At 37.0% G+C, this 71541-nt stretch overlaps 4 protein-coding genes across 7 annotated transcripts; 3 read left to right on the top strand and 1 right to left on the bottom strand.

The window, feature by feature from the left end:
• Nucleotides 1–23313: 23313 nt before the first annotated feature.
• On the top strand, nt 23314–27744 carry LOC117620014 (U3 small nucleolar ribonucleoprotein protein IMP4-like). 2 transcript variants are annotated; one of them, XR_004584650.1, is made up of 9 exons: nt 23314–23550; nt 23677–23760; nt 23955–24064; nt 24198–24248; nt 25280–25423; nt 26005–26094; nt 26516–26622; nt 26864–26964; nt 27334–27744. XR_004584650.1 is itself a non-coding variant. In XM_034350103.1 (9 exons), the coding sequence occupies exons 1-9, from the start codon at nt 23439–23441 to the stop codon at nt 27430–27432; spliced, it is 882 nt and encodes a 293-aa protein (XP_034205994.1). In that variant the 5' UTR covers nt 23314–23438; the 3' UTR covers nt 27433–27738. The 2 variants fall into 2 exon arrangements, 1 of the variants encoding a protein (XP_034205994.1); XM_034350103.1 differs by having other exon boundaries at nt 26880–26964; nt 27334–27738.
• Nucleotides 27745–33083: 5339 nt separating this feature from the next.
• Nucleotides 33084–46309, top strand: LOC117620280 (tetratricopeptide repeat protein 27 homolog). Of its 3 annotated transcripts, XM_034350442.1 has the most exons (21): nt 33084–33602; nt 33709–33838; nt 34220–34551; nt 35901–35982; nt 36086–36401; nt 36589–36647; nt 38286–38375; nt 39000–39091; nt 39203–39301; nt 39411–39488; nt 40229–40313; nt 40397–40455; nt 40584–40653; nt 40801–40892; nt 41875–41937; nt 42090–42156; nt 42676–42882; nt 44310–44426; nt 45048–45200; nt 45376–45521; nt 46020–46309. In XM_034350442.1, exons 1-20 carry the CDS (start codon nt 33166–33168, stop codon nt 45469–45471), a joined length of 2724 nt encoding a protein of 907 aa, XP_034206333.1. In that variant the 5' UTR covers nt 33084–33165; the 3' UTR covers nt 45472–45521; nt 46020–46309. The 3 variants fall into 3 exon arrangements, with proteins under 3 accessions (XP_034206333.1, XP_034206334.1, XP_034206335.1); XM_034350443.1 differs by lacking the exon at nt 41875–41937; XM_034350444.1 differs by lacking the exon at nt 44310–44426.
• Nucleotides 46310–49926: 3617 nt separating this feature from the next.
• On the bottom strand, nt 49927–62036 carry LOC117620274 (RNA helicase aquarius). Its single transcript, XM_034350436.1, has 14 exons — nt 61314–62036; nt 60961–61050; nt 59771–59833; nt 57964–58050; nt 57709–57861; nt 57445–57605; nt 56664–56898; nt 56428–56538; nt 54036–55094; nt 53669–53929; nt 53011–53196; nt 51753–52907; nt 51018–51356; nt 49927–50644 (listed from the first exon to the last, which is right to left on the bottom strand). The coding sequence occupies exons 1-14, from the start codon at nt 61734–61736 to the stop codon at nt 50315–50317; spliced, it is 4653 nt and encodes a 1550-aa protein (XP_034206327.1). The 5' UTR covers nt 61737–62036; the 3' UTR covers nt 49927–50314.
• Nucleotides 62037–69009: 6973 nt separating this feature from the next.
• On the top strand, nt 69010–71320 carry LOC117620278 (xanthoxin dehydrogenase). Its single transcript, XM_034350439.1, has 2 exons — nt 69010–69182; nt 70186–71320. The coding sequence occupies exons 1-2, from the start codon at nt 69151–69153 to the stop codon at nt 70982–70984; spliced, it is 831 nt and encodes a 276-aa protein (XP_034206330.1). The 5' UTR covers nt 69010–69150; the 3' UTR covers nt 70985–71320.
• Nucleotides 71321–71541: the final 221 nt, after the last annotated feature.

Below are 71541 nucleotides of genomic sequence, written 5' to 3'. Positions count from 1 at the left end.
TGAGAAAAAGCAATAGTAATTTGTGATGGAACATGATAAAGTACAAAGCAGTCATAATGCCGAATATACAATTATCCACAATTACGTTGAAACACACGCAATTAGTAGAATTGTAATTAATTTATTGCATATAATAGGAAGTACAAGATACAATTTTATCAAGGCTAAAGCCGTCCCATTATTGAAAGTGAAAGAAATTGTCTACTTCAACTAAGAACAAAGCTTGGATCTTTGACTAGTCTCAGGACCAACTTCATGGTGGCCTATTAATAACATCATTACATGTGGAATTTATTTTATTCTGATTAAATTTATTGAACACACAACAAATACACACTAATGCTCCTCTAGCATTTATCAGCCCTAACACAGAATCATGACGAAGAAGACTTGGAAGAAAGTAAAGACGCAGCCACGTAAAGAAGAAGAGAGTCTTGGAAGTAGCTGTGAATGGAGTACCTCTGCTGGTGGATGCATCCAAAATAGCCATTGCCTTGGCAACCTGCTCGCTCATGCAAGGGCGGAACCAGGAATTTTTCAATGGGTGGACTAACTAAAGTTATTAGCTTAAAATTTAATAATTATTTTTTTTGCTACTTACAATTTCTATAGTCTTTCTAGAAATAAAAGTAAATATTACATCATATAAACCAAGTTAGTTCATAGCTCCACAGACTAATTTTAAATAAGTTTTAACATAAACAAAATAGGGTTTAACACCATAGTGGATTGAACATCTAAGGTTTTTTTACCTAGATTGACCTCAGGTTCCTTCATGCATTCATATCATACATGAAAAGTTGTTTTATGTAAAAATATTGACTAAGTATGAAAAATGGGTTTTCGAAATGAGTAATGCTACACTTACCACAGTTTTATCTCACATTTCTATACCACATGATTTGGCATGTCCATATTATATGCCACATCAATTAAATCAATGAAGTGTATTTTAATTAAGACAATTAGAAAAACAAATACTTGAATAAATCATAAAAGAAAAGAAAATATTAATTTTAATTGATGTGGTTGTCCATCTCAGCTGCCACATAAGATGGTATAAGTATGTGGTATACAAATGTGGTAAGAGTGGCACTATTCTTTCGGAATAATCATTTTCTCAAGATAATTTTTGGCAGTTTTTATTCCTCACATGTCAAATAAGAAAACTTGATTTTATGGGATTTTAGTACAAAGTATATATTGACTTAATGAGCTATCATTTTTAGCCTAAATCGTATTTTGCACTAAAATTGATTTTTCATGTTTTGATTTGATAGGAATTTGATTTTCTAGTATTTTTATTTGAATCCAAATTGGGGGTACTTCCTTATTTACATTGTAAACTTAAGTAAATGTCTTTGTCATTTTACTTTTATTTATAAAATATTACTCCATTTACTTAAATGTAAAAAATGAAAATAAGGTAATCTATACAGCGCCATTGACTAGACTAATATTGAAAATAAGTTAAATATATAGATTTTATATATTTTTGTTCTTAAAAAACCACATTGAGCTACGGCCCACTGTAGCCCTTAGTGTGGTTCTGCCCTTGCACTCACGCGCTTACCTGTTTTGCAGTAACTTGCAAAGTTTTCGCAGTTGTTATTGAACAAATTGTATTCACCAAACCCCGTCCCATCAACCTCATCTTTCTTGAAAATCTCAGTGGCAAGACGTACAATTTTGTCACTTGGATAGCAAGTCTCGGTACTGCAAGTGCCTTTCTGTTTGAGAATGAAGCGGCCGAGAGAGACATTGTATTCGAAGCGAAGAAGGCCGTGGCCTTTCAAGAAGCAATCAACGCAGGTTTTCAGCACTCCCCGTTTTGTGTTTGGGTCGTGTCCGCAGCTTCTGCATCGTGGCTCTGTCGAACTAGTCGTTATTGGTTCATCTGTTGCAGTGAAATGAATCACCCAACCTTCCCCAACGTATATACCTGCGTGCATGCATGCAATATATATATTTTTTTTTTTGAGGTACTTTCCTATTGAAAGGGGCGATAGCATATTAAACTCACACACACAACACGGATGCTAGGATTTGAACCCAGGACCTTGCCTGAGGGAGTAAATACTCCAAACCACTACACTAGTGGGTCCTGTGCGCATGCAATATTATTATCATAAAATATATAGTAAATTTGGCTTTTCCATTAATTTTTTCTTACATGTAACCCATCGCCTTATTTTCTCTAGCTATAAATAAAACTCGATAATTAGGATCCAACTCAGCAATTACTTAATTAAACTTAAAATCTTATTTATTTTCTTGAGATAACGATATCATGGATCTGATCACTAATGTATCAACTTATCTTTCAGAAAACAAATACATATATACTCACCATGGTGGAAGTATGTATGCCCTTTTCTGTAAGAATAGATGTGATTTCCTGGCTGGAGCTCCTCCCCAGAAGTCCTATTTGACAAGAGTCTCATCATCTCTCTCTCTCTCTCTCTCTCTCTCTCTCTCTCTCTCTCTCTCTCTCTCTCTCTCTCTCTCAAAACTTTAATTCAGCAGCATTCGATCGAATTCTTCTCTTTGAATGTATGCATGGGATTCATCATACCCTGCCTCGAGTTCACATATCTATACTTAGTACTGAATATCATGTGCCACTCATTGTGAAGTTTGTTTGCTTGTTTTATTTTTATAAATAAAAAAAATTGCATGCCAACCTCTTTGAAGTTTCTTACAGCTTGACACAATCATTTTCTTATTAATTAAATTCATTTTTGTTTGCTTTTGTGTTTTGTTGGGATCTTTGTTTTGTCCATGTTGTTACTGATTTGGCTAACTACATTGATCCTTATGTTTTAATAATCCTTCAACTATCTTAGTTGTTATTCCTTTAAATCACCACCATGCTCTCGAGTTTCTAATTAATTAAGTTGGTGATCAATTGGCCAAGTTCATTGCATTTTAAATTACGTATTTAGTGAGAAAGAGTCAACGAGCCAGTACTATTGGACAAGAGTCTCACTTGGTTGAAATATTCAACTAAATAATCATAAAAACATCTAATAATGTTGCTTTCTTTCAATATCTTGTAAGATGTCTGAAGTTTAAGGCCCTGTTTGGGATTGCTTTTTTAGGCCAAAAACATATTTTACTTTAAACTTATGCAGTTTAAGATCTTTGGTAAAAATTAAACAGACTACGTTTCTTATATCATCATCTCTTTGCCCTCCTTGTGGAAGTCTTTTCCCTAAGTTTATTGCAACTTGTTTTATCTGATTTCTTTTATTTGGGTTGAGTTTTGAGTCATGTTGTTACTTATGATATTAATTAAAATATTTAAATACTAATTCTTTATTATCATAAATAACAGGCTTAAGTGCTACAGTGCTCCTGAAACATTGGTCAATTCCCACTAAACCCCCTTAAAGTTAAAGTGACATACTTTGCTCCCTTTACAGATGTTTTGTGTCTCACTTTGCCCCTCACCATTAAGTTTGTTAAAAAGGCTGATGTGGCACCAATATGACCAACTGTTTTGCTAAACTAAAGGCCTGTTTGGGCGGGCTTCTGGAAGGGCCAAAAGCACATCTAACAATGTTTGGCATAAAAGTTTAGAAGAGCTTCTGGGTCATATAAGCTTTTCCTGGAGAAGCACCTGCTATGTGCTTCTTTAGGAGCACTCCTAAGTGCTTTTCCATGAAGTACTTTAATTTTTTTTATGAAAATTCAAGATTTTTATAATAAAAGTGCTTTTGTTAGAAGCACTTATGAGCAGAAGTACTTCCTAGAGAAGCAGTCCCAAACGAGCCATATGTAAGATCCCACATCAACCAACGGAGAGGGGGTGATGTGCTTTATATGTGCACACCCGCATCCATCTAGCACGAGGCCTTTTGGGAGCTCATTGGCTTCAGAGTCGTAGGAACTCCGAAGTTAAGCGAGTTGGGGGCTAGAGCAATCCCAGGATGGGTGACCCACTGGGAAGTTGCTCGTGAGTTCCCAGAAACAAAACCGTGAAGGCAGAGAGGGGGGCTCAAAGCGGACAATATCGTGCTACGGCGGAGCCGATCCCGGGGTGTGACAGTTTGATATTAGAGCCACTCTGTCGTGTGGTGCGAGTGTGCAGACGGGAACGTCGGGCCATTGAGGGGGGTGGATTGTAAGATCCCACATCAACCAACGGAGAGGGGGTGATGTGCCTTATATGTGCACACCCGCATCCATCTAGCACGAGGCCTTTTGGGAGCTCATTGGCTTCGGAGTCGTAGAAACTCCGAAGTTAAGCGAGTTGTGAGTTAGAGCAATCCCAAGATGGGCAACCCACTGGGAAGTTGCTCGTGAGTTCCCAGAAACAAAATCGTGAGGGCAGAGAGGGGGCCCAAAGCGGACAATATCGTGCTACGGCGGAGTTGATCCGCGGGTGTGACACCATAAGTGCCATGTGTGAAGAAAAAAATTAAAAATTAAAAATTGTCTTTTAAAATACTTATTTAACTTAATTTCTGTCTTTTTTTTTAAAAACTTCTGTTAGCTGTGAAGGGATAATTCTGTCAATAACTTATTTAAAAAATTCATTAATTTCAGAAATAAAATCTTCAAATTGAAAAAATAAAAATAAAAAACAAACCCAGCCAAAACCAACTCCACTCCATTGCAACCTCCCAATGACCCAGAAATTTAAAACAAAAAAACAATAACAATAACAAATATATCTTAAAGAATAAATAACAAAAAATTGAAAAAAGTAAAAACAAGAACAAGATCTTTTTTTTTTTTTTTTTTAATAACAAACTCCTTGTTTGGCACGAAGGCTTGGTTTTCTCTCATTGCACAGATCGATATCCGGTGGGTTTTAGGCAAAGTCGGTTTTACATAACAAAAACTCTGGATTCCACCTCTTCCCGTCTTTGGCAACGGTGGTATGCCGCTTGGCTTTCAGGTTGTGTTGCGCTTGGATCTAAAGAGCTTTGACATATTTCTGAAGACATGGGGCAGATGCGCTTCTGGTAAAAAACAAGAACAAGATCAAACCAAACCCAAAAAAAGCCACCCCTATCACGTCTTCCCCAACCCCAACCCAACCTCCCACCATACCCACCACCTAGATCCACCAGTGTAGGGCAGTGGGTGGATGTCATATCCAAACTGAGTACATCAAGGCCAAGTGGTTGTCTCCTCACACAATCTCTGCGACTGAGACTGAGTTGGACGAGTCGGTATTTGAGCTGTATAAGAGTTTGGGTGAGGAGAAGAAGCCGATAGTGGCGAAGGAATGAAAACCGCCGGAGTTGAAGCCCAAGAGATCTCAGACTGGGTTTAAGATAGTGATTGGTTTAGCTTCTGCCATGGAAAATGAGCCATAACAATAATATTTTTATGGATTAACTACACTTTAGTCCCTGGAGGTTTAATGTCAGTATCGAAATGGGCCCCAATGTTTCATTTTACTCAATTCCATACCTAACATTTCAAAATCTTACCAATTTACGCCAGCTGTTACATTGACCGTCAAAGTCAGACGTTAAATGCTGACATAGCAGTCGTGGAACCCACCTCATAACAGTTAGAGAGCGACGAGACGATGGGCAATTTCGAAAAAAAACTGTCACCTTCGCACGCGTTCCAAGGCGTGCTTCGATTTCCAGTCTTGGAAAAATCGAAGAAACTCAGATGGATTGGATTCGTGTTTTGGAGAGCAAAGGAGGGAGGAAAAAAGTGGAGGGAAACTAACGAAGAAGATCCGATTGGCTGGGCGAAATGGCTGAAAAGGCACCGATGTGTTGGTGTGGAAAGGCTGCTACAATTCGAACCTCTTGGACAGATTAGAATCTTGGGAGGTGATTTTCCATGTGTGCAGCAAAAGTACGTGAGACTAAGAAGGGTTTTAAGGGCTGTCAATTCTGGGCAGGGTTTGATCCGGCCATGTGTGAACGGTCGAAGGCAGTGATTCCTAGGCTTCTAAAATCGCGAAATAAGCTAGAGAAGTCAGTGGCAAAGGTAAGACAAAGAGAAAAGGTCGTTTGGGTGTTGTTGGTGGCTTCGTGGGTTCTATTTGCAAGCATCATTTTGGGAGGGATGTGTGGATGTGGAGTGAACAAAAAGAGGAGCTTGGAATTAGCTTCTGCCACTGAATGAATGTATTGTTTGTGGGTTGTTTTGTTGATTCTGTGATTCTGTAAATGTCGGGTTGTTAGTAGCAGTTTGTAATGGTTTAATTGTAAGGGTTTAGGGTTTTAGGGTTAAGGGTTATGTGGTAAGGCTTAAGGGCTTAATTGCTGACTTTTTGTAACTTGATGAAGTGAATGGAATGGCAAAATTTGTAGAAAATGGAATGGCAAAAACAATGTAGCAGGGAAGTTAGAAAATGGATGCACCTGGAACAATGAAGTGAATGACCAAAATAATGAAGCAAAGTGGCAACCCAAAAACTCAGAAAATTTTGCATACAAAATGGGCTCAAAATAACTAGATAATAACATTGCATATCGTACATATTTCATGTCCATTCAAATTCATTCCAAAATGGCAGTTTCCGTGGATGTATTTTGCATTCATAGTGGTTGAGGCTTATGTGAATGCCATTACATCCTTAAAAAAAAGTCAGCACTTAAGTTATACAGGAACAATTTATCAAAAACAAAAACCTCATAATCACAAACTGCCAGTCTAACAAAAAAAGGTGAATCATCAAATAGCTTTTTTAGTGAGCTTTAATCTACAACATTTGATCCTGCAGTTGAAACAAAAGTTGATGCATGAGGACATGAAGTTGAGGTTGGTTGTGCTTCAGAAGTGGCATGTCCTTTCTTACTTGGTTTTGGCTGCAAAATGATTAGGATGTTAACCTTTTATTTGGAAATTGAAGAAAATTGATAATAACCATGATGAAGAGAAGTTACTTACCAGAGGCTTCCCTTTTTGCACACGCCTTGGAGGCTTGGATCTTTGCTTTTGAGTGCTTGGACCACCAGCTAGAGTGGATGCGTCAGATGGAGTGGTCTACAACATAAAAACTACATCAGTTTGCAACAAAAGCTTAGGGTTATTAAGGGATAGAATTGAACAAGATTGAGTTGCTATACTTAGGTATTTTCAGTACCCCTCTTCCTTTTAGTTGTAGGTTGGCTTTTGGGGGAAGATTCTTATGGCAAGTCCTCTTAATGTGCCCTTTTTTACCACATTGCCCACATTTGAGAAAGTCCTATGTGTTGGGAATGAGAGACAATACAGTTTCACCTTGGTTGCTTGATGCCCTCATCTTCATCTTGCCCTTGTGCTCTTCCTGTTCTTTGTTTCTACATTTTCTTGGCCTTCCAGGCTATTTAGAGTAAGACAGAGAAAGACATGGCAAAAAGCCCACATATCCATCCCATTCATAGGCAATATGAGTTTCTCATATGTCTTCAAGTAAGTTGTTGTCAAATAGCAATCATCCACAAAATCCATGACATTAAGACCCCTTTTATAATTTATGGCTGCAATAGCATGAACACAAGGCCATCCCTGCAAATCCCAAGCTCTACAAGAACAAGTTCTCAATTCCAAGTCCACAATATATTGTGCATGTCCACCAGCTGACACTTGGAATTTCCCTCCACCTGACCACATTGCCACACAAGCACCTACCTTGGCTTTATTTTCCTCCACCTTCTTAAATATCCTTGGGCAGATAGGCTTGTTCCATGTCAGCATTTTGTCCCTTCTTCCTTATATTCTCCTCATCAGCTTACATCTAATATACTCAAACATTGACAGAATTGGTATATCCCTACATTCCAATATGGTAGCATTGAAAGACTCGCAAAGATTATTCAACAACATGTCACACTTCAAATGAGTGTTGAAGTGTGACTTGGACCAATGCCTTGGAGGTTTATCTGGAGTGGTTAGCCATTCATATGCATCATTTGACAGTTTTTTCAGGTCTTCCATGGCCCTTGTAAAGTGGGGGACAGTGGTTGCATATGATGCTTCCCAAAACTTGTCTCTAAGGTTTTTTGCTTTGAAAAGCACCCTGTAGTTGGAAAACAGGTGTCTTGCATAGAACCTATGGTCACAATTAGGGACCACTTGCTCAAAAGCAAGCAGTAAACCTTTTTGTTTGTCGGATATAAAGGTGAAGCCAAATTGATTAACAATCTGACAATCCTTAACCAATAGCTCAAGAAACCAAATCTAATATTCCTTGCACTCTGATTCCACAACTACATAAGCAATTACCCAGGTTTCATTGTTGGCATCTATACCCACAGCAGTTAACAGTTGCCCTGCATAAACACTCTTCAAAAAACACCCATCTAAACCTATAATAGGCATGCACTAGCTTTGAAGCCTTCCTTAGCAGCTCCTAAACAAACATACAATCTTTGAAACTTTGCTTGCCCCAACTGTTGTTGGAAATCACACTTCACCATTGTTGTGGTTCCTGGGTTACTCTTCCTTAATTCCTCACAGTAATCCCAAATTCTTGAATATTGTTCATTGAAACGGCCCTCAATTAGCTTTAGTGCCTTATCTTTTGCCCTATACACTTGTTGTCTTGACACTCTTGTATTATAATCCTTCTCAACAGTCTCCTTGAAAGACTTCACTGGCCACTGGGGATTGGACTTCAAACTGTCAACATATTTCTTGCTTATCCATGTTGACTTCATAGTAGGGTTCTCCCATAGTTATGTACATGTGTGCTCACCTACATATGTCTTCACTTGCAATGTGTTCTCATGTTGCATTTTTGAAACATATATCATCCACCCACAATCTGGGTCCCCACAAACAGCCTTCAGCTTCAAAGCCTCATTCCTAATAAACACTACATCCTTATTCTACAAGATGGAGTATTCTCTGACAGCTGCCCTAAACACCTTACAATCAGTAAACAACATCCCAATCTCAAACTTTAGATCTGCCCTACCAGTTGCAGCATTAAACTCTGGCCAATTCTTATCAAGTTTCTCGTCAGAATTATACTTGGCATAATCCTTGCACTCATAATCTTCAAAGTCCAATTCAACATTTGTAGGCCAATCAGGAGCAGCCTCATTCCCAGTTTCTTTAACCCTTGTCCATTCAGTTTGGTCATCCACCCATTCATAAAAAATTTTTTAAAAAAAAAAAAACATCATCTTGATCTTGATCTTCACTAAAGTTCTTGGGAATCATATAATCTGAGTCCTCACTATCATAAGCATCATCATCTTCATCTTCAAAGTCTGCAGCATTTGGCAATCTTTTTCCACTTCTCAACATCATGGAATGCCTTTGAAACTCGGTCCTGATGCCATCAACCCTTCCTTCCATGCCTTTGTCTTTATGGTGAACAGTCTTTGCCCTCCTCAAACTGCCTCATCTTTTTTTACCAAATGCACCTATGTGACATGTATTTATCCTTGCCTTTGCCTTTATCAGAGCAACCCTAACTTGGCTTTTGTCAGAATTCTCCTCATTATTCATAGTCGCAGTTTCTTTGCCTTGTTTAGAAGCTTCATCAATCAACCCATCTTCATTCAACCCTTCTTGATTCAACTCTTTGCCTTGTCCACCTGCTTCTTTATTCAACCCTTCTTCATTCAACTCTCTTCTTCATTCAACTTTTCTATTACAACACTAGTTTTTTTTTTCACCTTTTGCACCTGGGATACTCCCCCCACCACCCCCCCTCTCCCACTGGAACAATGGCACCATAATTGTCATCAAGCTCTTGAATCATTACCCCAGTGTTGGTCCCAAAATCATCATCCAATTTATAATTATGTTTGAACCCACTTGACTGTAAAACTGCTCTTGACTGCATGCCAAGACATGTTCTAGGAATATATTTATCACCCTAGCGTTTGACACAAATACTAGCATGTCTAAGACATTTGTATCCTCACTCAGCTTAACTAGGCCACCATCACAACTATCACCTGGAATACTGTACCAGTAGTTAATAAAACCTTCGTGCCCTAACTCCTTGACCATGGCATCTATCTCAGTCATTGATATTATATCCTTATCACAATAATCAAACCAATCCACAGACCGATTCACATAATAGTTACCTCTTATTTCACCATTGTGGTACATTTGAATAGAAAATCCTGCCTCATCCCCTGCAGGTCAAAAGCCACACATGAATTTTACCAATTTTACCAATTTTACCAAACAAAAATACGTGTAATCCTGTTTACAAATACACACATACAAATACAAACAGACATATACAAATACAAACTTTCTATGTCAGTACACACATAAACAAAATGTAAGATTCCCAGTGGTTGTAGGACCACATACAAAAGCCAATGTTTACTTCCGCATACCACCTACCGTTCACACCATTCCATCTACCAACCAAATAGACACAGTGATACCGACACCTAACTCGAAACCCATCTAAACCATTATAAAAGCCAAACTTTCAGTCGACACCAAACTCGAAACTGACTCACTTGAAAACATAATCTGCCAAGAACCTTAGAATAGTAAGCCATACGTACTGTAGAAAGGTTCTCCACATCCTTTCGGACGAAGTCCCAAACTCATATTCTTCAAATCTTTCGGAAACCTCCGTTTCAGTACGATTTTTGCAGTCTATTTCAAATTTTTGCACTCCAAAATACAAACAAACCCTCAAACCCTCTCCTCTCTGTCTCAGTACACGAACATAACTTAGTTGAAACTGAGTTTCGTGATTTTTCCAAGCTTGGTAATCGAACCACCTTGGAACGTGTGCGTCTCAGAGAGAGCGAAAGTGAACGTGTGTTTTTTTTCTTTTCGAAATTGCCCATCGTCTCGTCGTTTTCTAACTGCTATTTGGTTATGAGGAGGGTCCCACGACTGCCACATCAACATTTAATGTCTGACCTTGACGGTCAATGTAACGGCTGGCGTAAATTGGTAATACTTCGAAATATTAGGTATGAAATTGAGTAAAATGAAACATTGGGGCCCATTTCGATACTGACACTAAACCTCCAGGAACTAAAGTGTAGTTAATCCTATTTTTATTTTTAATAGTTAAAGTAAGTTTTTTAAAAGACATTTATTATTATTATTATTATTTTCTTAACACATGGCACTTAGTTTAGCAAAATAGTGGGTCCTATTGGTGCCACGTCAGCATTTTTAACGAACTTTTTAACAGACTTGACGGTGATGGACAAAGTGAGACAAAACATCAATGAATGAGGCAAAGTGGGTCACTTTAACTTTAAGGGCGTTTAGTGAAAATTGACCAATGTTTTAGGGGGCACTGTAGCACTTAAGCCTAAATAATAATTTAAACATAATGTGATTTGAAGGAGCAGTGATAGGTGAAGGTCCCCATACATTAGAGAGAATTAACGTAAACGGAGTAGTACACTTGTTCGACTTAACGGATAGGGCACATGGTGACTCTTGGCCCAAATACAAGTATCACATGTGAAGTCGGAGTCCTTGAAACCTGAGAATAAATCTGGTATAAGATGCTTCATATAACTAAAAGAAGGATGTCCCAATCGACGGTGCCACAACGAGATTTGCTTTGTTTGCTATTAGATGGATACGTCATACTGTTAGCCATGTTGGAACTGAAGTAATCTACATAATATAGCCCCCCTTTCTTAGTACCACGACCAAGAATCTCCTTAGTATGAATATCATAAAGCAAACAAAAACTCAGGTAAATGAGTTCACAACAATTCAATTGGTCAATAAGCTGACTAACGGACATCAATTTATTAGATAAAGATGGAACAAGTAAAGTATTAGACAGCGAGAGAGAGGATGAGAGTGCAACAGTGTCAGCCCCTGTCACAGGATAAGTAACTCCATTAGCGTTAGCAATACAAGTTCGTCGGGGTTAGGTAGTATTCAGAAAATCATTAGGATCAAATGTCATATGATCAGTCCCATCAGAATCAATTATCTGGTACATGGAGCTACTCTTATCCGAAGTATGGAATCCATAACCAGTACAATTACTGGTCGTATCGCATTGTGTTCAATCATGAGAGTAGCCTACCATTCAGAGTAGCCATGCAATTTAAAACAAGTCTCACGAGTATGTCTCCGATCACCACAGTATGTGCAATCTCTTCTATGTGTTGGGATCGTTAGTCGGGAAGTCATAATTTGTACAGCGAAAGATGCATAGGATATAGGTTTAGTAGGAATCCAGATCAGGATATGAGCCGGAGTACGAGTTGGTGTTGGAGTCAAAGTCGAGATTTGGGTCAGAATCATAGACATATTTGGGGTCGGGGTCGGGGTCAAGGTCATCATCGTCGTCGTCGAGGTAGTTAAAATAGGATCCTAATTCATGATCTAGTTCGGGGTCATTAAAATAGGATCCTGATTCAGGATTGGGTTTGGGGTCAAAGTCTGCATATGCAGGAGCTGAGCCACTTGGGCACTCAACTCGGCTATGGTGGGTTGAGAAGGAGAGAAGGAGTCGTTAGTGTTATGTCTATGAAGGTTGAAAAAATCTTCAACCCCCATAGCGGTAGCGGGGGTTTGAAACTAGAGTCAGCAATTCCAAGATCACCGTTCTAATACCATACTAAAATATAAAACCTAATATGAGAATATTTGTGGAAATTTTCTATATGTTCCTCTCCTTGTAGGAGGTCATATTTATAATACAACAGAGCCTTAGTGGCTAAGTAAATAATAAATTCTTATTTCTATTTACAGTAGAAAATAATGAATTAAAGTAAATCAAATATAATTATAATAAGAATCCTTCGTGTATAAAGAAAGAAAGTCAATAATTCACAAGTCATGCCAACAATCATACCCTCTCTTGAGTTCACATATATATACTTATATACTTAGTATTGAATATCATGCGGTCACTCATTGTGAAGTTTGTTTGCTTGTTTTATTTTTTTTAATAAAAAATTACATTTCAACCTCTTTGAAGTTTCTTACAGCTTGACACAATCATTTTCTTATTAATTAAATTCATTTTTGTTTGCTTTTGTGTTTTGTTGGGATCTTTGTTTTATCAATATTGTTACTGATTTGGCCAATTACATTGATCCTAATGTTTTAATAATCCTTCAACTATCTTAGTTGTTATTCAATTAAATCACCACCATGCTCTCGAGTTTCTAATTAATTAAGTTGGTGGATCAATTGGCCAAGTTCATTGCATTTTAAATTGTACTAGATAAGGCGGCCATCTTCTGTTTTTTTGCTCTTCCATGTTGTTACTGATTTGGCCAATTACATTGTTCCTTATATTTTAAACAAGAGTAATGCTATTTGAACACACAATATTGACCACCTTAACTGACCATCTTATGTGGCAACTGATGTGTCATGCCATGTCAATTAATGAATGCTGCCATGAGGCCACTCACTAGCAATGCTAGGGTTTTTTAATTTGTTTTTTAATTGACATGGCGACATGTATTAATTGATATGGCATGACACATCAGTTGCCAGATAAGGTGGTCAGTTAAGGTGGTCAATGTTGTGTGTCTAAATAGCATTACTCTTTTAACAATCCTTCAAATATCTTAGTTATTATTCAATTAAATCACCACCATGCTCTCAAGTTTCTAATTAATTAAGTTGGCAAATCAATTGGCCAAGTTCATTGCATTTTAAATTGCTTAATTAGTGGAAAGAGTCAACGAGCCAGTACAAAGAGCCTCAATTGGTTGAAATATACAACTAAATAATAATAGAAACATCTAATAATGTTGCTTTCATTCAATATTTTGTAAGATGTCAGAAGATTAAGGTCCCGTTTGAGATTGCTTTTTTTGGCCAAAAATCTGCTTCACTTTAAAGTTAAGTAGTTTAAGGTGTTCAGTGAAAATAAAATATCCTGATCAGTTTAAGTGATTATTAGACAAAATAAAAAAATATAAGTCAACAAATAAATTAAACGGACTATGTTTCTTATATCACCATCTCTTTGCCCTCCTTGTGGAAGTCTTTTTCTTAAGTTTATTACTACTTGTTTTATCTTATTTCTTTGATTTGGGTTGAGTTTTGAGTTACGTCGTACTTATGATATTAATTAAAATATTTAAATACTAATTCTTCACTAAATAAATAATAATTAAAACATAATGTGATTTGAAATCATTTAGAAAAAATCAAAATCAAAATTGTCCTCAAATTATAGGGCAAAAAATTGCATTATTGTTATTTTTTGAGTTCTTTAGAGCAACTCCAGCGAGGAGCCCAAGCCCGAGGCTGGGAGGAGTCCAAGCCAAAAAGCCAGTTCCAGCGGGCCACGTTTGCCCGGCAGATGTCGTCGTCTGGGCTCTCTAATCTCCTTCGCTCTTCCAATCCAACGGCTGACCTTTTTTTGGCTATAAAATTAAGAAAAAAATACCAAGGAATTCTGAATTTTTTTTTTCTATAAATACCTACTAATACTCTTCATTTTTAACACCAAATCCTTATACATTTTTTTTTTAGTTCATTGTCCTTCATTTCATTGTATTTTAATGTTTTGTTTTAAAAATTAGTTGTAATTCATGTATTTTATTTAATTAGTAGTAATTCTTAATTACTTGTAATGGTTTTCTTTGAGTGAATAAAGAAATCATTCCAAAAAAAAAAAAAAAAAACCTTTTTTTTAAAAACATTCCATACATAAAAAAAAAACTACAACCAAATAAAAAAAAAACTACAACCAAAGCATAACAAAAAAACATACCACAACTAAAGCATTAAAAAAAATAAAACCACAACCAAAGCATAACTAAAAATAAAACACCACCAAAACAAATAATATATATAGTAAAATAAAAACATCTTCACTTCACTTCATTCACCGTCATTGCCTTTCACCGCCCATAAATGCTCCATCAAGTCAACTTGATGTCGTTCAAGTCAACTTGATGTCGCTCATGAATATAAGAAGATTGCATCTATGTATATCTATCAATCATACGGGTCATGGAACGGCCATCCCTAACCAAGGGTTCATGCTCCAATGGTTCTCCACTTAGCCCTATGAGCCTTTCATAAATTCTTGTCAAGGTCGTGTTCATGGGATCTGGTTCGTACACCTCTGCAGCATTGTAATCATACTTATCCTCCACAATCATGTTATGAAGGATGATGCAAGTCATCATTATGCTCCTTAGCACCTTCTCATCAAACATGCGAGCCGCACCCCTAATAATAAACCACTGGGCTTGGAGGATACCAAAACACCTCTCCACATCTTTTATGTAACCCTTTTGATAGGCAGCAAATAATTTTTGCTTCTCAGATCGGGGATGCGGAATATATTTCGCACATGTGGTCCACCTCGAGTAGATGTCGTCTACTAGATAATACCCATTCTGGTAGACGATATTGTTGATTTCATAGGTGATATTCGGAGCTTCACCTCTCAGAACATCGTTGAACACGAGGGATTGACCCAGCACTTTCAAGCCCATGTATTGAATCTAGCAACGGCTTCAAGAATGATACTTTTTTACCCTTTCCTATTTCCATAATCTCCTTGCTAGGCAGTTGGACAATTCTTCCATTGCCAGTGCATGGAGTTGATTCTACCAATCATTCCTGAAAATTCTCGAGCTTCTGTTTTTTGTAGAAACCGTTGGAGGTCCCTGGGCGTAGGTCTGCGCAAGTAGTCCTTGGTGTATAAAGTTTCGACTGCATCACAAAATCTTACTAAGCTCTCCAAAGTAGTAGACTTCCACATCCGGACAATTTCATTCACCTGATCAGCAGATGAACCATACCTCAGCATTCGTATAACAGCTGTAAGCTTTTGCTCGGGAAAAAGTCCCAAAACCCCAGCAGCATCACACTTTTGAACAAAGTATTCATCATAATTGCAAATATCATGCATGACTTTATAGAACAAATGGGGTTGCATTCTATATCGCCTTCGAAAATCAACATCAGAGTACAGAAAAGTTAGGATAAATAATTTTCCAGAAGATTCTTACCCCGAGAATGTCTATATCTGTCCACATTGGGGCCACGGCCAACTTATGCACCATGGCGGCGGCCTTGGTTTCCTTCATCAAGCAAAGCCATTGCTATGACAATTTGTTGATCTAGTTCTCTCTGCACCCTTTTGCCTTCAGCTCGTCTCGCTCTTGCCTTCAGCTCATTCTCGCTCTTGCTATGACAAAAGAACTTTTTACCCTTCTCGTCTCAAATTCTTTTCAAATTTCTCTTAGACTTCTGCCGAAAATTCGGCAGAATCTCCCCTGTATTTTGACCAAAACCAAAATTTTCCACCTGTTAAACAATCAATAAATTCACACCAACTGCCAGAATATCTCAGATAATAGATCTCAACTCCAGTTTTTCAACTTCAACTATATATAACAGAGCATTTTCTAAGTTTCAGGGTTTCAAGGATTTTCTACAAAACTCTACCTTATGTGGTGACGCGGAAGCTTTGAATGGCCCGGTGGTGGATCCTGCGCACTTCTGCGGCCTGTGGGCGAAAAACAGGTTGAAAATGTGAGTGGACAAAAATAATGTTCTTGAAAACGAATTTTTAACATAATAACCCCCATTTAAAAATAAGAAGGGATCTAAATCGAGGGTTTGTCTATATTTCAATACAGGGTATTCAATTAAGCATGTAAAAACCTACTGATGATTGTGCTTGTATAACTGAACACATATGTAAAGATATAAATGCACGAATATCAAAGAAACTGATATAAAATAACTGAAAGTCATAGTTGAATAAAAGAAAACTCAAAATCCTTTGAAAATACCACCTATTTGTACCCCTGTCATATCCGTCAATTCCCTGGTAGGTCTCGGGCGCCACACAGTCCACCCGAGCCGCAAACTGGCGAAATCAGGGGACTATGATCAGCCTGTCCCGCCGGCAAATTCCTCGATGACACCAAGTCAGCTCGAGTCGCTCTGGCAGGATGCAGGGGACCGTAGTCAGCCTGATCCGCAATCCTGGCAGGTCTCGGGGACACAGAGTTAGCCGAGCCGCAATCCTGGCAGGTCTCGGGACACCAAGTTTGCCGAGCCGCAAATCCTGGCACTCACGGTCCGAGCGTCCCCGTAACTCGTGAGGCAAAGTCAAGTGCACTGACATAAACTGAAATCGGACTGGATGTCCGTAGACATCGATCCAACTCTGGGTAATCACCAAATAAAGGGTGGGTACATGGTGGTTCTAAAATAAACTAATTTTTAAAAAAATCTAATAACTCACTGTCTTTCTGTGAAACTGAAATATTGCTGCTATCTCCTCTGATAGAGTTCTCAAACTTTGCTTTTTATATTACTGAGCTTTAGTAACTAGATAACACATAAATCAAGGCATTGTACTGCTTAAATCACGTTCGAAATAAATAGTTCATAAAACGTTTTCAAGATCAAATAATGAAATTAACTCATATGAACTGACTTATAAAAGCTTATTTGTAGAAAACCATTATAAAATTATTTAAAAACCTTATTTATATAGATTATTTATATAACTCATACATATAAAATCGTTTATGAAAGAAAGTCCACTCATTGATGGTCCGAGCTAAATGGACCCTTCGAAGGTCCCTCCTGCAGGTCGATCGGACCTCTGGTGCCTGATTAACCATGAATAATAAATTAAACACCCTGCCCCCGGCTCCTAGAAATACGTGCACTCATTTTAAAGTACTCTTATGCCCACATTAGCTTTTTAAACAGTTAGAACGGCCTTAAAAGACCTAAAGCCTTACTAAGCGATAAACAGCCAGATCGGTCAATCCGGGACCCCGTGAGTCCGCGGTCTCCGATGGCCAATCTGGGCTCCCCTGAAGGTTCCTTACAGAGAAGGAATCATGTTCTGCGAGTTTGGTCCAAAACGGAAGGTCAGATTAGCCAAAATCGCGTTATCGCTTAAAATCCAAACCCTAGCCCCAGGGTTCGCGATTTCGGAGTATCCGGAACTCCGATTCGCAATCCGTTGAATCCTACACGATCCTGAAATCATGTAGACCGACATATCCGAAATCCAGCGCAATCCGACGATTTGACAACACTAAACCCAAGGATCGCGCGATATGGAAAATCAGTTCGGGGCTCAAACGGACTCCGAATCGAGATCCGCGAAATCCTACGCGCTCGTGACGACACGAGGATCACAAATCTGTACAGAATTACTTCACCACCTTTTACCACGTGCCCCAGCACGCGCGGGCAGATTCAGTTGTCTAAAGCGATACCGGGTGGCCGAAAAATCTCGGAACCAAGACTCCAAACATCCTAAGTAAAACACCCCATTTGGAGTAACTTTTGTTCTTGAACATACCCCATAAAGTGACCGAAAACAATAGATCACGGCGGCCGAAGTTTCGGCCAATTTTCAAGTCGAAAATCGAACCCTTTAGAGCTAAAATCGATCGAAACCCATACATCCATAAGCCAGAACACGAAAAATAGCTGAGAAACCATACCTTACTCGATTGATTTGGTGGAGAAACGAAGGAGAAATTCGAGCTGGAAGATCGGATGAACTCGGGTGAACATCCGTCGGAAATCATGGTTTTCCGACCAGCTCCAGGCGGCCCAAGGGTGGAGGCCGGTCAGGTCTTGACGGCGGAAGGGAGGCGAACCCGACGGTGCCTTTGCCCGAGATCGGCTCGGCCTGTGGTGGCCGGGCCGTCGCCTAAAAGTTGAAGCGTCGCACTGCTAGGTGCGACGAGAGAGGAAGAGAGGAGAGAGAGAAAACTGACAGGGGAGAAGAGAGAGAGAGAGAGATAAAAATCTGACTTTTTTTCCAAATTATCGTTTTGCCCTTCCCGGTATTTAGACCATATCTTCTTCGTTACGGCTCCGATTCAGGTCTACTCCGTGTCTACGGACTCGTTTCGCCGTGCTCTACGCAACAGCGCAAACGGAATTGCCAAATTCTTTCTCGATCAAAAAGTCAATTTTCCCCTTATTAAATAATGCGAGGGCAAAATTGTCTTTTCGCTAGAAGATATTATCCTTACCTTTTATATATTTTATTTCTTTTTAGATATTTTGTTTTGGGTTATTACAATAATATTCTGAATTTTTTTTTTCTATAAATACATATGAATACCCTTTACTTTCAACACCAATCCTCATACATTTTCTTCTACTTCTACTATTATTCACTCTTTACTCAACATTTTATTCTCTTTCAAATTGGATTTTTACTTCTTATCTTTATGGCTTCTATCGAAACCGGAGGGGCGTGGAGCACCATGGAAGATGTTTTCTTGTCTGAGTGTTGGGTCCAAATTAGTCATTGTCCCATGTCAGGCAATAAGATGAAATTTTGTCATATGTGGAAAAAAATCCATGCTGAATTTTGTGAAAGAATTCCGGAGTCGACTCGTAAGGAAATGACATTGTCTAATAGATGGAAAATTCTCAATAAAGAGTTGGGAAAATGGATAGATGTCTTGGCAAAAGCGAGGGACAACCATAGAAGTGGGAAAAATCTTAGTAGCAAGGTAAATATTTTGTAATTTTCGTTTTATTAAGTTTAATGTCCTAATATATATATATATATATATATATATTAATGTTTCTTGCATTTTCAATATTTTGTTAATATTTCTTGCATTTCCAATTTTTTCTTAATATTTCTTGCATAAATAATATTTTGTTAATATTTGTTGTATTTCCAATATATTTGTAAGGTTAATTGCATTTCCATTATTTTTTTTTGTGTTAATAGATTATGCAAGCACAGATATGGCTTGGTGCAATTGGGCAAGGCAAAAAAACTTTCAACCATCATGAATGTTGGGAGGTGGTGAAAAATTGCAAACGCTTCATAATTATTCACACGGGTCCCCCCGTTATGTTATACGAGACGCCACTCCATGATTCAACGACATCGAATTCACCTATAGATTCCCATATGAGTCAAGACTCACCCATTGAAAAGCAGCGGAGGCCCATTGGCCGAAAAGCTGCGAAGGCGAAGAAATGGAGTAATTCTATCAGTAATACATCAAAAATTTTGGAAGAAATTGCAAGGCAAAGCGCCATAAGAATTGAAATGGAGTGGAAACATCAAGAGAACGAGATGGCAATTTGAGCAGAATATGTAAAAGAAAGGGAATATTTGCCCAAAGAACACATTGACAAGAAGGATCGGGAAACCATGTCCATAGATACAAACCATATATCCCCTGAAACAAAATAATTTTGGAAGCTAGAATGAAGGGATGTTATGAGAAGAAGACTTTTCCGTGACGATGGACCTAGCAACACGGATTGATTAAATGATCAAAACCATTAAATTAGTTGGCATACCTTTTATTTATTTGTATTTTTCATGTTTTGTATTAAAGTTGTTGTAATTCATGTATTTTATTTTAGTAGTAGTAATTCTTAATGACTTGTATTGGCTTTCTTTATTTAATAAACAAAGCATTCAATAAAATACCTTTTTATTCAACATATTCCATACATCAAACAAAACATAATTAAAAGGAAAAACCACAACCAAAGCATAATAAAAAATAAAATAAAACTACAACCAAAGCACAATAATAAAAACAAACCACAACCGAACCATAATAAATAAATAAAACAAAACAACCAAACCATAACTAAATAAAACCTAACCAAAGCATCTATGCTCCATCATTCACCGTCATTGCCTTTCACTGCCCATAGATGCTCCATCAAGTCAACTTGACGCCTTTCATGAATATAAGAAGATTGCATCTCTGTATATCGATCAATCATACAAGTCATGAAACGACCATCCCTAACCAACGGTTCCTGCTCCAATGGTTCTCCACTTGGCCCCATGGGCCTTCCATAAATTCGTGTCAAGGCCATGTTCATGGGATCCAGTTCGTAGACCTCTGCAGCATCGTAATCATACTCATCCTCCACAATCATATTATGGAGGATGATGCAAGTCATCATAATGCTCCTTAGTACCTCCTCATCAAACATACAGGCCGTACCTCGAATAATCAACCAACGAACTTGGAGAATGCCAAAACACCTTTCGACATCTTTCATGTATCCTTCTTGATAGGAAGCAAATAATCTTTGCTTCTGGGATCGGGGATTCGGAATTGATTTGACAAATGTGGTCCATCTCGGATAGATGCCGTCAGCTAGATAATACCCAGTCTGGTAGACGGTATTGTTGATTTGATAGGTGATATTTGGATCTTTGGCTTTTTGTAGAAGTCGTTGGAGGTCCCTGGGCGTAGGTCTGTGTAGGTAGTCCCTAGTGTACAGAGTTTCGACTGCATCACAAAATCTTACCAAGGCCTCTAACGTAGTGGACTTCCCCATCCGGGCAATCTCATCCACCTAATCAGCAGATGAACCATATGTCAACATTCGTATAACAGCTGTAAGCTTTTGCTTCGGAAGAAGTCCCAAAACCCCAACAGCATCACACGTTTGAACAAAGTATGCATCATAATTGCAAATATCATGCATGACTTTATTGAATAAATGGGGTTGTATTCTATATCACCTTCGAAAATCAACATCAGAGTACAAAGAAGTTGGGATAAAATAATTTTCTAAAAGATTTTTACCCCGAGAATGCCTATGTCTGTCCACATCTAGGCCACGGCCAACTTGTGAACCACGACGGTGACGTTGGTTCTCTTCATCAAGCAAAGTCACTGCTATGACAACTTGTTGATCTTCTTATCTTTGCAACCTTTGCCTTTCAGCTCGTCTACGGCTTCTGTCATTTGTTTCTCGCTCTTGCCTCTCCAAGCATCTGCTCATGTCTTCCATTGAGAATGGAGTATGAATTCTAAACTCTGAGAAATGAAAATATAGAAAGATGTGGTGTGAGAGGTCTGAGCTGAGCCTCTGATTTTATAGAAAATTTTGACCAAATAGAGATGACACGTAGCTCGATTTTAGATGATGAAAATCTTATTTGAAATTTGAATGTTGAAATTCATCTGAAATTTGAAATTTATCTGAAATTTGAATTTTGAAATGCATCTGAAATTTGAAATTTATCTGAAATTTGAATTTTGAAATGCATATGAAATTTGAAATTTGAAATGTATTTGAAATTTGAAAGTTGAAATTTATCCGAAATTTGAATTTTGAAATTTATCTGAAATTTGAATTTTGAAATTCATCTTTAATTTGAATTTTGAATTTTGAATTTTGAAATGTATATGAAATTTAAACCCAAAAATCTTATCTGATTATGAGATATGAATAGTCTTGACACGTTGGAACCCGAAAATCTTATCTGTAAATATTATCCAAATTAATTATTGAGGTAAAAAAATTTGTGAAAAAAATAAAAAAAAAAGAATAATAATTGCCCTTTGCCATGACAATAGGTGGAAACACACATTGCTTTTTTGCAATGGCAACCACTATTCACGTGAATAGTGGCTGCCCTAGCCCCTCCTGCTATGGCAAAGGACAAAAGGATAGAGTTGCTCTAAAAGCTTTGCCAGCGCAGGACCCAACCCGGGGGAAAAGCCCCCTAGGCGAGCCCAACGCGAGGAAAAGAGCCTAGGCAGCTGCTGGGTCCCACAAGCCCGGGCAGGCCCAAGGGCAACTTCAGCCCGAGTTGGATGACGTCATGCTGACGTCAGCGCACGGGAATTTTAATTTTTTTTTACCCTTGGCGCGTGAATTACACGCGCCAACGGTAAAAAAAATTTGATTTTCGCTCGCTGATGTCAGCATGACGTCAGCCCTGACAGCATCCAATGGGCAAGTGCCACGTGTCGCGACAGGGACGCTCCGATGGTTTTTTTCCAGAAATCCGACGGTCCTCGTTTTTTTTGCTAAAAAAATTGCAAAAAAATTCTAAAAAATTCTGAAATTTTTTTTAAAAAATACCAAAAAATTCTGTATTTTTTCCCTATAAATACCTAACCATTTTATTTACTTTCCACACAAAATCTTCATACAATTCTTCTCCATCCCCAATATTTTTTACTCTCCACTCACATTATTCACTTTCCTCACCAATTCTCCATACAAACTATTCTCCTTCCAATATTTCCAATCGAGATTCTCATCCGAAAATCTTTTCTGAAAAATAATGGACACGTGACAACCAAAAATATTATCCAAAAATTTAATTACAAAATATTATCAAAATTAATGGTTTAAAGTATTTAAAAAAAAAAAGAAAATAAAGTACAATGAATAGTATTTGCCTTAAACTTGCCCTAGACTTAGCCCTTATGGGTGGAACCACAAATGACAAGGCTGCCACTATTCATGTGAATAGTGGCAGCCCTTACTTGCCATTGCCTTAGACTTAACCCTTATGGGTGGAGTTGCTCTAATGGTCTGAACTCTGGACCTTGGCCTTTTATGTATTTTACATAATAGAAAATTTAAATTGCATTTTAGCCCCCGTAAAAGGTGATCTCTTTTGTGTAATTACATGATTACCCTGCAAAGCCCTAAAACCCTACTCTCTTCTCTCTCTTTCAATTTCGGGCCTCACCCCCGTCACAGGCTCACACCAAGAGGCAATAGACTATCTAACTGGTCATCATCTAAACCCTACTTTCTCCCCCTAGGTTCTGTTACAGAGAGCAAGTATGCTGCGTCGGAAAATTAGGTTAACGAAGGAGTACTTGTACAGAAAGGGCTTGGAAGGCAAACAACGGTTGCTCTATGAGAAGAAGCGCAAGATCAGAGAAGCTCTAGAAGGTTCGCCCTCTCTCTCATACTCTATAGATACATATGTTTGTGCATGTTTTCTTCATTTCTAAGTTGAAGTTTCTGTGTTGGGTCAGTGAATTGCTAACAATTTTGGGACATTTTGTTTTCTTGCAGAGGGAAAACCAATACCCACTGAGCTTCGAAATGAGGAAGCTGCCCTTCGTGAAGAAATTGATCTGGAGGACGAAAACACTGCCGGTATGGGTTTATGGAAGTTCTTTAGTGGATGATAATTTATTTGTGAAAGTTCTTGTTTATATATCAAATTGTTAAATTTCTTGTGTGTTTGGTAATTTATCATATTCTGGACGGTACTTTGAAGTTTGAAGGTGTTTTAGTTTTTCAGTTGATTATGCTGTTGATTCTTCATGATTTTTGTTTCTGAATCCTAGAGCCAAGGTCACATATTGATGATGAGTATGCAAACGCATCACAGAGGGACCCCAAAATTTTAATAACTACTTCCAGGGATCCGAGTGCTCCGCTGATACAATTTGCAAAGGTTGGCATAGCTTCTTTATTTTCGTATCATACAAATTTTTTCACCTAGCTGCACTTCTCGTGTTCACTTTGGTGGGTATCATGCAAGGCTGTCGTTGATTATTGATTATGGTTCAATGACACCGTTGTTGCAGGAACTGAAACTTGTTTTTCCTAATGCACAACAAATGAATCGTGGTGGCCAGGTTGGTGCACCATTTTTCCTATCTTTTTCTACTTATGTTTTCCTCTCTTTTTGGTTATACTTAAATCCAAAGTTGCTTCATGATGCATTTGGACTGCGCGGTAGTTTCCAAGTTTTGTTTTTAGTGTTCTTACCTGGAGATCTGAGATATAAGCGATCAATTTAAATCCAGAAATATGCAGTACACCTTTGTATGATAAAGATACTTGGAAAAAGTATTTAGCTTTTCATTTGCAAGATCCTGAATTAGTTGCAGTTAGTGTGGACTGCAGACTAGCTAAAACATTGTGTACAAGCATGGGAAAATGAGATTGGTAGCTTGCTAAGGCCACTTAGTTACGCTCTTTTAATTGCTGCGCATCTGGTAAGAACACGTTTATAAGCTAATATTTCCCATTTTGTTCATAATTCCGGAATGTCAGTAGAAAATATTGTATTTTTGAGATAAAAATAAAGATAAAAAGAAAAAATAAAGATAAGGAAAATAGAAAATCTGAAAGAGGATAAAAAGATGGAGATAATTTTTTCCCACTCAAAGAGCCTTCTAACCATTAATGAATTATTGACTCCATCAAAAGCTATGTCATTTCAATCTAATTGCTGACACGAGAAAATAGATGGAGCTCTACTCTGAACTCATTTGCAATATATATATATATTTTTCTGCGTCATGCTGTTTGATCCCTTCTTATGAATCAACCATGCATTGCCTGACATTGAGTTATTGGAAGATGTTTTCTGTGTATTCAGTATGTTAATTCTTGTGTGTGATTTTTTGTGTTTTACATTGTTTATCAATTGCTGTGTTACAATTATATATAGATTGAACCCTTTACTCCAGAATGTAAGTAACTGCTTTAGTTCTTTTTGATATTGTCATGTTTTTCTTATTCTTGCAATGTATTAATCGAAAGAGTTGGTACCTCTTGACAACCTTTCAAATTTAAGGACATACCTGCCTGGCTCTGAAGCTTTGCTCCTTTTACATAGTAGAGAATACATTTATTTATTTTTTTCTTTCAAATCCTGCAGGTTATTTCTGAAATCATTGAAACTTGCCGCGCACACGATTTTACAGATGTTGTGTTGGTTCATGAGCATCGTGGTGTACCAGATGGCTTGATTATAAGCCACCTTCCTTTTGGTCCAACAGCTTATTTTCAACTGCTCAATGTGGTAAGTAGTGTGATAATCTTTACGTTAATGTAGGACAAGCATCTTGGTATTAAGACTGATGTAGTACAGCAGAAAAGAAATCCAGACAACAGTAAATTTCTAGGGATCTTTAGCAGCAAAACTTAGGAAAAAGTGAGGAAAGGATACAATTATAAACAGTGAGAGGCACAGAAGGTCTAAAAGGTTTGAATTAGGCTAGAAAGGGTTTAGTTTTATTGCTGTCAGGAATTGGAAATTTTTTGGTCGCTGGAAACAGCTCTTTAGAAAGAGATGGGTTTGGGTCTTCAAATTTGTGATTTTCAAGGGTAGATTATGCTTATAAAATGTCTGATTGATGACAGAACGTGATATAATAAATAAATAAATAAAGCAGTAGCTTCCTAGTGCAAAGAAATATAGAAGGATTGACCGTGATAATTGTAGAATGCCAATCATGAAGAACATTGAAATTAAATCATTTTTTATGAATTAATTAATGTTTTTTTTTCATGACATTGCTTTTGAGAACTTTTCATGCCTGTACTGGATCTATGCTTTGACTTATTAATATGGGCATTCAGCTAATAGTATTTCACTTGTAGGTTACAAGACATGACATCAAAGATAAGAAAACCATGGGAACGATGCCTCAGGTTTATCCACATTTGATTCTCAACAATTTCACGACTAAGGTATTATACCTCAATTAAAGATTTCAACATATTGTTTGCCCAATTTACTATGTATATTATGCCAAGATATATTAGACCCAATGATCTAATATAAAAAATATAACCCCTGGGACATGGTTGACAGAACATTTTAGAGATCAGGATCATTAATTGTAATTATTTTCCGAAGAAACCAGTTCCAGTTATTTATGAGGTACCTACCACCTATGAAATTCATGGAGGAGTTTCACTGTTGGAAGCGCATGGTATCCCACTTGGTTGCTTTCCCTGTAATAATCATTCCTATTTTTTCTAATTCCTTACCCTGCTACACATCTTAATCTTATGTAAAAGTATATCACTCCATGTTTTTTAGTTGCCCCTATCAATTACTTAGTGTTTCATTTTATATATATAATATTCTTTTCTTGATTGTTAATAGTTGGGTGAGAGGACAGCAAATATTTTAAAGCATCTCTTTCCAGTTCCAAAGCAGGACACGAAACGCATAATCACTTTCGCCAATCAGTCTGACTACATTTCATTCAGGTTGGTTGTTTGTCACATATCTGTAACTATCAGACCCAAATAAATTTGCTTACAAGGGATAGCCATATTCTTAGGCTTTGACTCCTAAGACTCGTAGGAAAGCTAAATGAGACGTTAAATTTGAAAGGCCTGTTCGACCTATTTATTATTAGTATTATTTATTGACCAACATTTACATTGACATGATGTTTCTGTTTAGACAAATAAGTGCACATGCATTGCTTTCATTTCCCATTGACAGTTTGAAGAACATACAGGCATCATACTTATGAGAAGCACGGAGGCCCTAAATCCGTTGAGCTGAAGGAGGTTGGTCCTCGGTTTGAATTGAGGCTTTTTAAGGTTCGTACTTCACCCTTCATTTTATCTTCATTCTGAGAAATTTGTGTGTTGCAATGATATCACTTGCGCTTCATTTTGCATTCACATGGTGGATGTGGTTGTTGTTCCCTGGATAACAGTTAAAAAATTGTGTTTGCAAAGGATCCACCAGTGTAGTGGTTTGGAGCAATTGCTCTCTCGGGGAAGGTCCTAGGTTTGAGTCCTAGCATCTATGTAGTGTGTGTGAGTTTAGTATGTTATTGCCTCTCTCAATATGAAAGGTCCTAAAAAAAAGTTGTGTTTAATTATTTGAGGTATTTCTGTGTATATGACTAGTAGACTGTTTAATAGTCCAGACTTGTTCATACCTTCTTTGCTTTGGTGTTGCAGATTAAGTTAGGAACAGTGGATCAGAATGAAGCCCAGACTGAATGGGTTATCAGACCATACATGAACACAGCCAAGAAACAGAAGTTTATGGGGGATTGATAAACTACAATTTTTACCTACAATTTTGGTAACTAATCCTTTGTATGATTCAACCAGCTGACCTCTTTTGGGCTTATTGATACAATCATCAGACTATCCAGCCTCTTCATCTTTTTCTGATTTTTCTTCAGTGCGACTCCCGATTCTTCGAAACTAGGGTATGTTAGTAATTTTCATTTGTTTTTGTGCTTCTTTTAAATTAAAAGAAACAGATGAGAGCCGTTGTGTTGAAATTACACATGGTTCTGAAACTAAAAACTGAAATGTAAAAAGTTATCTTAATTTTATTTGCTTTCACACTTTTCTTCTTCATCTCTGTCTAAATGATTTTGTTATATTTGTTTTTTCTTTAATTAAAACGAAAAAATGGCAGTTACCCCAGCAGTTGAGATCAGGTATTCGAATACCCATATCACCTATGTTTTACAATAAGACGAACTTTCATTTTCGTAGTGTGCTTTCAATTCGTTACCAAATGCCCTTGGCTTGACATGAGTCTATTTGTGGACTTAAGATGGAGATATTCGGCAAGGATTCACTAGTGTAGTAGTTTAGAGTATTTTACTTCCTTAGGCAAGGTTTCGGGATCAAGTCCTAGCATCAGTGTAGTATGTGTGAATTTAGTATATTATCGCTTTTTTCAATAGCGAAGGTCCTTTTATAAAAAAATATGGAGATATTCGGGAAATTATAACAGGTTTGCTGAAGTCATTGATTTCTCCAAAGATGGGGATTGCAACGTTGGCTTGCTTCCTAGAAGAAAGGGTCTCCTAGAGCGAAGAGAAGCTCGAGTGATGAGAGGTTGGAGAGGGTGAGTATGTGACATATAGACGGTGAGAAGGCTTTTGCCTGTTTAGCTTCCCATTGTGATGTCACTATAAGAGCATCTTTAATAGTAGTAGCAAATTAAACTTTTCGAATTAAATTGTGTTGGTTTATGTGGCAATTTGAAAAGGTTGATTTGCTACTTGAATAATTTTTGCTCCAACAGACTCTTCAATTCAATTAATGGAATATCAAGAAAAAGAATGAAAAATATAAAAACATGTTAAAAATGTCCATGTATTTATTATCAAAAAAGAAAAAAAAATGCATGTTTTAACATTTTCAAAGTAGGTCTTGTTTTTCCAAAGTAAAATTAAATGTTTTGAATAATCAAACTCAATTTATCAGTCCTAAAGAGAGAGAGTGGTTGCAACTTTGATAACTGAGTTTGACAAGGTTGTTAAAGAGATTTTACATGATGTGACTCACCTATTTAAGCATCACAAGTCATTAACTTTTTGGATACCCTCATTAGAGTTTTTAATTCTATGAAAGTCTTTATTTCTCCACAAAAGTATGTACTGAATAATCCCCTTAATTGGATTTTTGATTGTTACCTATTATGTATAATATCCTTATTTAAGTTGGATACGGATTCTTTGTTCTAATTTTCTTTGTCATGATCTGCTTGACTTTTTTATCCTATACACGCCACCTCATTAAAATTTAATTTAAGGAATTTAAACTTAACACATCATCCTTAAAATTAAAACCCAATTTATTCCTATTAAAAATTAAAAAATGCCATAAACTCACATTTGTAGAACACTTGTAAACATGGAGAAAACCATATTTTAAATTGCTTTTTTTATTTTTCCAGGTTGTCGCTCTCTCGCTAGAGAGGAGAGCCGTGCGATTTTTCTAGGGTTTTTTTCCCTTCCACGTCTAGGCGTCACCGTCGTCCAGTGCGTTACTTCTGATTGCGTCGATCTTGTTCCTGTCTTTCTCTCTGTTCTCGAGTGGTTGTTTCCTTTGCGTGTCGTCTGGTTCTTTTTGGCTTCGAGATGGTGGTGTCGTCTGGTCCTTTTTGTCTTCGAGGCGATGAAATCGTCTGGTGCTTTTGGTTTCGAGGCGACGGTGGTTCGATCAGTTATTTCTAGTTTCGCGATTTGGGTTCACTACACTCTCATCGTCACTACATTCTCTGGTAGTTTCACTTGCTTTTGGGTTTGGATTGGGTCTTCATTGGGGATTCCAGAGGCTGCCTTTGTCATGATCACTCTTGACGCGACCTCTTCGTTTAGGTGGCCAGCCACGACTGCTCCACCTGATCAAGTCTAGGCCTTCTGCCCATGGCTGTGACTCAAAGGGTGACTTTTGGAAGGTTGTGGAGAGGTGCGGACGCCATCTCTATTGAAGGAATTGCGTCGTGTAGTTTCTGGTTGTTAGGTGCCATCTCTGTACCTACATGTACGAATTTTTTTTTTTTTTTCTGTGATGAGGGCTGGGGAACCGAGTGGTGATTATGTCCTTGCTGTTCTTGAGCAATCTTTTTGGAGACTCATGCTCACTGGTTTTTCTAGTGAGTGTCGAATTTGCATTCTAGGTTTTGCTGATAAGGCGACGAAGACCATCCTGGAAGGGTCTCCTTGATGTGCTCGCTAGAATATTTGTGGGCTTGGTATCCGATAAAGCTAAGAGGCCAATCTTGATCTCCTTATCCTGTCGAATAGGGGTCTAGATTAACATTCAAGGAGTTGGTATTTAGTACTCATGGTCGCTATGTTCTGACGATCACAACACATTGTTCTGTACATTGAATTATGTGTGCATATGAGGTTTTCTTTGACAATATTACGTTGTGGCGGTTGCTCTTTGCAGGGCTTAGAGTTGTGCTATGTTTTGTCTGTTTATTTTGGGTTCTTTGTAGCAGTCCAAAGTAGCATGTGTCAGACTCTCTTGTTAGTTCATAACATGTAGTTTTTCTTGGAAGGTTTTAACGAGGTCATTGTGTTCGTGTTGGTCTTTGTATGCCTTTTTGGTTTATGAGGCCATCTCTAAGTGAGGGCTAATTTCTAAATTATAGCCCTAAATCCTCAAAACCCATCTTCAAGAGTGGGCTACACAAAGGACTACAAAAATAGGGACGACTACACATATGGCCAATTCCTAAATTGAGGGCCACATGTGGCTCTTTCACTACCGTGGGCTAAATATTTGGATGGGGCCCAACTAACGTCACCTAGTTGTTAGGTGACGCCAACCAATTTTTGTATAATCCAAAAAAAAATGATTTTAAAAGAAATTTTCTAAAAATTTTCTAAATTTTTTGTATAAATACCTACCTTATTCTTACATAATTTCTCACAACATGTTCATCATTTTACATATTATTCTTCCTCAATTTCGTCCGTTTACATAATTTCTCACAATCTCTTCATTCTTTTACAAACTATCCTCCATCTTTTTTCTATTTAAATTAAATTTTGGTTTTAAAACAAGACAAAGACTTGAACATGACAACGTATGGTCAATTATTATTAGTTACAAACACCAAAGTTGTTTTTAAAACAAGACGAAAACTTGAACATGACCATGTATTGTCAATTATTATTTGTTACAAACACCAAAGTTGTTTTTAAAACAAGAAGAAGACTTGTACATGACAATGTATTGTCAATTATTATTAGTATTTAGTTGCAAACACAGAAGACTAGCAAGAGCTCTCCTTGACCTATTTGGGTCAACCTCCTTATTGTCGGAATCTCCACCAATGTAGTCATCCCGTTGCCAACACATGGATGTAAAAAATCCTATCCCAAAATATTTTTCTCTTCTAAAATGTATTTTAAATAGAATATAAATAGTAGTTTAATTAAATTTACTAATATATTTACATAATATACTTAAAATTATTAAAATATTTAAATATAGCCCGACACTATTCTTATAAAATTATTTTTAGGGCTACATGTATCCCTCCTCACTTGGAGATGGCCTGAATGAAATTTTATTCTTAAAAAAAAAAATTATTTTATATTTTATTTTAAAATTTACGTCTGAGTAAAATCTAAGAGCACTTCCACTGCAAGGGGGGAGGGCAAGCAAAAGGGGGCCTCAGGACCAAAACATCCCCCCAGCACGTAAGGTCCATCCCGGGCAAGGGGTGGGACCCACCAACCCGGGCAAGCCCATGAGCAAGAATGGTCTGAGCTGTGGCCCGAAGGCTGTTGACATTAGCTGTGATGTCACACTAACATCAGAGTTGACAAAAAAAGGGGAAGAATCCACGTGCCACTTCCCAGACACTCTGAGAAATTCAATGAGTGAGCTTTTTTTGCCTTTTGCCTAAAAAAATTGCAAAATAATACAAGAAATATTTTGAATTTTTTTTTTCTATAAATACTTATCAATATAATTCACTTTCCACAACAAATCTTCATACAAATTCTTCTCTTTCAAATATTTTTCACTTTCCACAACAAATATTTTTCTCCTTAGGTGTTTTTAAAAAATACAAAAAAATTCTGAATTTTTTTTTCTATAAATACCTACCAATATTATTCACTTTTCACAACAAATCTTCATAAAAATTCTTCTCCTTCAAATATTTTTCACTTTCCACACCAAATATTTTTCTCCTTCACTAAATTCCATTTGTGACAAAAAATAAATGGGCTCTTCCATTGTAGCCAGAGGCACGTGGACAACCGTTGAAGATATTTTGTTGTCTGAGTGTTGGGTCAAAGTTGGTCATTGCCTGATCACGGGCAAAGAGATGAACTTCTCTCATATGTGGAGAAAAATTCATGAAGAATTTTGTGAAAGACCGGGTTCAACTTGGACAAAAATGGCCTTGGCTACTAGGTGAATTTTTTTGAATAAAAAGTTAGGGAAATAGAGAGATGTGTTGGCAAAAGCAAGGAAATGGTTCGAAGTGGTGAAAATCTTGGCGATGAGGTTACAAATTTCTAATTGTCGTTTTATTCAATTTAATGTCATATTTTATATATTATATTTTCTTGGATTTCTAATTTTATTTTTTTAATAGATTCTTCAAGCACAAATGTGGTTTTGTGCCATTGCCCAAGGTAATAAATGATTCAAAAATCACTAATGTTGGGACGTTGTGAAGAATTGTTCAAAATTCACTACACGTGGTTTGTTCAATTGTGTGAAGAAAACCATTGCACATGGCTCCTGAAGTGAACAATGCCCGCAATCGGTTCCCATGGAGGAAATAATGGCACTATTATTTCCTCTAAAAGAAAATACTCCCCCACATCGTGATCCGGTTGATCCGCCTCCGCCAATGATTGAGTTGTCCTTGTACTCTATTGTGTTGGACTATGAGGATTATGAGTATTTTAATTGTATAATGAGTGAGTATGTATTTCAATTGTATGATGAGTGAGTAGGTATTTCAATTGTATGATAAGTGAGTAGGTATTTCAATTGTATGATGAGTACGTAGGTGTTTCAATTGTATGATGAGTGAGATGTGAATTTTATAATAAATATGGACACATGGCAATATAAAATCTTATTCGAAAATTGAATCCGAAAATTTTATCCGAAAATTTTATTTGAAATTTGAAATGAGAATTTTATAATAAATAATGACACGTGATAACCGAAAATCTTATCAAAATTAATAGTTTAAATATAAAAAATAGAAAATAAATTAAAGTGAAGCCCTTGCCTTTGCCCTTTGGGGTGGAAACAAAAAAGACGAGAGCTGCCACTATTTATATGAATAGTGACAAACCTTGCCTTACCTTCGCCTTCCGCTTGTCCTTGCCTTTTGGGGTGGAAGTGCTCTAACATCACTTGCGTCAGAAATTTATCATCCATTGCTTCTTATGATGCACCCTACCCCATGCAATCATAACTACACTCTAAAACCCAAAATCCCTTCTACCTCACTTAAACCCTACATTCGCACTCCGTCACTAACTAGTTCACAAAATGTCCGAAACGTTACCGGAACTCCCAATCCTCCGCGGGTACGAGCTGCGTCTCCTCCGCTGCACCCTCCAGTCTCCGGCGTCCGATCCCTCACCATATCCCCAACCTTCCGATCATGCCCACCCCACCCACCACCTCCACCCTCTAATCAACGACCTCTTAACTTCCATCGAGTCGGGCCACTACCTCCAAGCCCTCACCTCCCCCGACGTAAACCGCGTCGTTTTCAAACTCGCCCAGTCTGACTCGCTTGGAGACTCGGCGGAGTGCGCTGACAGAGTGTACTCCGAGTTGCTGGACCGAGTTGAGTCGTTTATATCCAAGGAATGCGAAGAAGAAGAGAATGATAGTGGCAAGGACAAGGCCTACAGAGTCATCGTGGTTCTGTGCATTGCCGTGGCTGCCTTTTTCGGTTTTGCTCAATGTAACTTGACTGGGTAAGTTCAAAAGCTAAAAAGAAAAAAACTTGAGTTAAATAAAAAAAATTTAATTGATTTTTTTTTTGGGGGGTTAATTTTAAATTTTGGGAATTTGGAAATTTAGACCGTTGGAGGGGTTGCCAAAGTGTCCTCTGCCACTGGAAGTGCCTCAATGTGATGAGTGGGAGAATTGGGCGCGTAATCAGCTTATGGCTGCTGGGTCTGACTTGCTTGGAAAGTTATCCAATATTCAGGTACTGCCATTTCTATTTCTGGGATTGTTACATTTTGCCAATAAATTTATGCTTGGACTGTTTTCTTAATATAGGCCCAGAATTTTTCATATCTGTATCAATTTTGCCTATTTTCTGTGTGCGATGACTTCTTTGAAAGTTCACGCAAATTATGAGCTTGGTTTAGTTGCGTCTTTCCTAACTTATAATTATAACTAACTATATGTTCAAATTCTGGCTGTACATGTGTGTGTATGTGTTTCGTATCTCATCTGAAATTAAATTTTATTGCTTTGGTATTGTTAGTCTTAGATTCTTACTGACAACAATTTCAGAAAGATTGTTATTTTTAGTTGTTTTACAAAATCGCACTTTGATATGTGAATTGGTGTTGTTTTGTAGTATATAGTTTATGCGAAGATGCTGGCAATGAAGATGAAAGATTTGTTATTTGACAGAAGTGTGCCTTCTACGTATGGAATTAGGAGCATTTCATGGTGGCTCATTAGGATCACCCTTCTCCATCAAAGAGTTCTTGATGACCGGTCTTCTTCTCTGTTCAATCTTTTGCAAGTCTTTACGAGTGAAACTTTGAATCATTTTGGCACTTTGGAGAAAGTAACAACTTATTGGGGTAACAATTTACGTAATGGTGAGGGTTCGTCGCTTGTCTCAATGATTTATCTGGAAGCTGGAATAATGGAATACACCTATGCAAGAGTTGATTCATGCAGGTGAGTTGTCAAGGAGATTTTTTTTTTTTTGGCATTTTGGTTAGTATGCTCCTACTAAACATCTTATTAGAAATAGCATTTTTAAAAAACCATCTTATTAGTGAATAATAATCTCCTATAAAGAAACCATCTTATTAATGATCATATTAATATGTCATTATATATAATGTATACTGTGAAAGGTCTAACTTGTTTCCAAATAAAGTTTAACTGATGTTTCTTTTTAATTCCTCCACTGGACTACAAGCACTTGAGCTTTTTTTTTTGGTTTGCTAAAATAAGCAAGTGAAAATTTCAATATTTCACTTCCATGGAAGGTCACTAATTAGTAGAAGTTTTCATCTTCTTGTCATGCTATGTTTCATTGGTTTACTTTGATCTAAATTTGTTACCTGCTCTGATGTATATACATATGGTTAAATTTAGTACTTTGAATAAATAATCAAGGAGATTGTACTCTTATCTGCATTGGTCAGAGAACTCTTTTTTCTTTCTTTATTTAATTTAATTTTATACAAAGGCTTCAAAAGAATAAAGTTAGTGAAATAACCATTATTGTTGAACAGTGGACGTGTGGTCCACCAACAAAGCAAAAGAGCAATTCTAACCTAATCACACACAATTACACAACAACATAATGCACATAAAATTCAAGAGAGAAGCCTGAAAGTGCAGGATTCTGCTCCTCCCTCAATTTTCCTTCAAACATTCTACCTTTCCTTTCTAACCAAGCCACCCAAAAGTTTGCCTACATGCTGCAATACCTCAATATTATTGCCTTTTTCCCGTAGAAAGCTCTCTAGAGTTCAAAAACTGATTCTCAGTTGATGTCCAAAGTTGCTGGTCTTTACAGTGATGCAGTGATTATAATAGCTATCAATATTGTAGTAAAGCCTAACTAGGTGAGTGTCAAGCTATGATCTTCGTTTCATGAAATAATGAAACAATAGTTTATGTAAAACCTAACATATATAAGTTTAAAGTTTATGCAGTTCCTTTTTTTTTTGGGTGGTATGGAGAGAGGTTGGTGAAAACTAAAAGTTGTTAAGGATAGTTTTAATTCCAGTATTATTATCAAACAAATTCAACATTCAGAGATTTTTTTTTTGGCCCCATAAAGTTGTTTTGTGTCTCCATGTTTTTTGAACATAAATGGTGTGTGTGTGTGTTTGCGCGCGCTTGGCTGAACGTTTTCACTTGCTTTTTTTTTTTTTGGTTTTAATTCCATTGTTTATTGGTTTTTTTTATATAAATATTCCATAATTGGAGTCTTTATTTGGATGCTGATTAGGTTTTTCTTTTACTCCCGTTATTTCATTTTATTTGCTGAGGCTCCTTTATGGTATCAGGCTACATTTTGAATCAGCTGAAGCAGCAGCTGGTCTTCAGCTTTCTGTTACAGGTGTTCTTGGCTTCCGTACTGTACATCAGGTAAATGTTGAAACTTGAATGCATGTAAAAAGAATTTTATTATTTCTGTTCTTTAAATATCAAAACTACTTCTTAGCTTTACATATCATTTTTTTTCCTAAAGGTAGAACCAAAGGCACAAATGGTACTTTTAGCAAACCCAACTTCTTCGAACAGCAGTGGTAGCTGCCTCGCAGAAAGCCCTGGCTCCCAGACAAACAATTCTAGCATTGACAATCTGCATCCATCTGAAACCTATGAGGCCTCTGACATATTGATGACCCCAAAATTGTTAGGGAATGATAGCAATTCTGGAATTATTTCAGAAGGCATTCAAGTTGGTGGTACTGCTGCTGTTCCTTTGAGTGCAGTCCATCAGGCAGTGATCCTGGCTAAATGCCTTCTAATTGAGAAGGGTACACGACATGATGAAATGCAAAGTAAGTTTTCTTGATCTATACATATTTAGTAATGTTACCCATATTCACAATATTCAAGCAGGGCATTAACAGAACTTAATGTCCACTATTTTTTCTTCAATTTTATTATTGGAGCACAATAACTTTCTTGCTACATATGGTTGAGTCTATAGGCTTCGATGTCTCAGCAACCCAATCTCTGTTTCAGGATGGGAAATGGCTCCTTACATAGAGGCAATTAATTCTCAGCAGTCGTCATACTTTATTGTAAGTATAAAATCATAACATTGTATGGTTTTTGAATTTCAATATATTTTCCATTTTTCTTAAAAGTTCGATGACTTATCTCTTATATTGTTAGAAATAAAACTATTCTGGTTGGTAAACCAATAGTCTTTTGGAAGTCTTCCAAGTGCCAACTGAACCAGCTTAAACATGCTGCACTAACAGATAAATCTCTGTTAACTGTTAACAACAGCAAACAAATAATAGTGTCAAAGACACCATTCATGTTAAGACTTCGACTATCGAGTATGAAAGGATTTTAAATTTTTTTTTTTTTTAAAGAAAGGAAGCCATTCTGCCATACAAAGTGAATTTTTTTATTAAAAAAAACATATAATATAGAGTAAAATATGAACATATGGGGGGAGACGGGAGAGTAAAAAAACATATAATTTAAGCTTCCCTCATCGGTGTTCCTACATTTTGTGGTGGGTTTTCAAAGGGAGAGTTCCTGACAAAGTGACATACTTTCCTGTCAGAGTCCTTTGCCATATATAAGCACTATAGTAGCTTTCTAGACCATGTAAATATACAAGTACAAGGCCTTGAACTACGACAATCTTAAAAGGTCATAAACCCTCTTTTAGATATACATTTCTGATGACTCCTGCTGAAACATTTCTTCATAAAACTCCAATAAGTGAACTGCAATGGAGTCCACTGTATGCCTAGAACTTGTCCTTGATTTCTTGTTTATCATTATGTTAATTCTTGAACCTTGCATTTGCATTTCAATCTTTTATACCTCTTTCAACTATGCAAAAAGAGCTGAGAGAAGTTTTATAATTTGACTTGCCACTTTCTATATCCATTATCATGTTTTCCCATAATAATTGGTGAAACCTTCAAATCCTGTTTCTTCCTTGTACTTCATAAAAGTTTCATACAAGGATTGTGTTTCACGAAAATATTGTTTGAAAACTTTTGACAATCTCTGATAAATTATAGATCCCCACTTTCCACAAGCTCTAATAATTTCATCAGATTTTGCATTGTCCTTTGTAGGCTCCTATACTCAAGTAATGGCTATACTGTACCCTGTGAATGTCTTTCATGACCCAACTCGCACTGAGATAAGGCTTCTCTAACGCCATTTGTCTGCATCAGGTCCAGAGTCCATACCACATGACCTCAATTTATGTTTTTTCTTTTGTACTTTCAAGTCTTCATGTATCTGGCATAAGTTACCAAGGGGCCAAATATTTTTCTTACTAGTAATTCTGTGTTCTGGCTGGGAACCTACTCCTTTTGAACTTACTAAGGTCACTCCATCAAACAAACAATTTCAGTATCCCAGAACTATGTATTTCAGCCCATGGAATGGATCATATCTTAATTATTGCACCTTGAGAGTGTCCATAAGCTACTTTTATGATCAACGACACATTTTTTGTATCTAATAGGATAGGGCTGAACCTCCCAAAGCACTCTGCTTCTGTCTAATTAAGTTATTGCACACACTGACACGAGAGATGAGAGATGAGAGAGAGAGGGAGGGAGGGAGGGAGGGAGAGGAGAGATTTTGGTACTGTGGACTCTTCAGTGAGATTGATATATTGTTGACCTAGATTTCCTTAATTTTGAAATTATTTAATGTGATAAATTTCTTTTTTGTATCAGATACGATATTTCTGTGACATCCTACGGATTCGGTGGGAGTCAACACGTAGTCACACGAAGGAACGTGCATTGATGATGATGGAAAAATTGGTATTACGTAGCATCTTTTCTTAAGATTTTGAACTTTTTCTTTGGCATAATTTCTGTTTTCTTCTCGATCAGAATCTTTTTCCTCCAGTTTTCTAAATGGATCCAGCTCACAGGATCCATGCCTTTCCTTTTTAAGTCTCTTATTCCCATGTAAATTGGTAGCTGAAAAATGTTAAAACACAACTAGACATGGCGATGAATCAAGTTTTACATTAGTTAAAACACTCTTTCTAAGGACAGGTTAGGTAAATCTCATGCAAAATTGATCCAATTATAAACATATATGCACTTCATACACATATAGTCTAACCACATGAACACACTATTATGTAGAGGCAGAAGCTGGCTTTGGCATGCAATTTTACTATTTACTGATGCTAAAAAAGATTATGAACTTGATCTCGTCGTCTGAAGTGGTTACTTAATTTCTCTGATGCAAGATGTAGCTTTAATACCATTGTTAGATGTATAATAGCTTTGTTTATTTTATATTATTTAGACATGAGCACTGTTTTGATATCTGCTTCTCGTGGTCATTTTATTTTCGAGCTCTTGTATTTCAGTTAACCCATTTACTTATTGAGAGTTTGTTTTACAGCAGCAATGTTTTTTTATATATTTCAGGTTCAGGGTATCTATGACCCTTCTCCAGGAGTGGCGGAAAGGATTCTTTTCTGCTATGGCGTTCAAATTCCTACCATTCCTGCCCTGCGGAAGTATATCTTCATCTTACATTGATGAGGAATTTTATTGTGGTTTTCTATATTCTTCTATCTGTTGTTTCTTATTGACATTTCTTGTTCTTGTCTATTTCGGATTCATTTTAGGGAATATGGTGAACTTTTAGTTGGCTGTGGTCTTATAGGAGAGGCGGTTAAAACTTTTGAGGATTTAGAGTTATGGGATAATCTTATATTCTGCTACCGGTATGATGACACATAATGGTTATGGAAAAATTGAATCCTCTGATTTCATTTTTATTTCTCACCATTTGTTGCCAAAAGGAGTCTCATGTGAGGTACCATATGAAAACAGCCTATTGCAGAAGAAAGCAGCAGCTGTTGAACTGATCAAGACACGACTTTCTGAAACACCCAATGACCCCAGGTTATGGTATGTATTAGGTTTTCTTTTGTTAATTGTTTTAACTTACCAAGAAACCTTATTTTCACACGTTAGTTAAATTTATCATGCGGTCTCTTCTAATCCATTCAACTTGTAAAAGTAATACTGAGTGCTGATATCCTCAAAATAAATGCAGGTTTTGATATTACCCTTATTCAAAGTGAACTACTAGTAAATTTATCTATGAGTATTTTCCTTATTAGTCGGTGTGTTTGAATATGAGAGAGAGGTCTTCCGTTCAAGTCTGAAACCTATTTATCAATCCATGTACAAAATATGAGATATTTTATGTTTGCCCTCTTAATCTTTGTGCATTGTTTGCTAACACCCTGTTATCTGATTATGAAAATTGACAAGGCCTTCAACGTCACATATTTTCTGGACTCAATTTCCATGTCTCAAATTTTTTTTTTGGCCAGCATATTGAGATGCATCCAGCCATTTATATAGTCTTACAGAACTTGAAACCAGTGGAACATGCCCAGTTTCAGATTAAAATATAACCAAGAGTAGCACGACTATAGTTTATTTATTTCTTTATTATTTTTAATTTAGCACTAATTTAGGACACAATTATTGTGTTCATATTTGTTTGTCTTGAATCTCTATTTCAATATGATGGCTCTGAAGCTCCACTATTGCTGTCCCCATGCATGCCCTACTGCATTTTAAAACCTATAATACATGACATAATAATTTTAAGAGTGAACTCCTAAAATAATTTCTAGGTGCTCATTGGGTGATGTTACTAATGATGATGCCTGCTTTGAAAAAGCCCTGGAAGTTTCAAATGATAGATCAGCTCGAGCCAAGGTTATGTCCTGAAACTCATTCCTTATGAAAAGACATTCTCAGTCTTTCACAGATTTTTAATGTTATTTTTTTCTACTTGATAGCGGTCTCTTGCTCGCAGTGCATACAATAGAGGGGACTATGAAAAATCAAAAACCCTATGGTACTTTTTTCGTGTAAAGCCTTCCTCCTCGTCTCACTCATCTCAAATATATCATTTGTTTATTTGATAATCTTTGTATTTCATAATTGATTTAGATGCACAATCACATTCTGCATTCCATATTCCAGGGAGTCTGCAATGGCCTCGAATTCTTTGTATCCCGATGGCTGGTTTGCACTTGGGGCTGCTGCGTTGAAGGTAACTTGTGTGATCCATGATATCTTGCATTATTATTCATTTTATAGGTTGCATGATGTATGGAAATGAGGAGAGTCGTGCTGTATACTGCCTTTTTATCTTTATTCCTTCTAACAAGTGTTAAGCTTATGCTGAGATGATATACAGGCTAGGGATACTGAAAAGGCATTGGATGCTTTTACTCGGGCTGTTCAACTTGATCCTGAAAATGGGGAGGCATGGAATAATATTGCTTGTTTGTATGCTTTCTTCCCCTTACTTTGTCTTGCATGTCCTCTCTTGAATATTCCTCTTTTCTTTTGTTTGTTTCTTCATCTCTCAATACTGTGATAATATTTTGAGTGTTTTTTTTTTTTTTTTTTTGGGCTTCTGGTTGCACTGGGTGCCGAAACCCACTTGAGCTTTTGAGTTATATTTTACGTACATTCTATCTTGGAATTAGACTTCTTGATTTTAATGGGGGTTTCAGCTATGTCTATGAAAAAAGTCTAAAAACTAGAAAATATTGGTAAAGTATTGCCATTATCTCGTAGAATTTTAGCTATTTCTGTCAAAATTCTGTTGTTCCACAATATTTTGCATTAGTTGGATTACCAATGTGTTCAATAGTTTCCGCTAGCCTTACTTTTTCCTTGCAATAGTGTCCAATAGTTAGATTTTAAGGTTTAGGGATTCAAACTGACAAACGCCTTCCTCTTTGGTGAGGGGCCTAACCACCGCAGTACAAACATCTTTTCTTATAATAACCATGTCTTATACTTGTTAGATAAAATTAACAACACACTTGCAAGACTATGATGTGATGTTATTCAGTGTAGTTCACACAGTAGTATACTATTTTTTGATGTGAAATAAACAAACGAACAGTAACCAAATCATATTCTAAACTTAGGTTGTTATTTTCTTTTTTGGTTTATATTAGAAAGTAAATACATGTTCTTCAGTTCAACGAATAGAGTCCTCATTAAATTATGACAAGTGAAAATTTGTTTCACATTTAGTCATATTTCAGTAACTACTAAACAGTTTGAATGAATAATTTATGATGAATATATGTGGAGTCATATTATTAGTCAGTTTGAATTTTTTTTTCCTTCTTGTTGTATGAATATACAATTTTCGAATGCAAATAATAGAGTGGTCATGATGTCTTAGTTATTAATTATTATTTTGGAAAATCAATTCAACTAATTTTTGTTTCTTGCCTTTCCAATTATGCAGGCATATGATAAAAAAGAAGAGCAAAGAATCCTTCATTGCATTTAGAGAAGCTCTGAAATTCAAGTTCTGTCTTCCTCCATTGACTAAACTCTCTCTCTCTCTCTCTCTCTCTCTCTGTTTCTCTGTCTCGCATGCCCCCCCACCCCTCTTTTCAGAACTTTATATTTGTTGTCGACAGTTTGGATTATGTAATGACTGAACATGACTGATTACAGACGAAACAGCTGGCAACTGTGGGAGAACTACAGCCATGTTGCCGTAGATGTTGGCAATGTTGGTCAGGTAAGTGCCTTCGTCTCAGTAGCATATTTATTTTCACATGTGACAGCTCACAATGTAAACTTGTCTTGGTAGGCTTAGATTTGGTTTGTAAAGTGATATGGAAACCTTGCCTTTGATTTGGAGCATGGCAAAGGACATTGATGAACTGGAAAGAAAAATTAATTGAAAACAAAAAAACTAGTAAATTTGAAATCCTTGGTCTTTTCCAGAGTTATATTGCAGATCTTCATTTATAAGGTCCGAATGTCTACATGTTGTTCACTGCTTCAGATCAACATTCGTGAACTGGAAAAGAAAATTAACAGAAAAAAGCCTAGTAAATTTGAAACACTTGGTCATTTGGCATATCTTCATTGATTAGGTCCACATGTCTACACATTCGTTGCTTGAGATCACCTACCTTAGGGCATTCCATTGTTATATCCTTTATCACTTTCAATTTTCTTCACGTGGACTGATTGTGCCCATCATTAAGTATTAGTTTTCAGCTGTTCTTACTCTATTTATTTTTTCTTATAGGGTCTAGAAGCTGCAAGGATGGTGTTGGATATTACTAATAATAAAAGAATTGATGCTGAATTATTGGAAAGAATTGTGGCTGAAGTCGAAATAAGGGCTTCACATACGACTCCAGATATGACGGATGAAGATAAATGTTCCACTGAGGTGGGACAATCTCGGGAAACTGAGCACTTAGTAGAGTTCCTTGGAAAAGTTCTACAGCAGGTATGATTTCGTTATTATCATTTCCTTTTGTTTGCTTATGCTTCCCTGACCTATATTTTTACAGTAGATTTTCTACTAAAATGAACAGTAACCAGTTGCCCAGTACTGATTGATCATTTCCCATGCTTATTATTAGACTGCTGCATGTGTTTATTGATTATTGTTTTGGTTTAGCACTATTTTCAAAAGCTTAGGGCCCATTTGATAACCATTTCAATTTTAGTTTTTAGTTTTCATTTTTCATTTTTTGTGCTATAGTATAGAGGAAAAAGAGGGAGAATGGAAGTGAGAATGAGAGTGGAGATGGGATTGAGAGGGAAGATGAGAGGATATGATGGAAGGGAGGAGTAACAAAAGTGAAAACAAAGACTAAAAACTGAAATCTATTTCAAATTGTTTTCACATTCAAGTTTTGTTTTCATCCTCCCCTCTCATCCTCTCTCTCAATCTCATCCTCACTCTCATTTTCCTCTATACTCTAGCACAAAAAATGAAAATTAAAAACTAAAATTGAGATGATTATCAAACAAGCCCTATTTTATGATGTAGACCAACTAATGGTCAGGCCCATGTTTTGATTCCATGTGGTCTGAGGTTCGAAAATCCCAAAGGTACCTATCTTGCTATTTGTTAGTGTTTCCAGCCTCCCAAAGATTGTAGGGTTCGGTGGGGTACCCTTGTTTCAAAGCTTTGTCCGCGAAGCTGCTTGGCGGATTTCTTGTTATTAAAAAAAAAAAAATGTTGACCAACTATTGGGTGGTTGATTTACAGAGATTTGAACTGAAAGGTCTACTCTGATTTTGTTAGTTTTCTATTATTCTTAGAAGCTTAAGGAAGGATGTGGGCCAACAAATTTTTATTTATTTATATTTTAACATAGGTTAACTTAGTTTTGGCTTATCATTTAGGGTTTAAAATGTTTATCTATTTATTTTTTGCAATTATGAGTATGGTTAGGGTAGCCTGCTACAGAGGGTGGACAATACTTAGGGGCACCCAAGGGTGTGTACCTCCTTGTCCACCCCATCCCCCTCCCATTGTGATTAACAAATCCTCACCGTACACGTGTCATAATTGGAATCATTTATTTTTTAAATTACCATTTAAAGATCATCTCTGCAAAAAATCAATCAAAGTGGAGATCTTTTAGTCATCCATATGTATCAACTAAACGGACAGTTCATCATGAGGATCTTAATTGTTACAAAAATGTCAGATCACTCCATACTCTCTCTCGATATGTGTAACTTTACTAATAAGAAATTTCTGGGCATTGTTCTAATATTTATATGTTGGATGGAATGTGCCAATCAAATGGTGAAGCCTCTTGGTGTCTTTTCAGTATATTTACCTAAAAAGTAATGTCTTTTTTGGTTGGGGGTAAAGTAATAAGTTGCATGCAATATTTTCCTTTTTACTTTTGGTAGATAGTTCGAAGTGGAAATGGAGCAGATATTTGGGGTTTGTATGCAAGGTGGCACAAAATGAAAGGAGACCTTACAATGTGCTCTGAAGCTTTATTAAAGCAAGTTAGATCATACCAGGTATCTCTAGCAGTGACTTCCTAGTTTTAAGTTTTTATTTACCATTATGATTACTTTTTTAGTGCTTTATAATTTTTGTTTTCTTAATCTTTTGAAAATTGGTTTATAGATGTGCTAGTAATACTGAGAGTATTTCTACACATGTGCGGGGCAGTTAGGGACTTGCAGTATCTTTGCAAGTAGTGGTTATCTCATTCTCCCTTTACTGATTAATTTTAAATCTACTAATGTTGAATATAAACCAACTATTAAAACTGTCCCATTGTACCATCCGTGTCATGAGTTTGAGGCATGTGCATTGGCATCATCCTTTATTAGATCTCACCATTTTGAACATCATAGAAGTCAACAGTTTGAGTAGCATGTGGGTTTTGAACATAGGTAACAAATATTTGTAGAAAAATGAAGCATAAAAAGATGTGATAAATTCATCACTCATTGGTTCAGGGGCTCATTGCAAACTGTGATGAATATAACATGATGAGTTTTCTATTTATTATTTTGCTTTAGATATTTCCTTTTTCCATTTCATTTATAGTTACTATTTGTCATTAAATGCCAATCTAAAACCAGTTATAGTCCCTTTATAATGCTTATATAATCACAAGGATATATTGTCAGGGATCTGATTTGTGGAAAGATAGAGATCGGTTTAAGAAGTTTGCCCAATCATCCTTGGAACTCTGTAAGGTGTATATGGAAATTTCTGCGTCTGCTGGTAGCCGTCGTGAACTGCTTACAGCAGAGATGCACCTAAAGAACACAATTAAACAGGCAAGATACTTGGTATTTCAGAAAAGTTAACTTTGAGTATTGTAATTTCCGTTCCTATTTTCATTTATTTACTTAGCTGTATAATACAAATATTTTCTATCACTAGTAATTTCATTTATTTGGATTTTTATGCTATACATATTCTGACTAAATATACACATTTGGGTAATCTCAGGCTGTGAGTTTCTCAGACATGGAAGAACTTCAGGATCTTCAAGCTTGCCTTCATCAAGTGAAGTCAAAACTCGAATCCGATTCCCTATGTGTTTAGAACTTCATTTGGTGTTTGCCTAATTAGAATTCAGTACAGTTTCATACAAGGTTAGTCCTGCTCTTACATATCTCGGTTCATATAATTCAGAGAGGGGGATTGGGGTTGGGAGGAATTAGAGGAGGAAGGCGTGGGTTGCGGCAATGAAGGAAGGGGAGGGTTGTGGATGAATTTCCGAATTTACCCTAACTTCTGACAGAAAATTTAACAGAGTTTGACAGAAGGACCAATGATGTAAAACGCCACCAAATTGGGTGACCTCTATAACTATTTTTGGAGTTGAGTAACCAAAATGTAACTTCGAGTATAGTTGAGGGACCATTGCTACAATTAAGCCTTTTCTAAAACCTACTTAAAACTGTGTAGTATAGCTGTTTTGGTTGATGTTTTGGGTACCTAATGATGACCTTTTTGACGTATTAAACTCTTGGCTAGAAGATATCTATTGCTTCTCGTATTGTTATTGCCTAATGAGTCTTTGAACCAAATGTGAAGTTACACACTCGGTGCATAGGCAAACATATGACGCTTTGCATTTTAAATTTCAGGAGCATGAAGCCAACAATAACGTATGCAATCGGAATGTGGTGGCTTTTTGCTGGATGACCGTATGTTCACATCCAATACAGAGTTCATGAAGGGATAATCTTTTTCCTTTTTTGCGTAGAATTAGTGAACATATATGTTTGATTAGCCAAATGTAAAGAACCAGTTCACTCATTACAGCGAAGAAGTAAAAAGAGATTGAAACTAGCAGCTAGTTGAATTTGCTTGTAATTTTAAGTCTAAATTCACCTTATTTTATAAAAGTCTAAGGGCCGGTCTGGCATTGTTGTGATGTGAAAATAATCGTTGTCAGATTTGCTGTGAGATAAATCAGCTGTGAGAGGAAGTAGTTTGGCGTTTGGTAAACTTTTTGTTAAAAGTGTTGTTGGTATTGATTCCTGCATAATCAAAAAATGATTCTCGCATAATCATTAAACCCAACGTCTCTTTGAAACTGATTTCCGCATAATCAGAAAATGAAAGCGCCTCATTAGTGCTTTCTTTTATATTGTTCTCTCATAGCAATTTTTAATAATAAGTGATTTCCTCATAGGTTACCAAACAGGTTGGCTTTTTCAAAATTTTTAAAAACTTACTTATCAACTCAAATAAGCAATGTCAAATGGGCACCAAATTGCATTAAAGCTGTAGCTTATTGACGTTCTTATATGATAGTCTTCAATCTTGTTATTGCATTGCAAGCACTCTTAAACACTCTTACAACATAATTCAATTGTTGGAAGAGATGGTGACAAGCCAAAGACAATTCTCAGAAGGTATTGCTAGGTAATTCAAGAAAACCTCAGTAAGGCATTGCTAACTAAAACGCTTTTCGTTATTAAGGAGGATGTTCGAAACACATGTGACTATAATCTATGGACGAAATTGCAATTCCCCTTTCGTTTTGTAGCACCTGCAAGTGGGCTAGTTGTGACAGCCCATGATGCTAAAGTTGCAAGAACGATGGGAGCCACTCAAATTCATAAGATATTATCAGAAGATGATTGTTAGGAAATATTTGTGCAACATGCATTGAACGTTGGCAATCGCTTACTGCCAAAGGTTTTAGTATCAGGAATAGGCCGAAGATTATATTAATTGCGAGCGTCTCACTATTAGTGCATTAAAAAGCCTAATAAATTGAATGAATGACTGAAACTTCATTAACGTAACCTAACTTTTCAAAGAAGTTACTGTGAATTAAGTGATCATCTGGTTCAATATAGGTATATATATTTTTTTAATGCATGTATATCGTCAACGAGGAGTTAAACAGTGACATATCTTGATTGAAATCAATGAATAATACAAAAACTGCGAAATTGTTCTAAACTGAAAGCACTGCCTACAAACATGAGGAATTTAATTCATTTGCGCCATCTCAACAATTCAAATGTGCCTTCATTGGAAGAAATGCCTCCGCAACTAAGTCAATTGACTAATTTGCAAGCATTGCCTAATCTTGTGGTGGGCAAAGATAGTGAGTCAATGGTAACAGAGATAGGTCCCTTACTGCATCTTCAAGGGACATTGTGCCTCTCAAGATTGATGCAGAGGATGCGAGATAAGCAAATTTAAATGTCAAGGAAGGGCTTCATGCATTGCTCCTAGAATGGAGTGACAACTGAAAATGAATCAGACGTTCTGAAAATGTTAAAACCTCATAGAAATCTCAAAGAGCTCATGATCAAGGGTTATGGTGGTTTGCAATTTCAAAATGGATAGGAGATCCTTTATTCACTATTGTAGTTCTTGTAACGTTAGAGAATTGTAGTAACTGTCGATTCTTGCCACCCCTTGGACAACTGCCTTCTCTCAGAATGCTTTATTTAAGAAGAATGTCTGGAGTGGAAAGTGTGGGTCTTGAGTTTTATGGAGAGGGAAGCTTCTCTTTTCCGCTATCGGAGACCCTTGAGTTTGAGGATATGCAACATTGGAAGGAATGGTATTCATGTGAAGGAGATGAAGGAATTAGAGTTTTCCTCCACTTGAAAACCCTTTCGATCAATAGATGTCCCAGACTAGAGGGTAAGTTACCTGAAAACCTTGATTCATTAACAAATCTTATGGTTCATGATTGTGACCAGTTGGTAGTTTCAATTGCCGACTATAAACATCTTTGTGTATTCAACGTCCATAATTGCAAAGGGGTGGTGTATAAATAAAAGTGAGATTGACTTCGAGTTACTGGAGTCTGTCTTATGTTTCAAAACTTTCAGAGTTGAGGCTTCAAACTGAGGGATTCATGACAGGATGATTAAAAAAGGTTAAAGAGTTGCTGGCTGGTAACGTGACATCTTCATGGCAGAGTGAAGATAGGTTACTGCCATACCTGATATCTCTTCGCAGTTTGCTTATTCAAAGTAACTCTCAAATTCTTCAACTACATCACCTGACAACACTTCAATCACTTCACATATATAAATGCCCAAGTCTACTTTATATTCCAGAAGCTAGTTTTCCACCTTATGTTGAAGAAATAAAGATTGAGCTGTGCATTTCTATGATGTATTTTGCAAGATCTCATTTACCAACAAGTATAAGAAAAATACATATAAGCAGGGGTGCCAAAATTTGAAATCATTAGTGGAGCAGGAGGCAGTAGAGTAGAGGGTTCTTCGTCTTCTCCTCCTTGTTTGATGCAAGAGGAGGTATCTTGCCTTGAATACTTAGACATGTACCAGTGCCCATCTCTGGCATCCTTATCATCCAGGAGCCAGCTACCCAGATCACTTAAATTCCTTTGCATAAGGGATTGTGAATAGATGAAGGCGATAACTGAAAGTTTTCATGGTAACACTCGTTTTGAGGCTATTATAATCGAGCGATGTGCAAATCTTAAATCCTTACCTGAGGGCCTATGCCACTTTGCCAATCTTCGATATTTATTAGTTGATTATTGTACAAGTCATGTTTCCTTCCCGAGAGGAGGGTTGCCAACAAGATCCTCCAACCTGACATTCATATCTATCGCGGGTTGTGATAAGTTGAAAGCTCTCCCCAAAGGCATGGAGAAGGACAACCTCAACCCTCTTCAGACATTGACCAAAGGCATTGTGTTTAATCATAACTATGTAACTTAATTTAACATCACTTTGACTATAATATTTTCAACCTTGTTCGTAATATTTTTGTTATAACATAATTATGTGAACAAAGAACTTCTTGTCTAATGTGGAGTGACATGACAGTTACCAACCTTCTCTCACTTTATGGGCTGGCTAGTCAGTCGTAGGGATATGCCATCCCTTTAGTTTCTAGATTGATGTTTTCTGCAGATTTTAGGGCAACAACTCTAAGTGGTGAAATCTATTTTTTTTTTTTTTTTTTGTTTTTGGTCAAACTGGAATAACAATACCAGGGCAAAATGCCAAAGGTGCAACGCTAGTGAGGAATTTGACAATGCCACCACCGGTTAGTTGGGTCGTCTCCTACCTATGTTTCCTAGAGTCTTTGTATTTATATGCTCTGTTTTACAAGTTGAGACAGCTGGGAAACTGCTGGAAAGACCATTTTCGTTTTGTGGTGTGGAATGTACTCAAAGAGCAATGTACTTGGAAACAACTTTTCATAGTGAAGTCCTAATCTCTTACAGTGTGAGTGATGACCAGACTTCAGAGAGAACATATGAGATTTGGTGTGTATTTGGGGTTCTTTTTGATAGGATCAATAAAAGCAGAATATTTGATGATAAACTGTTGGAACAGCTTACTTCTCTTCTGTTGGCAAAATGTCATGAAATTTTTCTTGCCCTCTTAGAGGTCTCACCATTTTATTTTTCAATCAAAATTTCACTCAATAGTTCTTGTGAACATATTTTTGGGGTACTGGAGTGACCAATGTTCAGAATAAATTCCACTTTTCTAAACTATGAAAAAGATGAAGCCATAGGACTTTTTCACCGTGAAGGAACTTGAGTAAATCCCCAAATTACATGTTAATTCATTAGCATGCTAATTGATAACTAGGATCAACAAAGATACAGAGGTGATGTGTGCTACAAAAGGATTTCACTTACAATCAAACCCTTCAACCAGCCATAAACATGTAAAGTTCCTACGAATTTCTGCAAAAATTTCGCACTGTGCATAAAAGCATGCTCTTTGCCAATCTCCTCAATATATACTTCTCCATCCCACAAGCAGCACCAACAAACATCACCACACAGCTAATATGAATTGTATTGAGGCTTTGGTTATTGGTTTCCCTTGACCGAAGGGACTGGATTAACTCAAATATCTAGCAGATTGACCAATTACGCAAAAAGAACATCCGCATGGGATCACTGCTAAGCATACTACTCTTCCATATTTGTTTCATCAGAATTGCTTTCAGGTGGCACATTTCTGTCACCGCCACCAGCTTCCACATCTGTCCCCCCATTTGAGTGGTTCTCGAGTGATGACTCCAGATTTTGACCATTTGCAAGGGCATCCATTTTTGTGTCTTCTTCCAAATTGCTTCCATGCTGGGTATTATCCTCTGGTGCCCCATCGGAAGTTACAGGTATATCTGTATCCATGTGATGTTGCCCGGATATTAAATTTTCCTGAGTTGTTTTCTCCTCAAATGCATCTATGGATGGAGCTACTCGACCTGAGTAAGCCATGTACTGATGAAACTTTACCTGGCAAAGAGAAGAAAGCTTTCAGAAACCAGATAACGAAATTCCAACCAATTAGTAAGATTATGGGGCAAGTCTTTTGCAAGAGAGTAAGTCCTCATCAGCCAACAGGCCAGATTTAGCTTTTTCTCTACTGATTACTAATTCAGAAATGTCAATGGCAGTCAAATGTTGAAATTTATCAGAAAAGAATAACCAAAAGCATATAATATAATCTGAAGGGGGTTGTAATCTAAGGGCACAAGAGAGAGAGAGAGATGACCCCCATGTCATCTCATTAATATTCTCCTAGGTAACCCAACTACGAGACCAACTCACTCAAATTGAGGTTTGGAACTCTTAAGGAAAACAGATTATAATTGCATGGAAGGCATACCTCATAAAGCTGTTGGTAGATACCAATCATCTCATCAACACTGCTGACAAGATGCATAGGACCAGTGTCTTCAACGTGGCGTTCTGTGTTTGATGAAATCTCATTCAAATTAAGAGCAAGGTGGTCAGGTCTCTGAAGTAGAAGTTGGAATGTGGGCTGAAGTTCGTAGCATTGTTCAAACAAAGAACGGCGGCAGAAGACATAGAGACCCAGTCGGGCACGAGACATGGCTACAATCAATCTTCTAACATCACGAAGGTGACCCACAAAGCGAGTACGCACAAGAGAGAGCAATATGAAATCATTTTGCTGACCTTGAAATTTATCAACTGTTGTAACCTGAGAACACAATGAAAAACATTTTTCACTAATGAGATCACAGCTCGACAGAAACAGTATTATACTAAATGCAATCACCAAGTGTAAAAAGCGAAAAATGTTAGCAGAGTTCATGGGTCAGGATGCAGGACATTTATCTCTGGCATAGCACACCATAGAGGACTAAATGCATTAACAATACCATATAAAGAAACCTTCATAGTTCCTGGTGTTTTGTTCTGAGGGGATCAAAGAGAACTAAACTAACCTATAGAGCCAACAACTTGCTGATAGACCTTTGAATTTCACAATTGGACGGTTAGATTCTTATATTTTTGGTGTGTGTGCCTGACATTTTATATAACATATTGCCATTCTAGCCCATTTGTGAAGTGAAGGGGTGATCTTATTACTTACCTTGCTGGGAGGGCCTATGAAGTCATAGGGAGCACATCGTCTGTTGATAACATCACGGATTAAAAGCTTCTGGCCATTGTAAGTGGTCAATATGGATATCTTATTTGCAGGGTACCCAAGTAGACGCATATAGATATAGACACTGACAACGTATTCTGCTTCCCCCTCGTTTTGGTAGAACCAAGGTGATGGAGCAGACTCACCTCTGTCATGGTAATCTGGTACATCCACTAATTGATATTCATAGGAGAACCCAGAATTTGCCCTATGGAAAATGGCATCCTCCTTTACATAAGGAAGGTCTCCCAGATCTCTGTATCTCCAGTTGTACAGTTTGGCTATACTTGGCCTGGCTCTACCCTGGGCATTAAGTTCAATATAAGGAATGCCCAAACGGACAAACCTTGTAAAGAGAGACTGGTCCATGTGGCTGTACTTTTGGAATGCCATATTCTTGACAACAGGAGGCAACTGGTGATGATCACCAATCAAGATGCAGCGTTTCAGCCGTGCATAACCATCTTCCTGCCTCTGGAGCAACATTGGAATGAAAGTTTCAATCTCCAAAATTTGAGCACTTTCTTCCATGAGCAAGTTGTCATACTTGAAACCTAACTGAAGGAAATCCTTCCTTTTTAGAGCTGCATGAGTGCATGTCATGGCAACTATCTTTGCTTGCTTGGTCATCAGGTAATTTGCTCGATCAGCAGTGGACTTCAGTAATTCAAATGCCCTACACTCTTCAAGCTCTTGAAACATAGTCTTAAGATGACGAAAGCAACCCTTAGCTGCCCGCATATCTTTCTCGAAGGACTCACCCGTAAAGACTGGTTTCGGAGTGTTGGAGAAGAACTCCTTGAAGGGAAAACGATCTTTAACAAATGATGGTTTATCTTTATTGTCCACACAAGCAGCAAGGAATTGCTCCCAGCGCGAGTATACATGAAGCAACCAAAAGTAACCAGCAGTTTCACAAGTATAACCTACATCCTCAGGCAACTGGAGAGATCTTGCCAGCCTCTCCACTTCACTTAGCAACTCTAAGCGCCGCACAAGCATGGCATTGACACGACCTTGTCGGCTGAAATCAAGATCAGTTGCTAGCTCTTGTTCTCCTTGACCAAGTCGAAGCAGATAGCGTGCAGGCACATCCCTCTAAAATAGAAAATAGGAAAATATTAAATACTTCATCCCACCTTGGAAGCAAGCGATACACAGGATTTAACCAACTAAAAATATTAGAATTTAAAATTTCAACCTGCATTATCTTCTCAAAAAGGTCATTGAGAGCCTGGTTTGAATGAGTGATTATCAATGTTCTCTGAGATGGACAATTATGATAAAGAACATTCAGAATTTGGACAGCTGTATCTGTCTTTCCCGTACCAGGTGGACCCACAACCATTGTGAGTCCTGGCTGAATACCTGAGATGATTGCTCCAACCTACACAACAAGATTAGAACTTTTAAAAACAGAGACTAAATAACACAAACACGGTTCCTAATTAGAAGTTTGTTACTTTACCAATCCATTATAACTTCACAAAGAACTAAAAGATGTTTGAAAAATAAAACAATCTACAAATTCCTATTTCGTACTACTATTACCCATCATATACTGTGTTACGTGATTTTCAGAGAATAACTAAAGCTGATACAAAGAGGGCATAAAATGTTGAAACTATTAATCTAATATACCTCAATAATCTGGCTTACTAATGTATAAAAAAATATAAAAAATTCTGGCTTACTAGTGTAGTTTATTTATTCATCCAAGGTCTTACCTCAATTTTCTTTTTAAGATAAGGCAAGTGGATATTGCAACAGAAGAAAGATCGTATGTAAGCAGAAAGTTAAGAATCGCGCATAAGCAACAAAATGGCATCACACAAACAGTTAAAAAGAAGGAATAGCACCTGAGTGGGTGTGAATCTAACTGAGTTCTTCTTTGGCTGATCTTGGGGATAAGGACCTGGGTCAGGAGGAGTGTATGCCTCAACAACAATTTTTTCTTTCTCAATATCAGAATTCTTCACAGGGCCATCACTGATAGAATCGGTAGATTTCTTATTCCCTGGAAGAGCATTAGTGCTGCTTTTGATCGTCTTGGGAAGCCTTATTCGAAAAGGGGGGCTTGGATTCAAGTTTTCTGTACCATCTGGACTAATAAAAGAAACCTAAAAAGTGAACATGCAAACCAGAAAGTCTTTAGTAAAATCATTCCCCAGGATACTAACAGACAGACCGACAACAGTTCAACAAAACGGAAATATATCAGCAAACCTGATCATCTGGAAAACACTCCTTCAAATGCTCTGCATCAAGGAAAGTATCTTTGAAATCAACAGTGGCCAAAAGACCTGGCATATTAGTCCACTGTGCAGCAGAAGGATTACCATATCCCAGAAAAATGTTGTGCAACCAGTCAGGAACAATACAATATTCATTCATAAGATCTCTAATGGATTCTAAAATTGCTTTAAAATTATTCTCCTTGGGCTTTCTTCTCATCAATATGTTGAATGTCCCATAAACATCTTCTGAGCCTTTTGCAGCAATGTTGCTGACATCCATGTGGTATTGTGCTGTATCTAAAGCAACAGTCACAGTTCTCAGTTCTCCCTTTGGAGGCTTCCACTCATCCCGTTTAATTCTTCCAGTAAAATCATTCATTAGAGTTCCCTCCTCATCACGAATCTCAATGATTTCACAACCCCGTACATATTGAAGACCAAGCCTCTGAGGCACACTGGCTCTTCCATCCTCCTCTGCACTTAGAGGCTCAAAGGAAGGACGAATAGAAAGTAAAAATAGAACATCATGCTCTTTAAGAGCATTCCATTCTGATCTTATCTGTGCTTTATAACTGGAAACGCTAAAAGTAACTTCTGCTGTTACAGCAGCTGGCTTGACTTCACCAATATTTGGCTGTTTTACCTCACTGATCCTAAACTGTTTGATCGGCACAGCCATCCTTGACCAACCACGAAAAGCAGTTTCTCCTTCATTATTAATGTAGGAAAGAAGATGCGGCACCGCTTCCTGAATATCCTCACGAATCTCATATGTTGATTCGAGACGAAAGAGATTGAAATTTCTGAGGAGATAATCATGTAATGTTAAGAATTGTAAATTAAGTTTTGGAAGGGCTAGACAACCTTCTCCAGAATAATTAATGCTTGGCACAAGGCTTTCATCCCACATAATCAGCTCATTTGGGTAAAGTGGAAGAGCATTTATTTTTTCTTTTTGAGACTGCTGCTTCTCAAAAAAGGAAACCATGACTTCAATAAGGAAATCAACCCTCTGTGACCAAGGATCATCCTTTGAAACTACTTTCAGCTGCATAACAGAAAAAATATCAGCAAAACAAATATTCGCAAAATTACATAATGATGAGATTTATCACTATAAATTCAGCACACATACCCACAGAGAGAGAGAGAGACAGAGAGAGACAGACAGACAGACAGAGACAAAGACAGACAGAGACAGACAGAGACAGACAGAGAGACAGAGAAAGACAGAGAGACAGAGAGACAGAGACAGAGAGATGCAGAGAGGGAGAGAGAAACATGGAGAAAACTAAATTGGAAAGCTTGCATTCCTAAGACGCAAGTAATTAATTAGATAACTCAGAGACCAATGAAATAAAAATTGCAACAGATTCGTCCTGAAACAGAAAAAAATATGGATAGACAACATTCACTTGAATACTCAACAAACACGAGCAAAATGATTACTTCATCTCTAACTTTCTCAATATTAAAGCTCAAAAATCAAACGCAATTACCCTATGAATAAAAGAGAGAGAGATAAATACAATTACAGTTCTAATGCTAGATTCGTTAAATCAAGTCAGCTCAACTAAGCCTTTATTCAGTAAAGTAGAAGTTGTCTACATGAGTGATCTTTCTCCCTCTTCTAACAGAATTACTTTTGACCCTTAAACCAATTCCTTTCTCCACTAAACAGTATAAAAAATAAAGCCTACAAAAAAGGAGCAGAGTTGGCCTCTAGAAGTCCATAGGGCTTAGCCCTCTAGTTCGGCAGCCTAGACATAATGGTCCAAAGTCAAAAGTCTGACCAACCCCAACTAAACATTTATTAAATACTAAGTTTTAAAATAAAGATAAAATAGTTCATGCCGCCCTACCTACGCATCTCACTAATGCTGTCAACATTATACATGCCTCTCTCCTTGTTTCTATCTCTACCTCTCCTTCTCCCTGGAGTCACCATCCAGCATATCGCTTTCAACCTCACCTTTTCTCTTCTCTAACTTCTGATCTATTGCCCATGGTTTCATCAACTTAGTTTAAGTTTTATTCACTTGAAAATCATTAAGAAAAAAGTTTAAAACAGAAAGAGAGAACAACCAAAAGAGCCAGGATAGGGCTTAGCTGTGGCCATTAGGACCAGGCTATGGCTTGGCTGGAATGCAGCACCCCTCTTTTTGTTAACAAGTGATTAACTTGAGACAATACACTGTTAGATTAAGTGAAAGCATTGTGTACATTACCTTTTCACTAACAATTTCCACACAAAACACTATGAAAAATAAATTAAAGCCCCATGCTCATTAGCATAAGTAAATATCAGCTCTGGGTAACAAAATAGAGATTTTCAAACTACGCCACCTTCACTAACATGCTTATCAATCTGTCATACATACCTTTGAACAAACCAAATCCTTCAATTCTTCTGGAGGAAGTACAGACAATTTCTTTGAGAGATCATTGCGCTTGTCAATTGAACCAATGTTAGCCAATGCAAGCTCTCGCAACTATAAGCACAACAGGGAGAGAAAAAAATTAGAACATTAGCATCAATCTATGGAGGAAAACACGGAATAAGAAAGCAGAGACTCCTTTTAAATCAGTCTCCGTATATGACTGCTTATATACAGACCTTAGGAACCTTTTTAAAGGCAAGTAGCTGGAAAGATTGGACGCGATCATAATGAGATTGAAGCACCTCATCATCTGTCAGTTGTGTCCCATCATGATCATTAATCTCAAACCCTTCATAAAACTGGAGCAAGTCGACCAATTGTGCAAAGAGTTTCCCCTTCTCGTGTCTATACAGAGCACTCAAGTGGCATTTGGCAACAACAGCAACATCAGCAACAAGAGGCCTCAAGTACCTGCAATCAAAAGATGATAAAATTGATGTAATAACAAGAGAATAAAACAAAATATAGCAAAATATAGCCTTCAAATTGAAAGCTCTAACTCTCATAACAAAAGCACATGCCAATAGGTTAAAACCTCAGTATAAAAGTTTTACAAATAAAAAGATCCAAATTGTGACCCACTTTCTGTAAACTATATATCTTTGCGGAAATGAATCTATCCTCTATGTTATTGACAAAATTTAAAAAGAAAGGAGATAATAGGAGAGTGGGCATATGATGACGTTCAGGAAAACATGAAATTCACAAACCGTCCTAATAATACCAAACGTATTTCCACAAACAATTACACTGAATTAGCAAAAAACAAACTGGCAGAGTATATGACTATATCAAAGGAAAAACTGTAGTACACATAACATTCTTCTACTTATACCTATGCTAGCATAAATTAACCCAATTATCGAGGAGAATGGTAAAAAAGGACACCTATTTGTTCAAAATTTTATGTACAAAATAGAAAGGTCAATAAGAAATGAACATAAATGCAAAATGTACCTCCTTGTTGGTAGTTGGCTCAAGAGGTCAATAAGAAATTCCATAAACCTCTCACAATACAAAACACAAGCATCATCAACATGCTCCAGTCTATTAGCTTCAACAAGTTGATCATCTTCATTGATACTACGATCTGGGGGTACAACCTTGGAATCAAGTATCTAGAACAGGCACAAAAATAAAAATAATAGTTCCATAAATTCCTTAGCATTGGCAAGCACAGACCTCAAGCATTGCTCAGAATTTAGAAGTGTGAAATTTTACCTCCAGGAACTCTTCAATTAGGTTTCTCAAGAACTGAACTTCGAGTGTAGTTGAGGGGTCAAAAGGCTCTCCTCGTTTTGCAGCCTCCTTGGCTTCCTTTCTTATCATCTTTTTCCATTTCTTGATCAAATCTGGATTAAAACAAAGCTCCATCTGCAAATGAAAGAAGCAAATCAAGTACCATAAAATCCAGATCATACATAAGTTCTGATGACAACGAAAATAGATTTTTAAAACAGAAAATATATATGTTACCTGAAAACGACCATATGACAAACTGTGCCATGATTCCAAACTTGCTAACGTAAGGACAGTGTCACTGACAATTTCATCTTCCAAACTCTGTCACAAAATTCAGTATGTGTATGATATTAAGTACTTTACCACAATCGCAAAATCATTTATGTACTTCACCACAATATTCAGATCCTCTAAAAGAAATAATTGCATCAAGACTAATTGGTATGTTTATAATTACTTTAAGCTATTAATCTCAGTACACAGATTGATATAGAAAATTGATGCGAACAACCTATGCAGGCTAAACCTCTATAAAGGCCAGAATCACATATTATTAGCAGTATATGATGCGCACATACTTGATGGCTGTTAGACCATTTGACCAGATGAATGTTTTCTGGACTTAAGAAACAAAGGCTGTCCAGATTAAACAAAGCAGAGAAAGGTCAAAGACACTGATGCTTTTGAAGGTAAAAACTAATAAAACACTTCATACACTAAAAATCCTAAAAAAGAGTTTAACTGGCAGAAGAAAAGAATGAAAGAAAATTTGGCTGTAAATGCAAAATCCTGAGACACATCTAGCAAAAGCATCAAGCATCTCACTGCATATTTTGAAAGTACTTAGGTATTGAGAAAAAATATCACCTGCACGCTGTTGCGCTGTGGATGCACAACAGCATACAGGTTTGCAGGATCCCGAAGTCCCCACATCTAAAGCTCCTGCGTGTTGTCAATCATCCACAACAATGCACAGGTGATGATTGTTCAAGTATCAAAAACTGAAATATCATAAATCACTCTCTGGAAGTACATTTCAATGGAAATGTTCAAAAATAACGAATCAAAAGTTTGCTAAGACTTTACAGATGTACAAAGAGTTCAAGGATACTGCCGTGCAATAAGAACCAACAATTTAAATATAACCACATGAAGTATTCACTCACTTTAATGAAAGTCAAAAGTCAAACAAATTAAGAGTCTGGTTTAAGTAATAAAGAAGATATAGGTTCTGGACAAAACAATAAGAGTTTAAAGGTGAAGCGTATTATAAACAATCATTTAGTAACATCAACAGAAACAACAATGTATTGTTTATAGGGAGCAAGGACTAAAATATCAGCTGATATATCACTATTTTCAGGTGTCGACATCGATACAGGGGTGTAAGCCTATTTCTTCCCCCCTATCAGCGATATATCTCCAATACTTGCGATATCTTCAATATTTTCCGATATTTCCCCGATACCAGCCAAATAACCCAGAAAATTTTCTTTAGTTTTGAAGGTAACCGAAGGAAGATGATGCAAATTCAAACCCAACAATCTAACCCAGCCACTGAATCAACCTCAATACTCAATAACCTAATGCTTTTTTTGGGACACCAGTTATTCACCTCTGGGTAGGCAAGGTGAAATTCTTTTTCTTTTTTTGGGTTCATCTTCTGTCTCATATTCTCTCTTTATTAAGTCTCATGCCTTCTAATGGGTTGAGTTATGTCTTTGTTTTGTCAGGTTGTCAATGGGTCATTTATCAATTTATTTATAGCCTTTTGTGCTGCTGATGGGTTGTGCTTAACATCCATGAAATTTTCACTCCAAACTTCTGTGCTTTAAGGCCAATATCTGTCTTTTTTGTCAATTTTTCGCGATACCTAAAACAATATTGATATATCCCCCGAAATATCCGTAAATTAGAGGCCCGATATTATCTCCATGGCCAATATTTTCATCCTTGATAGGGAGTAGCCGTCCAACACATATTTCTAGCTCAGGATATATCAGATAAAAATATAAAACCAAACATTAGGATGCTACCATACCTGAAAGGCATTAATCATGAAAACTAGATAATTTGTCTTCTCTGCTATACTTAATTCTCTTCCCTGCAAAGATAACAACATCAATATAAGTCTGAAATGTAAAACACTTGAAGAATTCATTGAAAATCAAACTAATCTCCTTGATATCCCCCGTCCCCAACCAACTTTTTTAAACCATATTTGAAATGTCAAACATTACCATCTATCAGTTTCTGAGTACTCAATGACCAAGAGACCATTTAACCAGATGGTTCATCATATGCAAATTTAACACTGATTATGCACCAGGCTGTACACATACAGAATACTCCTGATTTTACCAAAGGACAACATGTAACAACCGAACAAGGCAAGATTGCTACTCATGAACATCATATGCAAATTTAAACAGATTATGCACCAGGGTGTAAACATACAGAATACTCCTGATTTTACCAAAGGACATCAACCAACATGTAACAACCTAACTAGGCAAGATTGCTACACATGAACATGATAAATGTATGGAGAGAAGCACCATATAATGAAAAAGTAGACTATTAATTGAGAATAAATCAAGAAATTTTGTAAATGTCTTCATTCAAGGATTAAAAAGTCATAACAATAACAAAATCAGGAAAATAACAAGAAAAATAGATAGGAGAACAGAATATTGGACGCTATCATAAGAAGATAACAGTACAAACCAAACCCACAAGCACTATTGAGTAAAAAGGTCGATTATTTGTGGGAAAGGGTTCACTTTTGGGCTTCTCTTTAGGCATCAGTGTTTAATGAGAGCTTCGTTTTCTGTTATGTTTTCAAAATTGGCATGCTGTTGTTTCTTAATGCATCTCGGATATATTATGTAGGTAGATGATAGTTTAGTTTATTTTGTTTTTCCTTTAGAGAATATATTGTCCTCAGTATTGTACCATTGCTTTTTATTAATAAAGCCAGGTTTCCTATTTTTAAAACTTGTTATGCAAATTTTTTCATAACTCATGGAGAAGGAATCAATAAACCATTCCAAACATATAAAAAAAAATACCAACACTGTACTGGACAAAATCACGTAAGCTTCATAGCACCATATATAAACTTCAGTAATACTGAGTTTCTTTAAAATAAAATAAACATTAACAGAAAATTCCTTAAACCATTTTTCATAAATGAAGAAATATGGGATTTCCAATAAAATGGGGACATACCGATTTAAGCCGAAGAACCCTCTCAAGGAATCCCTTAAACACGTCTTTCCGGTCATAAAAGCATACCCAAGCTGCCACATTCTCTCGAAACTGAAAGTCCAAAAATCAAGAGACAAGTTTAATCATAACTGGTAATTGCGTTTAAATACAAAACCTACCTCCTCTCTTACACTGCTTGGAAACCTTAAAAACTGAATACGTGAACCTTAAACTCTAAGAAAATGAAATAATTGTTCCACTATCTAACCCAAAAAAAATCCCTACTTGGATAAGTTTTCTTGCCCAACAGTTTTTTAGCAACCAAGCATACCCTAATTCCACAAACACCAAAACTACAATTCCAAAACTCATACCTTCTCATTGACCATGAGAATCATCGACATAACGTGCTCGAACGTGGCAGTTTCCGGGTCAAAATTGGGCCATAGATAGTTCTCCAAGTACTGACTGACCTCCAAAATCATCACCCTCTGTAATGGTACGGTCTTTCTCTGACCCTCTTTAACTGATAACTCCGTTTGATAGATCTCCTTCACCAGCTCTGGGTCCAAGGGTTGCTTGGGCTGTGAGGTGTCGCCGGTTTTGGACCAGTTAGCAGCGGCAATCATCGTAAGGCGGTCCCGCTGAATCTCCGACAAGGTTATAGAGCTCGGGAGAGCTGAACCGGGTTTGGCCTCAACCGGCTTGTCGCCGGGCTGGTGGGGTTGCTCGACCGGGTACTCGGCGACATGGTGGCGCTTGAAATCGTATGCCCCTGTTCCGTACACCTTCGTCATTGCGAATGTGCTCACTGATTGAGGACCCCAAATTAGGTTTTGGGATAGGAGGACTGAAGAGGAGGTGTGGTTTGAGGGGAAGTTAGGTTTTAGTGGAGTATAACAGGGAGACTTGCAAATTTTGGGGTTTTTGAATTTTGGCTCTGATAAAGATCACGTCAGTAGTAGTACTGCTTGCTTCCGTTCCTCTCCAAAACCCTCCATTTTTAATTTCTCAACAGTAATGTGAAATATATATTCAACGCAGATTCAAAGGTTCGACCAAAACACACACAAAAAATAGCACCGTTTGATAATTATTTTAGTCTTTTTATCACAAAACATCTCTAATGTTTGCGAAACTATCATATTAAATTCTTAAAGTTTTTTTGTATCATTCATTGTCCCTAAAATAGTCCCTCTATCAAAAAACTGTTAAATTCAAGGATATAATCGTCAAATCAATCTAAAATTAATATATATATATATAGTCCCGATCTCTTGGACTACAGGAGTCCAAGAGATTGTAGTCACCCACCGTTGGATATTAATTTAATGATTGAAAAAAGTTTTTTAAAAGGAGTGCAAGAGTGAGCGAACCGTTGAATTTACATCCAACAGTGAGTGACCACAAATCTCTTGGACTACAACAACAAATCTCTTAGACCATTGTAGTCCAAGAGATCAGGACTGTATATATATAACCAAGGAAATACAAAAAAATAGAAAATTTGGAACATCTGTCTCAATTGGCCAGAGCCCAAGGCATATATATAAGTCTAAAGTTGATCTGGAAATTTGACTTTTAGTGACAAAAAATCTGAAGAACACCGTCGCAGAAAATGTTTAGCCACGAACAATCTGATGAACATCCGTCGCTAAAAACTTTTGGCGACGAAAAACTTCAAATTTCTAGGCTAAAACAGCAGCTGGGTTTTTTGAGTTTTAGGTCCTTTTTTCAACTTTAAATCTTCAGATTGTGAAGATACCTCCCCAATTAGTACAGCTTCTCTTGAATATAAGAATTACTAGCACCTAGTGGATTCAACATATATGTAATCAAGAATGGTAATGACCCCAATAACAAAAGCTTGATCCATGTCTGGTGTCACCACAACATGGTAGAGATCCTTGCTTGCCATCAACTCCTTCTTTACCCCTATCTGTGTTTCATTGTGATCAATAAACCAATCCAAACATTCAGAATTTCAATAGAAACTAAGAATGAAACTTTTTATATATTCTTTCATGAGTAGGGATTATTACATGTGCCATTGTGTTGCCTCTTGAGTCAACAATCCTACATCAGAAAAATATCCCTTGATCTCAAAGTCCCAGTCTTTGTTTTGCCTAGCCTCGGTGGAGATTCTGATTGCATGAATTCTTGCCAAACAAGAGTTTGGCTCTTTCAAACAGAAAACCAATTTAAGAAAACCAATTATATATATTTTATAATTTTAGATTGATTTGACGATTATATCCCTGGATTTAACAGTTTTTTTGACAGAAGACTATTTAAGAGCCTCCATATTAATGTTAGAAACCATGAATGATACAAAAAAACTTTAAGAATGCAATCTGATAATTTCGCAAAAGTCAAGGACGTTTTGTGATAAAAAGCCATTATTTTATTTTTAGTTTTTATTTTTGATTTTTTTATGGTAGAGTATAGAGGAAAATGAGAGCGAGAATATGGGTGAGGATGAGATTGGGAGAGAGAATGAAAGGAGAGGATGGGAGGGAAGAGTAACAAAAGTGAAAACAATTTCAAATATATTTCAATTTTTGTTTTTGTTTTCACTTTTGTTACTTATTTCGGGCATGTCAATGTCTTCATGATATCTTGTGGGTCGAGTAAGAGCATCCACAGTGGGGGGGGTGTATTTTCGGGGGTGTAAAACCACTTTTAGGCCTTCTCCAACCCATGAGGGTCTAAACCCAAATTTTTCCCCTCCAAAAAGTAACTATTTGGGTTTTGCCCGGACTCAAATTGTTTTTTCTCCCAACCTTCCGGACTCAAATTTTAAGTCCACAACTTTATTAAATTGTTTAAGAATGGTTTAAGTATAATTTTTTTATTTTTATGGATAACTTTTCTTCATTCAATCTTTTTAAATAACTTCATAATTAAATTTTTTGAACAATTTGACCTTAAAAAATTGAAATTCCACAAATATAATTTTATTCAAAAGAATGAAAAGAGATTGATGAGATTGACAAAGGAAAAATAAATTGAGAAATAGATAAAATATTTTTGGTAGATGATTTGAGAAATGGATGGGTACTTATAGAGTTTGAAGTGAGTTTTGGGGTTGGATATGATCTAGATTAATTTAAAATATTGTTTTGACCATTGGATTTAAATTTCAGCCGTTGATCTTTTTTTTTTACCATTAAAATAGTTTAGATTTAATTTAGATCGTTGAGTTAAGTTACATTTAGAATATTTAAAAATAAAATTAAAAAACAAATTCAATTGTTGCCGTTGGATTCCAACGGCAGCTTCACAGCAACTTGACAAGTGGCTGGACAAGCAGACAAACATCAACAGCACATCAGGTCAGCTGGGGCCCACGTCAGATGCTATGCACATGGGACTGTTTCAGGTGCAGTTGGCTCCACTGAATAGGTTTGGGTCCAAATTTGGGTTTTTCCAAATTTTGGGTCTTTCATTTTCTTGAGTTGGGAGTGGTTTTGGGCAATAATTTTGGGATATTTTGGGTTTAGGTCCTTGGAAAAGATGTAAATGTAGTTTTTGCTTCAATAGGAAAGATGTAAATCTAAATATGTATAATTGATTTTTTTATCTTAATTCATTTTTGGTTTATAAAATTAATTTTTTTGTATATTAGGTTAATTTTATTTTTTTTCAAACAAATAGACCTAAAAATATTTAAATTCAGAGAATATATGATTTCATCCCAAAAAAAAATTTAAGCTGGTTGTTTTTAAAAAATTAAAGATGTTGGTCCAGCAATGTAGCTGTTGGGAGGGGGAGAGATGACAACCAAAAAATGAGCCCACGTATGAATTTTGGTCAAGCAACTTTGTTGTTGACTTTTCTCCACTTTATCTCACATTTTTCAGGTGGGTCTCACCTACAAGAGATGTAAAAAAAAATGTACATGTACATCCTATGGTGGTGATGCAAATTTACACTTGTTTACACCTCCCCATTGCAGGTGATTTCGATCACAAAAGGTGTATATTTAACATACACCTTATTATAAGGCCCCACTGTGGATGCTCTAAACGTACTTAACTTGGGCCTAGGAATAGCTGGCCTAAACTTGTTGGAGTAATTCATGGTCTTCCGGACCTCATCAAGGTTTATATGTCTAATGGAGATGTTAAATCCAAAGTGATTTTTGTTTTAAACATAAAAAATATTATGTTTTAATATAATCTAAACTACAGGAAAGGAGATTCGAATTCAGGTGTAGAGTGGGGAGCACGCTCTAGCCAACTTGGCTAAGCCTATATCTGCATCCAACGTGGCCTTTTCTTTTTCTTGGATATTTTGGTGTCCAACGTGGCAATTTAAATAGGGTTTTCTGCTGTTTTGCCCCCTGAATTATTTGTATATTGTCAATTTAGCCCTTTAACATTGTTTTCGATAAATCAATGACTCCAATTATTTAAAAATTATTAATTGAGGACCTACCATCAATTTTTTCAAATTCCATCCAAATTTCCGTTCAAATTAAAGTTAAATTCATAATTTTACAAAAATAATAATAATAATAAAATAAAAACCTCACCTACCTAAAAAAAAAATTAACATTTAAAATTTAAAGAAAATAAATATTTAACATTAAAAATATATATATATATATGTATATATATATATATCAACTCAGCCTCCCCATTCCCTACCACATCCTTTCCCTTCCGTTCCCCCAACCTCCCTTTCCCTTCCGTCTCCCCCAACCTCCCTTTCCCTTCCTTCCTTTTCATTTCCCAAACCCTATGATCTGTGTATACCTAGGGCTCGTCAATAGCCCCGCCCAAATTTAATGGGCTTGGGTCGGGTCGGGCTGGGCTTTAAAGAGGAGAGAGAAAATATCGGGCCTGGCCTGGTCGGGTTTTTTAGAAAATTCAAAGCCCAAGCCCGACCCATGAGCCGGGCTTGAGAAAGCCCATCGGGCTGGGCCGGGCCTAAACAGGCCCTACTTCATTAAAAAAAAAAAAATCATTAACTTAATCATAAAGGCATTTTAGTCCAAATTTGAGATTAAACTCACTTAATTCCAATATTTTCACTTCAAACCAAATTCATAAAACACTCAATAAAGTCACACAACTTATAAGATTTTTCACAAAAATAATAAAACCAAGTATTATTTTTTAGGTTATTACATAATTAGATCGTAATACGTTTTAAGAAATAATTTTAAAAAATAATAAGTATCAAAAAAATATTTTTTTAAAGGATGGTATGAATAAATATGCAAATATTTGGTGATGTGTTCAAGAAAAGCATGATTATATTTGGTGGTACGATTATGTTTCGTGATATGATTATATTTGGTGATGTGATATGTTGTTCATCTTATATATATATATAATTGTTAAATTAATAATTGACACAAATTAATGTGCTAATCATCCAATTATAAACTAGGAATGAGTAAAGAAAAGTAAATGAAATGAAACAAATTATGTATGTGATTTAAGTGATATAATCCTAAACCTAAACTCTTATTTATACATAATTATATATGTATGTGGGCCTAATGGGTCGGGTTTTTGTGAGCGGGCCGGACTGGGCTTTCTTGGGCTTAATCAGGCCGGGCTTCAAACACCCAAGCCCAAGCCTAGTCCGGCCCAAGGCGGGCCGGGCCACCTCAAAGCCCATAACGGGTCGGGCCGGGCTTTTTTTCAATGGGCCGAGCGGGCCCCCATCGGCCCATAAGCCTGCGGGCCAAATGATGAGGCCTATCTATCCCCACCCTTAGCTATTTCTCTATCTATCTCTCCCTCTTTCCCTGCTCTCTCTTTTTCCGCAAACCCCATCGACCACAGAGCCCCAACAATTTAACCCCCCTCAATGAATCAACCTCATAGACCCCCAATTCCTCAACCCAACCCCAAATCCCCCTTCCCCATCCCTCCCTCTCTCTCTCTCTCTCTCTCTCTTTCCCACCCAATATTTTTCTGTCTACCCAAAAACTCCCAAGCCCAAAGCCACCATACAACCCCCATCCCCACCCCAGACCCATCCTAAGCCCAACACCAACATTGCTGCTCACTCTACTTTTACACCTCCTTATCTCCACCACCCTCTCCGCCTCTGCTCCTCATCTTCCCCTCCCCCCTTACAAATCCAGAGCCCTCCAATCTTTCAACATCCCAACCTCCGAAGACCCAACCCTTCCGATTCCACACACACAAAATCAATTCCGTCACAATTAATGTCCTTGAACTCGACGATGACAAACCGCAACCCTGCTTTATTCGAAGACAAAGGGGGAAGAAAGAGAAAGGGAAGAGAGATAGATAGAGAGAGAGAGATATATATATGTTTATATTCTCTCTTTTAAAAAATAAAATTACAAATTTACCCTTAATTTAGATGGAAATTTGGATGGAATTTGAAAAAAATTGACGGTAGGTCCTCAATTGGAGATTTTTAAATAATTGGAGTCCTTAATTTACCGAAAAAGTTATTAAGGCGCTAAATTGACAATATGCAAATAGTTCATGGAGCATAGCCGCAGAAAATGCACATATGGGTATAAACAAATAGACAAAGAAAGATTCCCACTGTCAACGAGGTTTAGCCGAGTGAAAAAGGGCCTTGACTTCCAAATGATAGGTCTTAGGTTCGAATTCCCACAATCTCATAATTGTGTGCATGAGATATCCCTACCCCTCAAGTTTAGAGCATCCACAATGGATCCCCTAAACCTCCTCCTTAGATAAAATTTAAGGAGGAAGTAGGAAAACCCACCTCCAACCATGCTCCCTATTCAGTTCCTAAAATAGGGAGACCTCTAGGAGCTCCTAAATCTGATGAGAGAGAATGAACTCGAGGCATGTTTGGTAGGCCTCACTGGACTGGATTAGGTTAAATAGTACTTAAAACCCATGTTTGCTAAGAGAGAGGACTAACTTAAATGAGACTATACAGTCCAATAATGAAAAAAATGGCTCACTAACTCCTCTAATATAGTGAGCCTGAAATATGGTTCATAAAATAGCACCATCGCTAAACTGAACAAGCAAGTCCGACACACTAGCCTGGCTTCTCTTCCCTAACGCCATTCATCACTTTCTCTTCCTGCAACTTCTCTACCTCAACAAAATTGAGGTTGAAAAACTGAAGCTCCAAGAAATATATTTTCTTGATTGAAAAAATTGAAGCTCCAAGATCTGATTGGAACCAACAATAAAAGAAAAGAACGTATTTTTAGAATTTCTTCTGACCCAACTTTGGAAACCCATCGTCGTCCACTGCACTGCCCCCAACCCCAGCAACATCAATGGCTCCCTCTCGTTTCTCTGCCCCTCAACCCCAGCAACATCTCTTGGTTTATTAAAAAGAACCTAATATGGATTTGGTTGAAGAAAGAGATAAAAAGGAGGGGAAGGAGGGGCTTGGTTGTCGAATAAAGAGGAGAGAAGGGAGGGGAGTTTTTTTTTGGGGGGAAAGGGGTGTTTTGGTTTAAAAACATTATCTTTAAGAATATTAAAAATCAGCTTCTTTAAAAAAAATATAAGAAAATTATTATTATTATTATTGTTTTAAATCTTTGAATTGGGTTTCTTTGCAACATTTATTTATTTTTAAGTGAAAATCCCTAATTAAATTTAAATATTACAAGAATTATTTTATAGTTCGACGCAGCACCAAACATAGGTCTTCACTATTTTTATAATCTAGCTTCTTAGTCCGACGTATTATTAAATGTAGGTCAGTACTTAATCCAGCTTAGGTCAATTCAAGCTAATCCAAGACAGTCCCAGAATTTAATCTAATCCATGACAGTCCGCCATACCAAACGACCCCCTGGTGACTTTCTATAATTTAATGTTATCATATTTAATGAATATTTTAAAATCTTTAACCAATATTGTCTGTTTTTATATTATTTTTTCATAGAGATTGACTATTTATGTCGAATTAAAATATAATTTTAGCATTTAGGACTTCCTAAACTAGAGAGTATGATTGAAGTTGAAATTTTACAGAGAGCTTTTAAAATAATCTTTGTGTGTTTTAGCTAAATTTTAATTAAAAATAGAGAGCATGATTGTAGATTCTCTTGTACTATCGCTTGTACGGCTGAAAAAAAAAGAAGATTCCCACTAAAACGGTCTTATTAACACGAGAAAGAAAGAAATCCAGAGAGTATGAGGCAGAGAAAGAAAGAAGCCCACACAAACAGTCGAACAGATTACAGAAACAAAGAGTTGAGGCATCTTCTCCACCATGACTGAAGTGGATTCGGTTCCAAGCCAGAGGTAACAAACTCCTACCTCTCTTTCTCTTATACAATCCAGCCTTCTACTGTTGTGGATCTCAAGTGTTTATTTTTGTTTATTTTTTATGTTCAATCTGGAACTGTTGCTTTTACTGTTAAACTGATTTGGTTTTCCTCAGAGAATCTGTTATCCGGATTTTCGGGTACTGAATCTAATGGTGCAAATCACTTGGTTGGGTTTTCCTTTGTGATTTTACCCGTTTGGTTTAGTCTTTTCTGTGCCTAAGATTGACTATGTTTCTGGAAGTTGAACTGAGATTGAATGGTGTTTTACTTGCCCTGCTCTTGCTTGGGCTGGCTGGTATTTATAGTAGTAAGCATCTGATGAGCATGTTTCTCATTTCAGTTAATGGATTATCTTTTCTGGGTTTGTAAGTTGTATTCATGTGTCGGCTTATCTGGGTTGCTAAATTTTCTATCACAGTTTTGTCAAAATTTTAAAATTTTATGTTAGTTGTGTGAGAAGAAAAATGAAATATATGGATAACACTTACCCTACAAATTGAGTCAGCAATATATTTCTCCAAAAGAGAACAAACAAATACTGCAAATGGTCTTGGGCTTTGAAATGACGACAAAAAAAGGAAAGGAAGTTACATGTGGCAATCAATTTGAACTGTTTGCTTAAACTTCAGAGGCTTTGTACCATTTGCATTATCTGTTTGCTTCCTGAAAAGGTACAATTTTGCCCGATCGACTCAATTGAAACTTCCCATTATATAATAGATGTGACTTTTTTCATGGATGTCTTGAAAATGACTAACCTATTCAGATAATCTGTTTCCTCAGGACAGCCAAATTGGTGTTAGAGATCAAATAGTAGATTGTCATCTCTCAAAATAATTGTGTTTTTATGTGCAAGGGTGAGCATGTGTAGCACAGAATTCTGGAATTTTTTAAAGCCACCATTCCCAATCTCATACCAGGGAAGTACATGCATTCCATTTTCTTATAGATGTTCAATTGCTTTTTCTTCTGCTCAGGTTAGCAGGGAAAGTGGCATTGGTGACTGGTGGAGCCACCGGTATTGGGGAAAGCATTGTGCGCCTATTCCACAAACATGGTGCAAAAGTTTGTTTAGTTGATGTGCAGGACAACCTATCCTTGCAAGTCTGCGAATCCCTCGGTGGTGACCCAACTGTTAGTTATTTCCATTGTGACGTCACAATAGAGGATGATGTCAGCCGTGCAGTTGATTTCACAGTCAATAAATATGGCACACTTGATATCATCGTCAACAACGCTGGGGTGTCAGGCTCACCTTGTCCCGACATCCGCAATGCAGACGTATCCGAGTTTGAGAAGGTATTTGATATTAATGTGAAGGGAGTCTTCCTTGGAATGAAACACGCAGCTAGGATAATGATCCCACTAAAAAAGGGCAGTATAATTTCTCTTTCCAGTGTTTCAAGTGCTTTAGGAGGCTTAGGACCACATGCATACACAGGGTCCAAGCATGCTGTATTGGGGCTCACCAAGAACGTTGCTGCCGAGCTTGGAATTCATGGGATTCGTGTTAACTGTGTTTCTCCTTATGCAGTTGCGACAAATTTGGCTTTGGCTCACTTGCCCGAGGAGGAGAGAACTGAAGATGCCTGGGCAGGTTTCCGTTCGTTTGTAGGGGGAAATGCCAACTTGCAAGGAGTAGAATTGACAGTTGATGATGTAGCTAATGCTGTGCTCTTCTTAGCAAGTGATGAGTCCAAGTATATAAGTGGGGATAATCTCATGATTGATGGGGGCATCACTTGCGTGAATCACTCACTAGGAGTATTTAGATGATGGGGTAAAGTTAATCGGATCGGTGCCTTGTTTCCAGTGGCAGCTTGGAGCATGTTGTGTTAGGCTCACATAAATTTAGGTATTGGCTAAATAGTGTGCTTGGATAAGATTGGACATGGATCGAGATTGCCGGAGGCCGGAAAGTTTAGAAATCAATTAATTCTTGCCCTTGGTATTTATAAATGTAAACTAGTTTGCTTTTCAACTGTATTGTGAACAAGATTTGAATCATCACAGAGCATGAGTCTGCTTATGAAGAAAGTGTTCATGCAGTGATTCAACAATCATCCACATAAATAATCATTCATTGTCCCACGGGCACCATATTTCTCCAAATTCGTTACCACAAAAGCTCAAATCAGGAAGAATGAGAAATGATTACCAGTCTTTTCATGAGAATACAAAGAGATTGAAAGGACAGGACACTTATGACAATAAACAAACGGCTGGTGACAACCATCGGTAACAGAGATCCACCAAAACCAAAATTTGAGAGGAATTTAGAGAGGTTAGAAGAATGAGATAATGTAAGAGTTTTTAATAACAAAACGTTCCTC

This window comes from Prunus dulcis, chromosome 2 (genome assembly GCF_902201215.1).
Source record: "Prunus dulcis chromosome 2, ALMONDv2, whole genome shotgun sequence".
Classification (NCBI taxonomy): domain Eukaryota; kingdom Viridiplantae; phylum Streptophyta; class Magnoliopsida; order Rosales; family Rosaceae; genus Prunus; species Prunus dulcis.
This window is presented reverse-complemented; position numbering and strand designations above follow the sequence as displayed.

Coding starts and splice junctions, on each gene's coding strand:
- LOC117620274 (XM_034350436.1), bottom strand. CDS start 61,736: ATGACGAAGGTGTACGGAACAGGGGCATACGATTTCAAGCGCCACCAT. Junction 56,899..57,444: donor AGCCAACTACCAACAAGGAG/GTACATTTTGCA, acceptor TTTTGATTGCAG/GTACTTGAGGCCTCTTGTTG. Junction 53,197..53,668: donor TTAGATTCACACCCACTCAG/GTGCTATTCCTT, acceptor CTTGTTGTGTAG/GTTGGAGCAATCATCTCAGG.
- LOC117620278 (XM_034350439.1), top strand. CDS start 69,151: ATGACTGAAGTGGATTCGGTTCCAAGCCAGAG. Junction 69,183..70,185: donor GATTCGGTTCCAAGCCAGAG/GTAACAAACTCC, acceptor TCTTCTGCTCAG/GTTAGCAGGGAAAGTGGCAT.
- LOC117620280 (XM_034350442.1), top strand. CDS start 33,166: ATGTCCGAAACGTTACCGGAACTCCCAATCCTCCGCGGGTACGAGCTG. Junction 33,603..33,708: donor GCTCAATGTAACTTGACTGG/GTAAGTTCAAAA, acceptor TTGGAAATTTAG/ACCGTTGGAGGGGTTGCCAA. Junction 39,302..39,410: donor AATCTTATATTCTGCTACCG/GTATGATGACAC, acceptor ATATGAAAACAG/CCTATTGCAGAAGAAAGCAG.
- LOC117620014 (XM_034350103.1), top strand. CDS start 23,439: ATGCTGCGTCGGAAAATTAGGTTAACGAAGGAGTACTTGTACAGAAAG. Junction 24,249..25,279: donor AAATGAATCGTGGTGGCCAG/GTTGGTGCACCA, acceptor CAAATCCTGCAG/GTTATTTCTGAAATCATTGA. Junction 26,623..26,879: donor TCTGACTACATTTCATTCAG/GTTGGTTGTTTG, acceptor AAGAACATACAG/GCATCATACTTATGAGAAGC.